Source organism: Mauremys reevesii, unplaced genomic scaffold (genome assembly GCF_016161935.1).
Source record: "Mauremys reevesii isolate NIE-2019 unplaced genomic scaffold, ASM1616193v1 Contig3, whole genome shotgun sequence".
Taxonomy (NCBI): Eukaryota; Metazoa; Chordata; order Testudines; family Geoemydidae; genus Mauremys; species Mauremys reevesii.
Window position 1 is genome coordinate 3,416,289 of NW_024100840.1, and position 72,089 is coordinate 3,488,377.

General features: G+C 44.4%; 1 protein-coding gene across 1 annotated transcript; it reads right to left on the reverse strand.

The window, feature by feature from the left end:
* Nucleotides 1-1,512: 1,512 nt before the first annotated feature.
* On the reverse strand, nucleotides 1,513-23,721 carry LOC120393783 (GTPase IMAP family member 7-like). The gene is made up of 2 exons (XM_039518275.1): nucleotides 23,687-23,721; nucleotides 1,513-2,447 (listed from the first exon to the last, which is right to left on the reverse strand). The coding sequence occupies exons 1-2, from the start codon at nucleotides 23,709-23,711 to the stop codon at nucleotides 1,801-1,803; spliced, it is 672 nt and encodes a 223-aa protein (XP_039374209.1). The 5' UTR covers nucleotides 23,712-23,721; the 3' UTR covers nucleotides 1,513-1,800.
* Between the last annotated feature and the right edge of the window lie 48,368 nt (nucleotides 23,722-72,089).

Here is a 72,089-nt window from a genome sequence, read left to right on the forward strand (position 1 = left end):
TGGGCTCCATCTTGGGTTTTGCCTTCACTCTCTGGAACATTCAAAGGCTGTTGGAGAACCGGTTTGAGCCAGGTTTTCCCGCCTTTGGTGAGGTTCCATCTGCCTGAGCAATTCACCACCTCAGGACTCACCTCAGGTTTTCCTGCCACGGAATCTTTAAAAACAACGAGGAGTCCTCGTGGCACCTTAGAGACTAACACATTTAGTTTAAACCAGCCAAAGTTAATCAGTTTGAGCAACACAGCTCTGTCTGCTGCATACCTAGAGTAGGTGTGTTCATGTAAATACAATTTGCTGCTGAAGTCTCTCCCCCTTCCAGTTAGCTGTCAGAGGAGAACTCATTCAGAGCCTGCTTACACTGACATTCTGGGAGGGCTGGAGATATCACCAGACAACCTTAATTCTGCATCAACAAAGCTCTTTGTCACTGCACAGAAAGGCTGTAATGCCAGTAACCGCCGAGAGCCTCTTCATGGGGTATCATGAGGCTGAGGCCCTGAGTCATGTGGCCACAGCTGAGGCATGTGTGGCTCAAAGGGTTTTGCAGGTTCCAGCTGCAGAGGCTGGGTTAAGCAGTTTAGAGTAAAGCTGACGGAGTCTCTGTGTGTCCTTGGAGAGAAGCAGCGATTAAAAGACAGCTCTTGCTGGGAACAAGCTGAGACACCTTTTCTGGAACTTCTGCAAAAGAGGGGCTGCCTGGGCAAAGTTTGTTCCTGCTGCTGTTCAGGGAAACAGGACTGCGACGCTTCCCGGGGGCACCCAGGGTTGTGAGGCATCTCGCTACCACCTGCCCTTTGTCTCTTTGAAGGTTGTGATAAAGTGTATATAAACTGTTTAATGGATACATTACCCTGTGCTAATTGCCAGGATGTTTGGGAGACAGACGATTAAGCTTATTCTCTCAGGCCAAGAGGCTGCTGGAAAATGTATAAAAACCCTGGGACATGATCCTTCTTCATCTCAGATCTGCTCTGGGTTTCAAGAAGGGGAAACCCTAAGCCATAAGAATTGAGATTCCCCAGTCATTGACTGGAGTCACCCTGAACATAGACATTGGACTCTACCTATGGACTATTTCTAAAAGGACTTTTGGCAACTACAAACTTATCTCTGCTTTGTATCTGAACCTCAAGAGTTGAATTCAAGTCTGTCTGTTTACTGATCTTTTAACCAACACTCTCTCTCTTTTCTTTTTTAATAAATTTTAGTTTAGTTAACAAGAATTGACTATAGCGTGTATTTTGGGTAAGATCTAAGTTATAATTGGACCTGGGTGTGTGGCTGACCCTTTGGGATTGGAAGAACCTTTTCTTTTATATGATGAGATCAGATTTTCAGTAATCATCATCATATCTGACATGTGTGTCTGGGCAAAGGCCTGAGGCTGGGTACTTTAAGGTAATTGCGTTGTTTGGACTTCTGAGTAACCAGTGAAGTACTACAGAAGCTGTTCTGTGCTGGCGTGGTAAACTTAAGTATTGGAATATCCACCAGCGTCTGGGGTTTGTCTGCCCCATTCTGTTTGCAGTTCACCCTGACTGAGTGACCTCAGCTGGCTCCCACGGGCACCATCGTCACAAGCCTGCAGCAATTTTACATTTTTGAAAATTTAGTTCAAGTTGGAGGAGTCACAAACTCACATTTCCAAGAGTGTAACTGTTAATTCACTGAACAATGGGGGCAGAGGGAGTTCTAAGATTTTTGTACCAATAAAAACCTTAACATTAAAGAAGTCTTCCAAACCTAATTTTAAAATGGTAGAAACTACAATAAACCCCTGTCTCGGATGAGTGTAATCAATTAGCGTGTAGAACAAAATGTTTGGAGAGATGACTTGTCTGTCTTTAACATTTCTTCAGTATAACAGGGCTGTTCACAGTTTCCATGCACCATGGCATCAATCATTTTAAGCAATTGAGAAACCTGAGCAGAATTTTCTGTTCCTTCGGCTCTGTTGTTGAAAGCGAGGCATCGGTTTCCACAAGTCTGAATCAGACTCTGAAGATCTTTGTCACCATCTAATAAGAACTTATCCAGTGTTTTTCTCCTTAAATCTTCTTTTCGGGTGAACAGGATGATCATGTACTTATTTGCTTTAAAATTGAAAATCTTTTGTATCTCTTTGACCACGTCCTTTTCTTCTTGGGTGAAATGACCCAGCTGTATGACGTGAATAATAGCATGGATCCCTGGAGAGAGGTGTTTAACAGATTCATGTATTTTTTGGCAAGTCTTTTCGTTACTCTTTTTAGTGTCAAAAAGGCCAGGAGTATCAACCACCGTAATTTTCCTCCCATTAACAACCGCTTCCTGTCTCTCACAATCCTGCGTAATTGAAGAGGATGAGATATCCGAAATAAATTTGTCAGGACCAAGAATTGTGTTTCCTGTTGCACTTTTCCCAGCTCCAGTTTTACCAACAAGGATGATTCTTAGATCAGGTTGTGCTGGGAACAAGAGAGAGAGAGTATACCAGCCAGTCAGTACAGCTTACTTCAATCATGGAAAAAATAGTTCATGAATAGTTTGTTAAACTGGAAATCTTAGCTTAGTTTCCCTTGTTTGTCATGGTTTATTTCAAAAGTTTAAAATCCAAAAAGAGTTCTAAAAGGACTTTTGGCAACTACAAGCTCACCTCTGCTATGTATCTGAACCTCAAGAATTGAATTCAAGTCTGTATGTATATTGATCTTTTAACCAACACTCTCTCTCTTTTCTTTTTAAATAAATTTTAGTTTAGTTAATAAGAATTGGCTCTAAGTGTGTATTTTGGGTAAGATCTAAGTTATAATTGAACCTGGGTATGTGGCTGATCCTTTGGGATTGGAAGAACCTTTTCTTTTATATGATGCGATGAGATTTTCAGGAATCATCATCATATGTTTGACAGGTGTGTCTGGACGGAGGCCTGAGGCTGGGCACTTTAAGGGAACTGCGTTGTTTGGACTTCTGAGTAACCAGTGAGGTGCTACAGAAGCTATTTTGTGCTGGCTTGGTGAATCTAAGTATTTGAATATCCACCAGCGTTTGGGGTTTGTCTGCCCCGTTCTGTTTGCAGTTCACCCTGATTGAGTGACCTCAGCTGGCTCCCATGGGCAGCACCGTCACACCCTGTCTAGACTAGGAAAATTAAGTCATGTTTTAAAATGTGTTAGCTAAAAAATTGTAACTAACACTAGAGGGGAGCCTAGGATTTTCCACAACCAGCTCACACATTCTAAAGGTATTAATCTCAGTCTACACAAGCGTTTTACAACATGTGAGTTAAAATGTTTTAGGGCCTGACTACATGAGATGTTAATGCATGGCAAGTCAAGGGGTTAATCTACAGCACACTAGCTTGCCACACAGTAATGCCTCAGGTGGACACTACTACAATGGAGTGAAAGTTCCAGAGTGCACTTTGATGTTCTCCAGTTTGAAACAGGAGTATGTCAAAGCTCTCTCTGGGACTTTCACTGAGTTCTAGCTGTATCTACACAGGATCCTACTGCATAGCAAGCTAGTGCAGTGCAGATTCACATCCTTGCTTGCCACATGCTAAAGTTCCATGGAGACAAGTCCTTGGAGACGGAAGATCCCTCCTCCAAAGAGCTTACTCTGAAGGACTGGGAAAATGCCAGTAATATTTTATGAATATTATATGTTCTGTCTGTTTGCCTGCTTGTTATGTTATTGGCTATGGCATTTGAAGGAGTTAATTCAGACATGAGTTATTTGGCAGGCCAACAGGAGAAGAAACAATAGCCCAGATAAGATTTCCTCAGCAAACACCACCGGCTATTAACTGTGAAATGTTACCTTCAGCCACCCCTGGTGAGATGCATAAACCAGTGGGAGCAGGTTCAAGAGAGACAGGGAGAAAAAGAGTTTGGGAATGGTTAAACACCTGAGTCCCTGAAGCTCAAAGGGGAGATGTTAGCCAAGGGGGCAAATCCTTGATACCCAGAAGCAAGGGTACCTGGATAAGCTAAACCTATTTAAACTTTAGGTACAACAGAAGCATGTACTGTATGCTGTTTGTTGTGTTAAAAACTCTTTTCTTTTTATGTTTTGATTCCTACTGTTAAGATTTGAAAAGGCTCTTTGCTGTTCCTGTATTCATACGCTGGTCACAGCTTCCAGAGGGAAAAAGAGCAGGGCTCACACTCAGTTGGGCCTGCAGAGGAATCAAAGTGTGTATACAGGATGCTGCAGCCCAGGAACTCAGTCTCAAAGTGGGAGAATCATGGGATTGCACCCCAGGACAGGTGTAGACAAGAGGCCTGTCACCTGGACAGCTGCACTCGTAGACACTGAGAGAGATCAAAGATGCAACTAACCTTGAACTGTGACATTTGCAATCCAGATAGACAAGACAACATATCTAATGCAGCCTAATGCAAGTCTTATTGAAATTAATGACCCAAACATTTTGTTAATACAGCGTTAAGGTTGTCCAGTGTTGCCTCATGCTCTTCCAGAATTTGGCGACTTGATAAACTTAAACCTCTGAAAACCAGGAAATGAAGAGTTAAAATACACACCATCCTTGTAATGCAAACTTAACTCTGACCCCCTCTTCCTCCACCCCCATCCCACAGAGCTGTCAATAGATACTAGAATGGTTCCTTAAGGGTGGTGCCATCATAGGAAGCTATAAGAAATGACTAAGCGAATGCGCCATTGTTTGTGTTGTGCTCCAAAGATTTTACTTCTAGCTGTTAGCTGCATGCATTCAAGCCGCAATTCAGGATATTAGGGGTAGCTGTATTGAATAGTGGGTATATTAGTTGGAGCAGATTGACAGAACTGTCACTGTGATATGAGGAGAGGTGCACATCTACCTTGAGGGATCAAATATGCCTCATTTCAGTGCTGAGTTCTGTAAGTGGTGTCAGCAGAGGAACACAAGGATGTCCTCTAGCAAAGGGAATTGTCAGTAGTCTGGTGACATACTTGACAGTGGTCTCCATGGCTTATTAGGACTTAGAATGGAAAGGAACCTCATGAGTCCAGTTCCCTGCTCTTTCAGGGAAACCTGTCACATAATCCTGTTCATACATTTATCAAGCTCCTTCTTAAAGCCACTTAGGCTGCTTGCCCCACGACTCCTATTGGAAGGCTATTCCACACATTCACTCCTCCGAGGGTTAGAAACCTTCTTCTAATTCCCAGCCTGAATTTATTCTTTGTTGGTTTATATCCATTTGTTCTTGTGCCAAATTGTCCATTAGCATCAATAGCTCCCCACTAATGTATTGATAGTGATTATAGCCCCTCTCAGCCTGCATTCTGCTAGGCTAAACAAGTCACACTCTCTTTATCTCTCATAAGCCAGACCCTCCATTTTCCTGATCAACCTAGTAGCTCTTCTCTACACCTGTTCCAGTCTGAAATCATCCTTTTTTAACATAGCTGACCACAACTGTACCCAGTATTCGAGATGAGGTTGTGACCCAGAGGCCCATTGGTGATTCACCACTCTGTGTCAGCAACTCTTGTCAGGCCTGATATAATCACTGGACCTAACACACTCTTGTCATAATCTGTGGCTAAAAAGTGCCATGTAAAGTATCATATACAAACTGGTAACATGCTGGAATGGATATTTGCTTGTTTGACCAGCCTGGTTGTCTGGCAGAGACAATGAAGGTTCATTTACACATAAGGTAAATAAAGCTAACAAGCGGGGGAAAAGACAACATGTTGTCTACACCCCAGCAAGAGAGAGAAACTTTATTTAGACTATAAAGATGATAAGCATTTGAATCAACTGATTGTATACAGTCTTATTGTATTATAAAATTGTATCAAGTAAGGTCTTTCATGAAAGCCTGTGTCACACTTGTGATTAATAACATTATGAAATGTATGTGTTAACACTATAGGAGGAATTATGGATACCCACTGATACTATGCTTTAAGTCTGTGACCAAACCCAGGGAGAAACAGGTTTTCTGCCAGACAGGAGGGATGACAGCTATCTACCTCTCTCCTGTGTAAATTAAGCAGGGGAGAACCAAAACAATGGAAGCTCCATTTACATACAAATCAGCAAGAGAATGGGAAGACCACAGCAATGTGAGAACAGCAAGAGGTCTCAGGACAAAACAGTGAGCTTGGGAAGATATAAGGAGACAGGAGAACACATTTTGGCATCCATCACTTGGGGGATTCAAGGGGCCAGAGCCAGGGCTGGCTCCAGGCACCAGCGGGCCAAGCGCCTGCTTGGGGCGGCATCCTGCAAGAGGGCGGCAGATGGCCCGATGGACATCCCGCAGGCATGCCTGCGGGAGGTCCACCGGAGCCGCCGACCAGCCACTGCCAAAGCACCCCCGTGGCAAGGCGGAAACCCTAGCGCCGCCCCTGCCTGCAGCCGCGGGCAGCCCAGAGCCCTTTAAATCCCAGCCGGGACTGGGAGTCAGACGGATCGGGGCTGCCCTGCGCCGGGGGGAGCCCAGAGCCTTTGAACTCCCAGCCGCGGCCGGGAATCAGAGGGCTCTGGGCTGCCTTCTGGCGGGAGCCCAGAGCCTTTGAAATCCCAGCCGCGGCTGGGAATCAGAGGGCTCTGACTCCCCGCCGCGGCTGGGATTTAAAAGGCTCTGCGCTGCCCGTGGCTGACAGCCCAGAGCCCTTTAAAAGAGCCTGCCGCCCTAAGCCGCCCAGCCCTTCCCCCCCTCACCCTGCCCCCCAGGGCGGCAATTCAGCTGGCTGCTTGGGGCAGCAAAAATTGTAGAGCCGGCCCTGGCCAGAGCTCTTGAAATCACAGAAAGTTGGGTCCTTCAGCCAAGGGGGTTGAAGTCTCTGGGAACTGACATAGCTGAGACAAAGATTAGGCAAAGATTGTAACTTGCAGAAATTAAGTTTTAGTCTTAGAAACATAGTTTTACTTTTATTTGCTTGGAACACTTTCTATCTTTATTCCTTATACAGGGGATCACTTACACTTAAGACTTTTTGTTAAATAAACTTGTTTTACTTTTAATATAAACCAACACAGGTCTGTGATTGAAATAAGAGTGTTTGTCAAATCCCAGCTAAACTAATGAATTGCAGTGTATTGTATCTTTAAAGAAGCAATGACGTTAATTATTTCTGTGACTGTTCCAGGAGAGGGATGGAAACTTCAGGGAGATGGTTTGGGGGAAATTCAGGACTGGGGGGGTGTTGAGGTCACTCTGCACAAAGCAACTGGGTGGTGGAAGCCAGGGTGTGGCCTGCATGCTTGTAGGGTGGCTGTTGGTGTCAGGGCTGTTAGTCATAGCAATTAAGACACCCAGAGTTACAGGACAAGGTGGTGACCAACCTCTTACTGGCCTGGGTTGAACCCGAAAACACCACAGAGGTCCTACTAATACCTTGTTCAATGGCATTAATACTTCCCTGTCTCCACTGGAAATACCTTGCCTGATACATCCTAGGATTGCATATACCTTTTTCATAGCCTCACCACATCTTTCTGCTCGTCGGTCATTTCTAACTGATTGGCATCAGCTTATGGCAGAAATTCTTATTCTGCCATAAGCTGAAATTCTAAATATGTGGCCTTGCAGTTTCATTGTTAAATTTCACCCATTTCTATTACTCCAGTCCTGAAAGTCATTAAATTCTTCCAGTAAAATATTCTGATCTTCCTCTGTATTGATGATGCCTCCCAACTGTGTGTTATCAGCAAATTTCATTAGCACATTTCTACTTTTTGTGCCACAGTCATTAAAGAAAATATGAAATAAAATTAGTCCCAAGACCAATCCTTGAAGAACTCAACTAGTAATCTCTTGCCAACCTTATAGTTCTCCTTTCAGCACAACCCATTATCTCCCCTTTATCTAGTTCCATACTCACCTTACAATTCCTGTACTGATTCCCATCTTCTTCAGTTTAACTAATAATTTCACATGTGGTACTGTACTAAATGCTTTACTGAAGTCCGGCAAGATTAGATCTACCACATTTCCCTTGTCTAAAGCCCCAGTTATCAAAGCAATATATCAGGTTAGCCTGCCATGCTGTATCTTTGGTAAATACCTGTCACATTGCATTCCATGTTCCATTTTCCTCCATGTCTTATATTATTCTTTCTTTTAAAATTTGTTCTAAAGCCTTGCATATTACTGAGGTCAGATTAATGGCTTAGTGAGGGGTTAGTGAACCCAGTGTCTCAGAAGGAATCCTCAGGGCTAGGTAAAAGGGGCTAGGAAACTTGGTGGAAAGAGGATAATCAATGGGACACTGTAATCCTAGGGTATAAAATATATGGGAATGACAGGATAGGTTTTGCTCGTGGGGGAGTGGCACTGTATACGAAGGAGAAACTAGAGACTAATAAAGTAATGACCTGAAATGAATCAATCAATACCATAGAATCTCTATAGATAGAAATGCCATATTTGAAAAATTTGAAGAACATGACCAGGATGGTGACAATTATTGTGAAATGCTGCAGGAGATTAGAGAGGCTACAAAAACAGAAAACCCAATAATAATGGGGGATTTCAGCTATCTCCATATTGACTGGGTACCTGTCACTTCAGGACAGGATGCAGAGATAAATTTTTTAGACACCTGAAATGAAAGTTTCTTGGGTCCTGGAACCCACCAGAGGAGAGGCAATTCTTGATTTAGTCCTAAGTGGAGCACAGGATCTGGTCCAAGAGATGAATATAGCTGAACTGGTCAGCAATAGTGACCATAATTAACTTTAACATCCTTTGGGGTGGGGGAATGCCAAAGAAACACATCACAGTGACATCTAGTAAATTCTTCTTTAAAAACTTCCAATTGTAATACATTTTTTCCTTTCTAAATTGCACCCTTCATTAGTCTGTTTCATAAAACGTATACATATAACTAGTGATTTATTTAAACAACAACACTGACCCAATTACATCTAATACAAAATAATTATAATTATTTTTACTATTATATGCATATATTGCAGTAGTGCCTAGAAAGTCCAGTCATGGATCAGGGTCAGATTGTGCTGCATGCTCTACAGACACAGACAAACAGATGGTCCCTGTGTGCCAATCAGAGTCCAGACATCCCAAGGACAGAATGGGGGGCAGAACCCACAAAGAATATGCAACTGAATCATCTGATTGTATATAATATTACTGTACTAGAAAAATGTGTCTTGTGGGATATCACATGAAAACTGGTAACACACTGGTCACTAATATCACTGTGAAATGTGTGTGTAAACACTAGATGTTGGCTTTATGGATACTCTCTGATATTATGCTTTAGAGTCTGTAACCAAAGAAAGGGAAAACAGGTTTTCTTCCAGACAAAGGTAGTTATCTCCCTGACTTGAACATAGATTGAGCAGAGTGAGGCCAAAGACACTGGGCTGTTCATCTGCATCAGAAACTGCAGGATAAACATCAATTACCAGGAGTGCAAGGGGTCAGCATGGCATCTGCACACTGAGGAGTCTGAACCTCAGGAGTTCATCCTGACTCTTGAGACAATGAACTTTGGGGAGGATATAAGGAGCCGCAGAAGGACATTTTGGTTATCCATTCACTGAGAAAACCCCTAGTAAGGTGCGGGAGAATCATGAAAACCTGGATCCTGATTTGACTGAAAATCAGCAGATCTGCAAGAGAACTTGGAGGGTGAGAAAACTGTTTTAGGCCAGGTCTACATTACAAACTTACATCAGTATAACTACATCTCTCAGAGGTGTGAAAAATCCACTCCCCTGAGCAATGCAGTTATACTGACCTAACTGCCGGTGGAGACTGCGCTGTGCCGACAGAAGGGCTTCTCCTGTCGATAGAGCTATCACCTCTGCCAGAGGTGGATTAACCAAGCTGATAGGAGAAGTTCTCCCATCAGGGTAGTAGCATCTTCACTGAAGCGCTACAGTGGTGCAGCTGCCCCAACGCAATTGCGCCACTGCAGCATTTTGACTGTAGACCTGACCATCGACAAAGGACTGTAACATGCTGAAATTAAGCTTAGTCACTTAGAAGTGTGTTCTAGCTTTGTTTTATTTGTAACTGTACTCTGTGTTTTTATTAACTTCAGCTTGGAGAAGCTGCGTTCTCCGCTGGCAACGGTTACAGGAAGTGTTAGAAGCATGCACCGAGCAACAAAAGCATTTGGAAAGAGGGTGGTCATCTTATTCCAGAACAGCCTTTGGAGTTGATCCTGCTGAAATGTATCTTGAAAGGGCTTTCAGTTCATCACCTAAATCACTCACATCAATATCGCACATGTCATCATGTGTCAACACTGTCTCTAGTGCCCTGCATTGCTGGTGCAGGCCTTCTTCAGGTATAGTGAGGAGTTTTGTAATATCATACAACATTGCAAATATACTGCTGTGTTCCTTGAGCTGCATGAAACGTTCTTCAACTGACTGTATTGTACAATCTAGCACTTGGTTAAAGAATTCAAATTTGAATTGTTGTTTGGGGTCTATTATGGGATTATCCTGTGCTTCATAATCAAAATGTCATCTTCTTCGGTGACTCTTGTATTCTTGAATGGGTGGGAAAATAGCTTCAGTATGAAGTTCCTCTGCCAACTTCTGTGCACTCTTCAGAATGTTTTGAAATCCCTCATCTGACCGGTAAGACTGTAGGTATGACTTTGCTTTGTCCAGCTGTTCCATTGCTCCAGATATATCAAGGTCAACACCTTGGAGCCTCTTGTTTACAACATTTATTTCAAACAGTATGTCATGCCACAACACTAAGCCACACAGAAATTTAAAGTTATGTATGTTTCTCGTGATTCCATTTCCCTCTGCCACTGTTCTCCTACAAACAGTTCCTGTCATAGCATTATCCTCCATAATGGCAACTATGGCATCATCTATCTTCCCAATTTGGTGTTTAATAAGCTTTATCAACTCCACTCGACTTTCCTATCGTGTGGCACTCAGTGGTTTCAGTGTCAGAGAGGATGTTCCCAGATGTTGCTTCAAAATTTGCGATTGATGATTTGATGCAGAGAAAAATACCTAGATGCTTTGAATTACATTTAAAAATTCAGCAGCCTCACTAGAAGCTGAGGCTGCATCACTGACCACCAACTTCAATGAATGAGAACTGCAAGGGACAAAAAAAGCTCAAGGGTTTAACTCAGATGCATGTCTGCACTCCTCTGTTCTTTCCTCTCATGTTGGCACCATTATTGTAGCCCTGACCTCTCATGTCAGCTATCGCAATTCCCTATCTTCCAGCTTTTTAAGAAGCACATTTGTCATACCAGCTCCTGTAGTATCATCAATGTCAATAAATTCTAGAAAATGCTCTCTGACAGTCACCATTGCAGGGATATGGTCAATAGGTTCTGTTGTTACAAAACGCACCATTAAAGTCATTTGTTCCGTATGGCTGATGTCAGGTGTGCAGTCCAGAATAACAGAGTAATATCTTGCTGACTTCAGATCTGTCACAATCTTCTGTTTGACTTTTGTTGCCAGTAACTGTATGATCTCATTTTGAATTCTTTTTCCAAGGTAGTGGTGTGTGTACATTTCTTGGGTGGTGACTCTTCTTAGATGCTCCTGGATTGCAGCATCAAACTCACCCATCAGCTCCACAATTTTAAGGAAGTTTCCACTGTTTGGCACATACAGCTGATCTGAAGTGCCACACGGTGCTAGGTTTTAGGTAGCAAGCATTCTCACAATGGCAATGAGCCTTTTCAGAACATTTTTCCAGTAAAGAGACTCTGATGCAATCTTCTCTTGATGCTGATCATCTATGATGGCCTTTAATCTTAATCTCATCTCAAGCTCTTTCCACCTATGGAATTCTCTGTGGTGATTTGCTGCCTTCTTATGTCATGCCAGATTTCTAGCCAGATTTTTCGAGTCCTTTGTTCCTGTAGAACATTATAGTCAGTAAAATATGTGTATCAACATTGTATGTGACGTTATAAGATTGTTCTATGCATCATCACTGTAACATCCTCCAAGTTTAAGAAAAGCAGGATGTGACATTATACTCCATATTTTTATGAAAATATTTTTGTGGTAGGAATATGGCATAACTAAGATATGTTTTATGCAAGATGGCTCTTGTAAGGTATCATTGGAAAGGTTATGATTTGCTGAATATGATTATCCCATTCATATGTATGTATCATGCTTGTATGACCTGTGTATCTGTATTTCATGTTTGCTGCTTTGGGTTACTCCCACTGCTAACACTTCAGATACAACAATGGAAAAGCCAGACAGCGCCAATGGGGCCATCAGTGCTGACAATGAATTGCAAAAGAGCTTCATCTTCCTGTGGACGTGTGGGTCAGCCTGTGAAGGATGGCTTCAGGCGCCTTACAGAGGCACGTGACCATGTCACCTGATATTGGAACCCACCTTGAATTCTGTACTTTCCCACAAGGAGCTGGAGTGTCAAACTAGGAAACAAAGGACTCCTGCCTTATGCAAATCCAATTTAAGGGGGGGAAATGAGGTTATCCTTGTCGTCAATTTTCCCCTGCTACCCCACCCAAGAAGACTGCTGGAAACAACTAAGACTGAACTGGGGGAAAGAACTGGGCCCAGGCTGGAAGGGTGTGTAGCCTGTGACGAGGATTATTAGAATCACATTTAGAGTGAGAAGTTACATGTAACCAGTTTCTTTAGTGTATTAAGCTTAGTTTGCATGTTCTGTTTTATTTTCTAAGTAATATGCCTTGTTCTGTCAGCTACCTTTTTAATTACAGGAACGCCTCACTTAATATTGTAGTTATGTTCCTGAAAAAATGTGACTTTATGCAAAATGATGTTAAGCGAATCTAATTTCCCCATAAGAACTAATATAAATAGGGGAGGTTAGGCTCCAGGATAATGTTTTTCGCCGGACAAAAGACATTATATACATATACATATACATATACATATACAGTATAAGTTGTTCTTAATGTAGCCTCACACTCTACGAGGCAGCATGGATTGAGGTAGGAGGGAAGAAACACAGTAGATGCAGGGCAGTAGCTGCAAACACTTTCCTGCAAAAACTGAAATGATGATGAGCCCATGCTCTCCAGCTGGAGCGCCCCACTCCCTCCTCCTGACAGCACATGCATGGCTGCACAGGTGCCGACGTTCCAAAATGCTGGGGGGTGCATGCATGAGTGAGAGAGATTGATGTGCATTGCCCTTTAAGTACGTTGACCCCACTTCAAGTACGTTGCCCTTTTAAGCAGATCAACCAGTTCGGACAGGAAGCAACAGCTTCCAGCAAGCTCCCTCCATTCTGTCCCTGAGCCCTGTCCCCTCCTCCGCTTTGCTGAGCGGGGGTATGGAGTGGGGGTCAGGGGGACATCCTGATATCAGCACCCTCCCCTCTCATCCCCCCAGCCAGGGCCGGCTCTAACATTTCTGCAGCCCCAAGCAAAAAAAAAGAGCGCCACCAACCCCTCCCCGAGCACCCGCGTCGCACCGCCCAAGTCCCCTCCCCCCCGAGCGTTGCCCAAGTCCCCGCCCCCTCCCCGAGCGCCGCGTCGCAGCACCCAAGTCCCCGCCCCCCGGAGCACCGTGTCGCACCGCCCAAGTCCCCGCCCCGAGTGCCACGGCTCAGCACCCAAGTCCCGCCCCGAGCTCCATAGCGCAGCACCCAAGTCCCGCCCCCAGGCGCGCGCAGCACCCAAGTCCCCACCCCGAGCGCCACGGCTCAGCACCCAAGTCCCCGCCCCCAGGCGCGCGCGCAGCACCCAAGTCCCGCGCCCCAGCGCGCGCAGCACCCAAGTCCCGCCCCAGCGCCACGGTGCAGCACCCAAGTCCCTGCCTTCCCGGCGCCGCGCAGCACCCAAGTCCCCGCCCCAGGCGCCGCGCTGGCACCCAAGTCCCTGCCCCCAGCGCCGCATCACGCCGCCCAAGTCCCCGCCCCAGTGCCGCCTGTCCAAACCAAAAACAACCAAACCAAACCCCTATCGCCGCCCCCTCCCAAGGTGTCGCCCCAAGCACGTGCTTGGTAGGCTGGTGCCTAGAGCCAGCCCTGACCCCAGCAAGCAGGAGGCTCCCGGGAGCAGCTCCGAGGCAGAGGGCAGGGCAGGAGCAGCAGGGCAGTCGGGGAGGGTCCCCATAACTGCTGCTGGGCAGCTGCGGAGCCACATACCTTACAGGGAGTTTAGGGGAGCTGATGTGGGGGCTGCTGGCCCGCCCTGGTTCTAATCCCCACGAAGAGGGGCTGCTCTTCTAGAGAATCCCACAAGCAGTGGACAAAGCAAACAGCTGCCAAACGACCTTATAAGGGAGCATTGTGCAACATTAAATCAACTTGTTCCCTAATAGATCAGCCACGTAACAACGTTAAGTGAGGAGTTACTGTACTTAAAATACACCTGTTATAGTTAATACATTTACTTCTGATTTATAATATAAACCCGTTTATGTGATTTCTAACTGGGGGGGGGCAAGAAATTGTGCATACTCTCTTCCACACTGAGGGAAAAGGCGAATTTCATATCATTTTGGGTTTGTTCTCCAAGGGGAGTGAACATCTGGGTGCTGTGGCAAGTCCCTTAAGCTGAGCCTTCCCAGAGCAGATCTCGGTCTCTGCAGCTGGGTGTGGCCTTGCCTGTGTGCTTGGCTGGAAAAGGCTGGAGAGCCTGGCCCAGCAAGTCCAGGCAAAAAGGGGGCCCAGGCTGGCAGAAGAGTCTGACCCAGTGGTGTCCCAGGACCTCAGGTGACATCCCAGGGGGTTCAACCTGTCGCACAGGCTCAAACCAGGTTCTCAGAAATAAAGGACAAACCAGCACCCAGCTAGATGTTAAAAGGCTATCACCTGCTTAAGCGGCCATTCTCTGGCAGGGGGAAGATGTGATTTTACATGATGGAGGCTGTGTGTGAGCCGACCAGAAGTGGTTGCTCTCACAGCAAAGCAGTGTAAAAGGCACCCCGGGTTGGAGAGTTAAGGGGCACAGCAGTCCAGCATGTACCGTGGGGAATGTCACAGTACCATAGCCCAGTTCTCCTCCTCCAATGCCTCTTGCTCCTTAGCAATGATTACCCCAGCCCCAGACTTCAGCGGCTGCATGTTAACCCCTTCCCTGCCCCAGCATCATATCCCCATTTGCAGCTTCTCTGCCTGTCCAACACAGACCAGTCACCCCTCCACAGCCTCCTCCCCACAGGAAGATGGGAATTGATGAGGGCCCACAGACTGTGGGGCTAGCGGGTGCAGGGGCTGACATAAAGAGAGTGGGGGCCATTTTTTGAAGATAGAAACGGGGTATATAACATTCATTGAGCTAGAGAGAGAGAGTGACAATGTCTTTATCACCCAGTGGTTAGGTAAGGATCCTGGGATATGGGAGATCCCTGCTTCAATGAATATTTAATTATTATACCAAGTGGAACCACTTCATCAGGAGAAATTGAGAAAATGCCACCCCAGATAATCCTATAGCCCAATGGTTAGGGCACTGCATGGGGGATGAGGAAGACCTCGGTTCAAGCCCCTTCTCTGATCAGACAGAGCAGCAAGTTGAACTGAGGTCTCTCACATCTCAGATGAGTGCTCAAACTACTGGGTTGGTGGGTAGAAGAGTGTTCTCCTCCTCCAGCTGTCTTGTGTGTGATGCCATCTGGTAGGCAGCATGAGTGAGTGCCTGCCAGATCAGCTCCCACAGGTGAATTAGGCTGGGGAACACCTACTTTGATTCCCACTGATAGCCAGGTGTGAGTTAGATGCTGAACTGCTCAGCAATGCCTAGACTTAGGCTTTTGTGAACACATGGAAAGGGTGAAGCTTAGATGCTGAGAGGACTTTACTTGCTGGAAATTTAGCCACCAAGGGAGTGTAGGTGCCTGCAGAGTTCAGCGGCAGCTGAGTGGGGGTTCTGTGAATGCCTGTGATGCCTAAATGTTGTATTTAGGCAAAGGTGACAGGGAGGCACCTAAGTACTTTTGTGAATCTAGCCCATACAGTTTAAGGCCAGAAGGGACCATTAGATCAACCAGACTGACCTTCCGTACAACACAGGCCAGAGAATCTCACCCAGATCCTAACTATTGAGCCCAACAACTTGCGTTTGCCTGAAAAATCTCTTCCAGAAAGGCATGCGGTCTTGATCTGAAGACATTAAGGGATGGAGAATCCACCATTTTCCTGGGTATTTTCTTTAAGTCATCATCATTGATACAAATCCGTGCCCTATTTCCAATTTGAATTTGTCTAGCTTCAGTTTCCAGCCAATGGTTCATGATCTGCTTTCTCCACTAGCAGCAAAGAATCCTGTGGCACCTTATAGACTAACAGACGTTTTGCAGCATGAGCTTTCGTGGGTGAATACTTGCATCCGAAGAAGTGGGTATTCACCCACGAAAGCTCATGCTGCAAAACGTCTGTTAGTCTATAAGGTGCCACAGGATTCTTTGCTGCTTTTACAGAACCAGACTAACACGGCTACCCCTCTGATACTTTTCTCCACTAGATTAATGAGCCCTTAATACCTGTATTTTCTCCCCATGAAGGCACTTGTGCACTGTAATCAAGTCATCTCTCAGTCTTCCTTTTGATAAACTTAAACTCTTTGAAAATCAAACTCTTCAAGTCCTCTCACTGTCAAGCATTTTCCCAAGTCCTACAATCATTTTTGTATTTCTTTTCTGCCCTCTCTCCAATTTTTCAACATGCTTTTTAAAAATGTAAACACCAGAACTGGACACAAGTATTCCAGTATCAGTTTCACTGGTGCTGTATACAGAGGTGAAATCACCTCCCTACTCCTACTCACCACTCCCCTGTCTATACATTCAAGGATCACATCAGCCCTTTTTGCTACAGCATTGCATTGGGAGTTTATATTGAGTTGTCTGTCCACTGTGACCCCCAAAATCTTTTTCAGAGTCACTGCTTTCGAGGATACAGTGCCCTACTCAGTAGGCAAGGCCTGAGTTTCTTGTTCTTAGGTGCATTTGGCTGTAATAAAACATATTTTGTTTGAATTGAACCAGCTTACAAAGGGATCTAGATCTCTCTGTATGACTGCCCTCTCCTCATCAGTATTTACCACTCCTCTTGCTTTCCTTATCAATTTTCTACAATGTCTAGATTCTGATTTATAGTCATTATTATCTACTTCCCCTTTTTCTTGTATTTGAGATATATATTTGTTGTTGTTGTTTTTAGAGCTGGCTTAGCTTCCCCTGTAAGCCAGGTTGTCTTGTTAATCAGTGTGGCCTTCTTTGATTGTGGCTTTTGGGGCATCTATTAAAAAGTTCTGCAATTATTCCCATTCTTCTTTTTAAATTCTTCCTCCCAGCTGATTTGGTTCATAATTGTTTTGTGAAATTGGTCATTTTAAAACAAGAAGTATATTTATTACGTCTGTACTTTATTCTGTTTGTGCATAACAAATGTGATCATGTCATGATCACTTGTATCATAGGCAGTGACTTCCCTTCTGGCCAGTGGATGGTCAACCCCTCCTCCGCCCGAGTCCCCGCTCCCACTCACCCCTTCTCCAAGCCCCTGTCCCAGCCCCACCTCTTCCTCCCCTGCTCCACCCCGCCCCATTCCACCCCCTTCTCCAAGTCCCCACCCCTTTCCCACCCCTTCCCCTGAGCATGACATGTCCCTGCTCCTCCCACTTCCTCCTGGAGTGTCCTGTTTTGCGGCAGGCAGGAAGTGCTGGGAGGGTCAGGGGGCCACCAATGGGCAAGACGCACTGGGGCAGGGAAGGGCTTGGCTGCTGGTGGGTGCAGAGCACCCGCTAATTTTTTGACATGGGTGCTCCTGCTCCAGAACACCCACACAGTCGGTGCCTATGACTTGTACCTAAAGTAGTAGCATTGTTTAAAAATCAAAATTCAAGTGAATAGGACAGAACAGTTTATCAACTATGATATCCAGAAACAACTATGTTCACAAAAGTTCAAAAAGTGTTCCTGAGTTTTCAGACACAGCAAAAAAGAGGGATAACATTTACTTTATTGGACTACCAACAGATGAGTGCATGGCATTAGACTGAATTCTGTATTATACCAGAGTACTGGCAGTTAGCAAGTGTAGTTATGTTTTAAATAAAGCATTATGGTTGATCCAGGGAATTCCTGACCAGTGAACCTTACTTCCATGTCTCGTAAACTGGGTGAAACAATAAGTGAAGAGAGATTTATACAACATTTAAGATGATCATGATATGATCTTATCAACATACTCCTGCAAAGGAAAATTGTGCTTCACTTATCTATTGGAATTCTCTTAATGTGTCAATAAAATAGTATACAAATGAGAGCTAGTTGACATAATATATATGGACTTTGAAATAACATTTGACAAAATGCCTCAACGAAAAAGAATGAATGGGCACTTTTCATCATGGCAATAGGTGAACAGTGAGGTGTTAGTGTTCTGTGTAAGGACTGTTGTTTAACACATGTATTATTTACATTTTGTTAAAACCTTGTGTTAAAGGACAGTTATTTAAATTACAAAGTCAAGCTATAAAAAGTTAGGAAATGCCAGAATTTAGATTGCCCACGCCACCTTAATTCTGCTCTCTTGTGCAAATGTGCTATAACAGAATAATTACATGATCATATATTTTCCATAGGTCTTTGTCTCATTCAGGGCCTGATCCCCCTCAGTGCACAAGATGGACCGTGTTCAGGGAATGTGGCAGATGTTCAAAATTTTAATCCTCATCTTTCAGTTGGTGACCTTATTATTGCATACTATTCAAAGCTTACAGTGAATGAAAAATTCGTTTCCTCATGGTGTTTTAAACACAACTGACAAGAACCTGTGGAACTCATTGCCAAAAGTATCAGGCAGAGTTTAGCAGGATTCAGAAAAGTATTGGACATGTATATGGATAAGAATATGTTATTTTCTTATTAAATTAATTAATTTCCACCATCACTTTTCAATATGTCAAATTGATAATTCATAACTGCCACAGAGAAGTTGTCAAGAGTCAACAGAATATGACACCAACCAATAATACACTTGGAATTTTAAAAGGGCAAATTTTCCAAAGCTTAAAGCAATTGTTGACAAAACTGACTGGGAACATAAATTTAAAGTGGTACATACCGAAAACTGGGAATTGTTCTAGGACATCTTGTTGGATTCACAAAAAGCCACAAAAACAAACATAAAAGCTTTATACTGGACAAAAAACATCCTAGTTAAAAGGCGATGTGGAAGAGGTGATAAAACACACCCAAAATCAATATATAAATAATGGAAAAAAGTAAAGTAAATGGCATCCCCATCAGTATGGTTTCATCGAAAGTAAGATCTTGTCAAACAAGCCAGTTGCCATTTTTTGATAAGATTATGGTTAATAAAAGCCAATGTGCTGATATAGTATTTTCGGATTTTTCCAAGGCATTTGACTTGCTTCATGACATTTTTATTTTAAAAAAACCATTACATGATATGGAACTAACAAGGCATATATTAGATGTATTAAAAACTGGCTCACTGGTAGATCTCAAAATGTAATTGTTAAGAAGGAGACATTAATGAGTGGGGCTATTTCTACTGGTGTCCGTGAGGTATCGGTTCTTGGTCCAATGATATTCAATATTTTTATCAACAAATAAAACAATGATATAAAATCTTGGCTGGTAAAATCTATCGATGACACAAGGTCTGGTGAGCTAATAAATAATGAGAACAAATTACTGTTACAGAGTGATTTGAGATGCCTGGTTAAATGGTCACAATCCACCAAAACATGTTTTAATGCAGCCAAATACAAGGAAATACACCTGGTAACAAAGCATGTTGTTTGTACCTACCAGACGGGAGACTGTCTTGGAAAGCAATGACTCAGCAAAACACTTGGGGTCATCACAGATAATTACCTCAACATGAAACCGCAGTGAAGTTCTATGCCATAGCTATTATTTCAAGCTGTCTGCAGATTTGGGAATACATCACTTCATCAGCTACACTTAGTGTACAGTAAATTTTCATGAGTATCTTTGCACAATAAGAGTTAGGAACATTTTTTTAAATGGACACTTGGAACCCAGGATGTAGTCCTACAGCAAGAGGTGGATAATATGATAACATTGCTTTTCAATAGAATAATGGAATAGAGAGATCTGTGAATGGAAGTGACAAATTGAAATTGAAGACCAAGGTTTTAAATTTTAAATTAAAGCTTAAGTTTAATCATTTGCCTTGCAGAGATAGACCATGAAATACAAACCAATAACCAATGAAAATGCAAACATGAGAATCTGAATATCAAAAGGAAGTTAACGACACATGTATTTTTAAAGAGCAATGTGCACTGCAAATAGAAATATTTTCTAATACTTTTTGGCTAAGACAACTTGAGAATAGAAAGTGGGAATCAATTGAAATTAAGCTAATCAGAGGTATCAATTCAACAAGGTTGAAACAAGAAGCAGCTCAGGGAAAGTGTGGGCCCCTTACTGAATGGGGGAGGCCAACCTAGTGACAGATAATGTGGAAAAAGCTGAAGTACTCAATGCTTTTTTTGCCTCGGTCTTCACAGACAAGGTCAGCTCCCAGACTGCTGCACTGGGCAGCACAGTATGGGGAGAAGGTGACCAGCCCTCTGTGGAGAAAGAAGTGGTTCAGAACTATATAGAAAAGCTGGACGAGCACAAGTCCATGGGGCCGGATGCGCTGCATCCGAGGGTGCTAAAGGAGTTGGCGGATGTGATTGCAGAGCCATTGGCCATTATCTTTGAAAACTCATGGCGATCGGGGGAGGGCTCAGATGACTGGAAAAAGGCTAATGCAGTGCCATCTTTAAAAAAGGGAAGGAGGATCCGGAGAACTACAGGCCAGTCAGCCTCATCTCAGTCCCTGGAAAAATCATGGAGCAGCTCCTCAAGGAATCAATTCTGAAGCACTTGGAGGAGAGGAAAGTGATCAGGAACAGTCAGCATGGATTCACCAAGGGCAAATCATGCCTGACTAACCTAATTGCCATCTATGAGGAGGTAATTGGCCATGTGGATGAGGAGAAAGCAGTGGATGTGCTATTCCTTGACTTTGGCAAAGCTTTTGATACGGTCTCCCACAGTATTCTTGCTGGCAAGTTAAAGAAGTATGGGCTGGATGAATGGACTATAAGGTGGATAGAAAGCTGGCTAGAATGGCAGGCTCAATGGATAATGATCAATGGCTCCATGTCTAGTTGGCAGCCGATATCAAGCGGAGTGCCCCAGGGTTGGTCCTGGGGCCGGTTTTGTTCAATATCTTCATTAACGATCTGGAGGATGGTGTGGACTGCACTCTCAGCAAGTTTGCAGATGACACTAAACTGGGAGGAGTGGTAGATATGCTGGAGGGTAGGGATAGGATACAGAGGGGCCTAGACAAATCAGAGAATTGGGCCAAAAGAAACCTGATGAGATTCAACAAGGACAAGTGCAGAGTCCTGCAGTTAGGATGGAAGAATCCCATGCACTGCTATGAACTGTACAAGTAGGAGCATTGCCAGCAGATCAAGGGACGTGATCATTCCCCTGTATTCGGCACTGAAGAGGCCTCATCTGGAGTACTGTGTCCAGTTTTGGGCTCCACACTACAAGAAGATTGTAGAAAAATTGGAAAGAGTCCAGCGGAGGGCAACAAAAATGATTAGGGGGCAGCAGGTTTAAAACAAATAAAAGGAAGTTCTTCTTCACGCAGCACACAGTCAACTTGTGGAACTCCTTACCTGAGGAGGTTGTGAAGGCTAGGACTATAACAATGTTTAAAAGGGAACTGGATAAATTCATGGTGGCTAAGTCCATAAAAGGCTATTGGCCAGGATGGGTAAGAATGGTGTCTCTAGCCTCTGTTTGTCAGAGGATGGAGATGGATGGCAGGAGAGAGATCACTTGATCATTGCCTGTTAGGTTCACTCCATCTGGGGCACCTGGCATTGGCCACTGTCGGTAGACAGATACTGGGCTAGATGGACCTTTGGTCTGACCCGGTACGGCCGTTCTTATGTTCTTATATTCTAATATCTTCATTAACGATCTGGAGGATGGTGTGGACTGCACCCTTAGCAAGTTTGCAGATGACACTAAATTGGGAGGAGTGGTTGATACGCTGGAGGGTAAGGATAGGATACAGAGGGACCTAGACAAATTAGAGGATTGGGCCAAAAGAAATATGATGAGGTTCAACAAGGACAAGTGTTAAGTCCTGCACTTAGGAAGAATCCCATGCACTGCTACAGACTAGGGACCGAATGGCTGGGCAGAAGTTCTGCAGGAAAGGACCTAGGGATTATGGTGGACGAAAAGCTGAATATGAGTCAACAGTGTGCCCTTGTTGCCAAGAAGGCTAATGGCATTTTGGGTTGTATAAGTAGGGGCATTTCCAGCAGATCGAGGGATGTTATCATTCCCCTCTACTCAGCACTGGTGAGGCCTCATTTGGAGTAGTGTGTCCAGTTTTGGGCCCCACACTACAAGAAGGATGTGGATAAATTGGAGAGAGTCCAGCGGAGGGCAACAAAAATGATTAGGGGGCTGGAGCACATGACTTATGAGGAGAGGCTGAGGGAACTGGGATTATTTAGTCTGCAGAAGAGAAGAATGAGGGGGGATTTGATATCTGCTTTCAACTACCTGAAAGGGGGTTCCAAAGAGGATGGATCCAGACTCTTCTCAGTGGTGGCAGATGACAGAACAAGGAGTAATGGTCTCAAGTTGCAGTGGGGGAGGTTTAGGTTGGATATTAGGAAACACTATTTCACCAGGAGGGTGGTGAAGCACTGGAATGGGTTCCCTAGGGAGGGGGTGGAATCTCTTTCCTTAGCAGTTTTTAATGTCAGGCTTGACAAAGCCCTGGCTGGGATGATTTAGTTGGGGCTGGTCCTGCTTTGAGCGGAGAGTTGGACTAGATGATCTTGTGAGGTCTCTTCCAACCCTAATATTCTATGATTCTATGATTCTATGAAAGATTTAACCTTTCTGCTCCACTTTACCTCCATTTCAGTCACCAATAGCCCCGGTTTCTGCTCCTGTAGCCTTCCTAACAGGCTCACCTCTTGAGAGGCTTCTGAGGTCAGCAGGAGGTCTGTACAGCTTATGGAAAGCAGTGTTGGAGTGGAACATGGAAGGTGACAGCAGAAAGGGAAGAGTAGTAAGGGGTGGCGAAGCAGCCGTACAGCGAAAGAAGAGAGCAAGGCACCAACTGAATAGCATCATGCCATGCCAGGTTTATTGGTGGCCCTACCTGTGAGGGTTAGGAGGATCCTCTGAACCCAGCCCACCATCGCACTGGAAACCTTAGAATGCTTTCGTGAAGACCTCTATCCCTCTGTAAGCCTTACTAGGCTTCTTGCCCTCCTCCACTTGCTCTAGTTAGTAGATGGAGGTGGCCTCACAGACACCTCCATCTTTCTTGATAGGCTCAGTAGATCAGGAAAGCCTTAAGTAGGATAATTAGAAGCAAGACAATCTTCTTTAGGAAGGCCCTGGGGCTGATGATCCAGTGTCAGTGTAATGGAGACAGACAAGCTGCCTTAGATTTTGGTGGAGAAAGGGCGGGGTTGATTGGTCACTAAAGAAGGTCCTAAGGCTCTTGGGGGAGAGAAGAGGCACAAGGCAGGCAGAGATACATAATCTTACCTGTGTATTTCCCAGTTTTCTAATATCTGTATCTTGTTAACTATTTCCTGGATTTCAGAGGTTCGTGTATTTTCCAGCTCTTGGCCATGTGCATGTTCTTAGAGGAACATGGCAATACTGAGTGTCAGAAATGAGAGCAGAACAGGGCTCTTGAAGCCATTGTCTTACCATAGGAGTAGTTTGCATCTTCCATGTCATCTTCCCGTATTTCGATTTTCGTTGGCTGAAATAGATGCAGAAAAACAATACTATTTATAAACCAAATTACACTTAGAAATGTGGATTATAGGGTAGGGGGGATATCTTCCTAAAGCAAAGTTGCGCTATTTGGAACAGCTTCTATACTCCTAGATTCAGAATGATTATTGTAAGACCAGATAACACATTACTAGTATAAGAACAACTCTGGTAATGTGATCATGTGATTTTGGTATGGGAGTGATTATACTGACACCCCTATGAAGCCACTGAGTATGTTGGGATATTTCCAGAAGCCTGAGAAATCTCCACCTGAGGCTGCTCCATGTGCAGTAAACAGAGTGTGCAGTGTCTTCTAACCTGACAAATCTCTTTCCTAGGCACTTATTACTAAATGGTACCCAAGGTAAGAAGTTATATCAAATCAAAGATGGAGCAATTACTTGTGACAGATGTGAGATGTTGGAAGCGTAGAAAACTTCAAAGACAGTTACATTCAGATATGCCAGATGCTTTAGGCACATGGAATATTTATAGAATTTTGTATCAATACTTGTTATGTGTGTCTTTATGTTCCTGAATGGCTGGGGCGGGGAATGGGGGTTCTTGTGGAAACTAGAATCACTAAGGAGTGATTTATGTAAAGTTCCAGTGCTGCTGGTTATGCAGATATCCACTCTTTGAAGCTTTGTCACCTAAGGAAGGGGACAGTGACTGGTTTTACCTATTTCAGGAGGCTAGGGAACAACAGCAGTAAACTGAAGAAAGCCTGAACTAATTCGGGTTAACCCTCATGTGGTCCACAAATGAACATGAGGCTTTAGCTCAAAGGGAAAGTTAGTGGAAGGGTGGAAGGTCTGGAACTTATCAGGGTCTCCATGTGGCAGATGGGTGACACCTGGCAAGCTTTGCATGGGTGTTGACCGTTTATTGTTTTATTATGTTTTCTCTGTGATGCTTTAGTCCAAAATAAATATACTGTGCTCTATGAAAGCTGGCTGATCACTAGTAACCCTGTCATAGTCCCTAGAAGAAAGCACAATTGCTGGCCTAAAGTCAGACTTGTTGGGATAAGCACAGTGAATTGCAGGGGGACTGTAAGGCCAACACTCTGATCTGGAGGGAAAGGGACACGGGTCTCTTGAGGAGACCATGGAAGGGGCAGAGATGCAGTTGACTCTGGAACTGTGATATATGGTGGCAGCATCTACTACTTATGACAGTCGTGAGTTGCCAATAAGTGCCAGCAGCAATGAAAGCAAGTGCTGTAGAGAGACAAAGTAAAGAGAAAAGTGTCTCAGTCTTTTGGGGAAAAGAATAGTGAAAAGAGAGACAGGAAAGATGAGCTATGAGTAGCTGAAGAGAAAGCCAGGTGCTTGAGTTATGCAGAGAAAGACAAAGGCACAGGCCCAGCTAGTAGACCTGCTATATTCTAAGGACCAGTCATACAAAGCGACCTAGATCCTTTAGTAAGATGGGCCCATTCAAATAAAGTGTGTTTTACAAATGCAAAGCTATACATCTAGGAATGTGTGAATTGGGAGTGCTTTGTTCCAGGTGGGTCTGACAGTTATAAAAAGGCAGTCAGCTGTGAACCAGCTGAGTGGCGAACAGCAGAGAAGCTAATAGAGGGAGTTTGACTGGAAGTTTGCCTGGGGAGAACCCACTGAGGCTTTCATCTTGCGGGTTTCTCTGAGTAGTTACTTCAACAGCTGAGGAAGCTCTTAGAAGGAAAGAAATATGGATGGTGAGTGATCAGCTGCTGTGACCTGCACAGGTTGTGCCATGTTTGTCTTTCTTCCACAGGACAAAGTGCAAGCTTGTAGGAGGACAGAAAATCACGGAAGATTTTGTCACAGCCTAGCTTAGGCAGCTTCGCTTTCTCAGTGCCCAGTTATTGTAGGGCACAGCATGCTAGTTCCAACCTGCCATAACCGGTTGGAACCGCTGTGTGGAAAGCCCCTAGGCTGTCGGCCAAGGGGGGCAGCCCCGGAGGGTGGAAAGTCCCTATTGCATTATGCATAAGCTGATTTGCTGCCGGTTATATAAATATGAGCATGCTTTGTGCTTTTTTTGAACTCCGTACCCGGCCGAGCTCCGGGGCGCTGGGTTCCCCGCCTCCGTGACAGCAATGCTTGTAGTCCCTGTTGCGGGTGTGTCACTTTACCTTCATTAAAGCCAATAACTCACATTCTTGCAGAGCACCTTAGGAGGACCTACGGCCTCCATAGAACCTAACAAAGCTGGTCTCCATATTGAAGAGAAGGTTCAAGGACTGGAGAAGCAAGTATCAACCCTGCATTGCATAAGAGAAAATGAAGATTTCCTAGACAGATGTCAGGATATGCTTCTATGGGCACAACGTCCTGAAGAATCAGAGCTGGCTGCAGAGTGGGGACAGAATGATGGGGAAGAAAATTGGCAGCATGTGACCTCCAGAAGAAGAAAGGGGAATGTCCATGTACCAGTAATGCAGATACAGGTAAGGAACCGTTTTCATGTTCTCTCCACAGGTACTGATGCGGAGAGTTGACTAGATGATACAGCTGAGGGAAGGGAGCAGAAGGAAACTCCACCGATTGAAAGGCATGAGATGAACTCTCCTAGGGATGGGGGTTCCATGACCACCGCTCCCAAGAGAAGGAGGAGGGTGGTGGTGGTTGGGGACTTCCTCCTATGGGGGACTGAGTCATCTATCTGCCGCCCCAACTGGAAAAACCGAGAGGTGTGCTGCTTGCCAGGAGCTAGGATTCACGATGTGACGGAGAGACTGCCGAGACTCATCAAGCACTAGAATTGCTACCCCTTCCTGCTTCTCCACGTGGGCACCAATGATACTGCCAAGAATGACCTTGAGCGGATCACTACAGACTACGTGGCTCTGGGAAGAAGGATAAAGGAGTTTGAGGTACAAGTGGTGTTCTCGCCCATCCTCCCTGTGGAAGGAAAAGGCCTGGGTAGAGACCATTGAATCATGGAAGTCAACAAATGGCTATGTAGGTGATGTCAGAGAGAGGGCTTTGGATTCTTTGACCATGGGACGGTGTTCCAAGAAGGAGGAGTGCTAGGCAGAGTCGGGCTCCAGCTAACGAAGAGAGGGAACAGCATCTTTGCAAGCAGGCTGGCTAACCTAGTGGGGAGGGCTTTAAACTAAGTTCACTGGGGGAAGGAGACCAAAGCCCTGAGGTAAATGGGGAAGTGGGATACCAGGCGGAAGCACGAGCAGGAGAGCGCAAGAGGGGAGAACTACTGCCTCATACTGAGAAAGCAGAACGATCAGTAAGTTATCTTAAGTGCCTACAAACAAATGCAAGAAGCCTGGGAAACAAGCAGGGAGAACTGGAAGTCCTGGCACAGTCAAGGAATTATGATGTAATTGGAATAACAGAGACTTGGTGGGATAACTCACATGACTGGAGCACTGTCATGGATGGATATAAACTGTTCAGGAAGGACAGGCAGGGCAGAAAAGGTGGGGGAGTTGCACTGTACGTAGGAGACCAGTATAACTGCTCAGAGCTCTGGTATAAACTGCAGAAAAACTTGAGTCTCTGGATTAAGTTTAGAAGTGTGAGCAAAAAGGGTGATGTCGTGGTGGGAGTCTGCTATCGACCACCAGACCAGGGGGATGAGGTGGATGAGGCTTTCTTCTGGCAACTAGCAGAAGTTACTAGATTGCAGGCCCTGGTTCTCATGGGAGACTTCAATCACCCTGATATCTGCTTGGAGAGCAATACAGCGGTGCACAGACAATCCAGGAAGTTTTTGGAAAGTGTAGGGGACAATTTCCTGGTGCAAGTGCTGGAGGAACCAATTAGAGGCAGAGCTCTTCTAGACCTGCTGCTCACAAACAGGGAAGAATTAGTAGGGGAAGCAAAAGTGGATGGGAACCTAGGAGGAAGTGACCATAAGATGATTGATGAAACCCTTGCTGATCTTAAACACAAAAAAGAAGCTTACAAGAAGTGGAAGATTGGACAAATGACCAGGGAGGAATATAAAACATTGCTCAGGCATACAGGAGTGAAATCAGGAAGGCCAAATCACCCTCGCAAGCTAGCAAAGGATGTGAAGGGTAACAAAAAGGGTTTCTACAGGTATGTTAGCAACAAGAAGAAGGCCAGAGAAAGTGTGGGCCCCTTACTGAATGGGGGAGGCAACCTAGTGACAGAGGATGTGGAAAAAGCTAATATATTCAATGCTTTTTTTGCCTCTGTCTTCACAAACAAGGTCAGCTCCCAGACTGCTGCACTGGGCAGCATAGTATGGGGAGGAGATGACCAGCCCTCTGTGGCGAAAGAAGTGGTTCAGGACTATTTAGAAAAGCTGGCCTAGCACAATTCCATGGGGCCGGATGTGCTGCATCCAAGGGTGCTAAAGGAGTTGGCTGATGTGATTGCAGAGCCATTGGCCATTATCCTTGAAAACTCATGGTGATTGGGGAAGATCCCGGATGACTGGAAAAAGGCTACTGTAGTGCCCATCATTAAAAAGGGGAAGAAGGAGGATCTGGGGGACTACAGGCCAATCAGCCTCACCTCAGTCCCTGGAAAAATCATGGAGCAGGTCTTCAAGGAATCAATTCTGAAGCACTTGGAGGAGAGGAAAGTGATCAGGAACAGTCAGCATGGATTCACCAAGGGCAAGTCATAGAATCATAGAATCTCAGGGTTGGAAGGGACCTCAGGAGGTATCTAGTCCAACCCCCTGCTCAAAGCAGGACCAAACCCAACTAAAACATCCCAGCCAGGGCTTTGTCAAGCCTGACCTTAAACACCTTTAAGGAAGAAGATTCCACCACCTCCCTAGGTAACCCATTCCAGTTCTTCACCATCTTACTAGTGAAAAAGTTTTTCCTAATGTCCAACCTAAACCTCCCCCTCTGCAACTTGAGACCATTACTCCTTGTTCTGTCATCTTCTACCACTGAGAACAGTCTAGATCCATCCTCTTTGGAACCCCCTTTAAGATAGTTGAAAGCAGCTATCAAATCCTCCCTCATCCTTCTCCTCTGGAGGCTAAACAATCCCAGTTCCCTCAGCCTGTCCTCGTAAGTCATGTGCTCCAGCCCCCTAATCATTTTTGTTGCCCTCCGCTGGACTCTCTCCAATTTATCCACATCCTTCTTGTAGTGTGGGGCCCAAAATTGGACACAGTATTCCAAATGAGGCCTCACCAGTGCTGAGTAGAGGGGAATGATAACATCCCTCAATCTGCTGGAAATGCCCCTACTTATACAACCCAAAATGCCATTAGCCTTCTTGGCAACAAGGGCACACTGTTGACTCATATTCAGCTTTTCGTCCACCATAATCCCTAGGTCCTTTCCTGCAGAACTGCTGCCCAGCCATTCGGTCCCTAGTCTGTAGCAGTGCATGGGATTCTTCCTAAGTGCAGGACTTAACACTTGTCCTTGTTGAACCTCATCATATTTCTTTTGGCCCAATCCTCTAATTTGTCTAGGTCCCTCTGTATCCTATCCTTACCCTCCAGCGTATCAACCACTCCTCCCAGTTTAGTGTCATCTGCAACTTGCTAAGGGTGCAATCCACACCATCCTCCAGTTCATTAATGAAGATATTGAGCAAAACCGGCCTCAGGACCAACTCTTGGGGCACTCCGCTTGATACCGGCTGCCAACTAGATATGGAGCCATTGAATACATTGAATACTGTGGAAGACCGTATCTAAAGCTTTGCTAAAGTCAAGGTATAAAATGTCCACCACTTTCCCCTCATCCAATGAATGAAGAAATTAGAATATAAGAACATAAGAATGGCCGTACCGGGTCAGACCAAAGGTCCATCTAGCCCAGTATCTGTCTACCGACAGTGGCCAATGCCAGGTGCCCCAGAGGGAGTGAACCTAACAGGCAATGATCAAGTGATCTCTCTCCTGCCATCCATCTCCATCCTCTGACAAACAGAGGCTAGAGACACCATTCTTACCCATCCTGGCCAATAGCCATTTATGGACTTAGCCACCATAAATTTATCCAGTTCCCTTTTAAACATTGTTATAGTCCTAGCCTTCACAACCTCCTCAGGTAAGGAGTTCCACAAGTTGACTGTGTGCTGCGTGAAGAAGGACTTCCTTTTATTTGTTTTAAACCTGCTGCCTATTAATTTCATTTGGTGACCCCTAGTTCTTGTATTATGGGAATAAGTAAATAGCTTTTCCTTATCCACTTTCTCCACACCACTCATGTATTTATATACCTCTATCATATCCCCCCTTAGTCTTCTCTTTTCCAAGCTGAAGAGTCCTACCCTCTTTAATCTTTCCCCGTATGGGACCCTCTCCAAACCACTAATCATCTTAGTTGCCCTTTTCTGAACCTTTTCGCACAGTATTCGAGATGTGGGCATACCATGGATTTATACAAGGGCAATAATATATTCTCAGTCTTATTTTCTATCCCCTTTTTAATGATTCCTAACATCCTGTTTGCTTTTTTGACCGCCTCTGAACACTGCGTGGACATCTTCAGAGAACTATCCACGATGACTTCAAGATCTTTTTCCTGACTCGTTGTAGCTAAATTAGCCCCCATCATACTGTATGTATAGTTGGGGTTATTTTTTCCAATGTGCATTACTTTACATTTATCAAATTAAATTTCATTTGCCATTTTGTTGCCCAATCACTTAGTTTTGGGAGATCTTTTTGAAGTTCTTCACAATCTGCTTTGGTCTTAACTATCTTGAGCAGTTTAGTATCATCTGCAAACTTTGCCACCTCAATGTTTACCCCTTTCTCCAGATCATTTATGAATAAATTGAATAGGATTGGTCCTAAGACTGACTCTTGTGGAACACCACTAGTTACCCCTCTCCATTCTGTGAATTTACCATTAATTCCTACCCTTTGTTCCCTATCTTTAACCAGTTCTCAATCCATGAAAGGACCTTCCCTTTTATCCCATGACAGCTTAATTTATGTAAGAGCCTTTGGTGAGGGACCTTGTCAAAGGCTTTCTGGAAATCCAAGTACACGATGTCCACCGGATCCCCCTTGTCCACATGTTTGTTGACCCCTTCAAAGAATTCTAATAGATTAGTAAGACACGATTTCCCTTTACAGAAACCATGTTGACTACTGCTCAATAATTTATGTTATACTATGTGTCTGACAATTTTATTTTTAACTATTGTTTCAACTAATTTGCCCGGTACTGACGTTAGACTTACCGGTATGTAATTGCCGGGATCACCTCTAGAACCCTTTTTAAATATTGGCATTACATTAGCTAACTTCCAATCATTGGGTACCGAAGCCGATTTAAAGGACAGGTTACAAACCTTAGTTAATGGTTTCGCAACTTCACCTTTGAGTTCTTTCAGAACTCTTGGGTGAATGCCACCTGGTCCCGGTGACTTGTTTATGTTGAGTTTATCAATTAATTCCAAAACCTCCTCTAGTGACACTTCAATCTGTGACAGTTCCTCAGATTTGTCATCTACAAAACCCAGCTCAGGTTTGGGAATCTCCCTAACATCCTCGGCTGTGAAGACTGAAGCAAAGAATCCATTTAGTTTCTCTGCAATGACTTTATCATCTTTAAGCGCTCCTTTTGTATTTTCATCGTCAAGGGGCCCCACTGGTTGTTTAGCAGGCTTCCTACTTCTGATGTACTTAAAAAACATTTTGTTATTACCTTTGGAGTTTTTGGCTAGCCGTTCTTCAAACTCCTCTTTGGCTTTTCTTATTACACTCTTGCACTTAAGTTGGCAGTGTTTGTGCTCCTTTCTATTTGCCTCACTAGGATTTGACTTCCACTTTTTAAAGGAAGTCTTTTTATCTCTCACTGCTTCTTTTACATGGTTGTTAAGCCACGGTGGCTCTTTTTTAGTTCTTTTACTGTTTTTCTTAATTTGGGGTATACATTGAAGTTGGGCCTCTATTATGGTGTCTTTAAAAAGGGCCCACGCAACTTGCAGTCACTGTACCTTTTAACTTTTGTTTAACTAACCCCCTCATTTTTATATAGTTCCCCCTTTTGAAATTAAATGCCACAGTGTTGGGCTGTTGAGGTGTTCTTCCCACCACAGGGATTTTGAATGTTATTGTATTATGGTCACTATTTCCAAGCGGTCCTGCTATAGTTACCTCTTGAACAAAACCGGCCCCAGCACCGATCCTTGGGGCACTCCACTTGATACCGGCTGCCAACTAGACATGGAACCATTGATCACTACCCGTTGAGCCCGACCATCTAGCCAGTTTTCTATCCACCTTACCGTCCATTCATCCAGCCCATACTTCTTTAACTTGCTGGCAAGAATACTGTGGGAGACTGTATCAAAAGCTTTGCTAAAGTCCAGAAATAGCACATCCACTGCTTTCCCCTCATCCACAGAGCCGGTTATCTCATCATAGAAGGCAATTAGATTAGTCAGGTATGGCTTGCCCTTGGTGAATCCATGCTGACTGTTCCTGATCACTTTCCCCTCCTTTAAGTGGTTCAGAATTGATTCCTTGAGGACCTGTTCCATGATTTTTCCATGGACTGTTGTTCCCTGGATCTTCCTTCTTCCCTTTTTTAAAGATGGGCACTATATTAGCTTTTTTCCAGTCATCCGGGACCTCCCCCGATCGCCATGATTTTTCAAAGATAATGGCCAATGGCTCTGCAATCTCATCGGCCAACTCCTTTAGCACCCTCGGATGCAGTGCATCCGGCCCCATGGACTTGTGCTCATCCAGCTTTTCTAAATAGTCCTGAACTACTTCTTTCTCCACAGAGAGCTGGTCACCTCCTCCCCATACCGTACTGCAGAATGCAGCTGTCTGGGAGCTGACCTTGTCTGTGAAGACAGAGGCAAAAAAAGCATTGAGTACACTAGCTTTCTCCACATCCTCTGTCACTAGGTTCCCTCCCTCATTCAGCAAGGGGCCCACACTTTCCTTGACTTTCTTCCTGTTGCTAACATACCTGAAGAAACCCTTCTTGTTACGCCTAACATCTCGGCTAGCTGCAACTCCAAGTGTGATTTGGAATCTTCCACTTCTTGTAAGCTGTTTTTTTGTGTTTAAGACGAGCAAGGATTTCACTGTTAAGCCAAGCTGGTCGCCTGCCATATTTACTTTTCTTCCTACACATTGCAATGGTTTGTTCCTGAAACCTCAATAAGGTTTCTTTAAAATACAGCCAGCTTTCCTCGACTCCTTTCCCCGTCATGTTATTCTCCCAGGGGACCTTGCCCATCAGTTCCCTGAGGGAGTCAAAGTCTGCTTTTCTGAAGTCCAGGGTCTCTGTTCTACTGCTCTCCTTTCTTCCTTGTGTCAGGATCCTGAACTCGACCATCTCATGGTCACTGCCTCCCAGGTTCCCATCCACTATTGCTTCCTCTACTATTTCTTCCCTGTTTGTGAGCAGCAGGTCAAGAAGAGCTTTTCCCCTAGTTGGTTCCTCCAGCACTTGCACCAGGAAATTGTCCCCTACACTTTCCAGAAACTTCCTGGATTGTCTGTACACTGCTGTATTGCTCTCCCAGCAGATATCGGGGTGATTAAAGTCACCCATGAGAACCAGGGCCTGTGATCTAGCAACTTCTGTTAGTTGCTGGAAGAAAGCCTCGTCCACCTCATCCCCCTGGTCTGGTGGTCTATAGCAGACTCCCACCACGACATTACCCTTGTTGTTCATACATCTAAATTTAATCCAGAGACTCTGAGGTTTTTCTGCAGTTTCGTACTGGAGCTCTGAGCAGTCATACTGCTCTCTTACATACAACGCAACTCCCCCACCTTTTCTGCCCTGCCTATCCTTCCTGAACAGTTTATATCCATCCATGACAGTACTCCAATCATGTGAGTTATCCCACCAAGTCTCTGTTATTCCAATTACATCATAATTCCCTGACTGTGCCTGACTAACCTAATTGCCTTCTATGATGAGATAACCGGGTCTGTGGATGAGGGGAAAGTGGTGGACATTTTATTCCTTGACTTTAGCAAAGCTTTAGATACGGTCTTCCACAGTATTCAATGTATTCAATAGCTCCATATCTATTTGGCAGCCGGTATCAAGCGGTGTGCCCCAAGAGTTGGTCCTGAGGCCGGTTTTGCTCAATATCTTCATTAATGAACTGGAGGATGGTGTGGACTGCATCCTCAGCAAGTTGCAGATGACACTAAACTGGGAGGAGTGGTTGATACGTTGGAGGGTAAGGATAGGATACAGAGGGACCTAGACAAATTAGAGGATTGGGCCAAAAGAAATATGATGAGGTTCAACAAGGACAAGTGCAGAGTCCTGCACTCAGGAAGGAAGAATCCCATGCACTGCTACAGACTAGGGACTGAGTGTCTAGGCAGCAGTTGTGCAGAAAAGGACCTAGGGGTTACAGTGGATGAGAAGCTGGATATGAGTCAACAGTGTGCCCTTGTTGCCAAGAAGGCTAATGGCATTTTGGGCTGTATAAATAGGAGCATTGCCAGCAGATCGAGGGATGTGATCATTCCCCTCTATTCAGCACTGGTGAGGCCTCATCTGGAGTAGTGTGTCCAGTTTTGGGCCCCACACTACAAGAAGGATGTGGATAAATTGGAGAGAGTCCAGCAGAGGGCAACAAATGATTAGGGGGCTGGAGCACATGACTTATGAGGACAGGCTGAGGGAACTGGGATTGTTTAGTCTGCAGAAGAGAAGAGTAAGGGGGGATTTGATAGCTGCTTTCAACTACCTGAAAGGGGGTTCCAAAGAGGACGGAGGTAGGCCATTCTCAGTGGTGGCAGATGACAGAACAAGGAGCAATGGTCTCAAGTTGCAGTGGGGGAGGTTTAGGTTGGATATTAGTGTGTGACAGTGTATCCCATAAGGCTTTATGGAGGGGTGCTTATAGATGTATGTATGATATAACTGGAATAGGGTTTCGCTATATATGCCATGTAACATATCTATGTAAAGGTTATGATCTACTGGTCATGTTCATCCTAGTTGTATGCAGGTACCATTTGTGTGTTCAAAGTTATGAACATTGGCTGTATACTTCCTTAATTTCTAAATAGCCTTAATTAGAACATTTGGTCACTTGTTGGGAAAGGAATGTGCAAGTTAAGTGCTCAATCAGGAAGCACTTAACAAACAAAAGAACTTGGAAGACTCCAATCCACATACGAAGTCTACCTGAGGACGTTCAAAGTAGGATGTGGGTAATGGCCGCTACCTGCAAGCCCTGAGTCATGCATGTGGCATGTGACTTGCCCATGTAATTCCAATTTTGCCCATGTAAAATCCAATTTTGTGACTGGATTCTACACGGGGGGAGGGAGGGGTGTCTACCCAGAAAAAAGAGTCTATTTAAACCCTTGGGAGATCCCTCCATTTTGTCTTCAGCTGGCTAAAGAGAGAGCCTCTTCACCCCCAAGGATACTTGAAAGAAACTGGAACGAAGGACAAAGACTACATGGGTGCGAGTGATTGCTGGACCCAGGCTAAAAGGAGACTAGTCTGTAAAAGGGAGCATTCTGGAACTGGTGAGGATCTTATCTATATTCAGTTTGCTTAGACATAGATTTGCACATTTTATTTTATTTTGCTTGGTGACTTATTTTGTTCTGTCTGTTACTACTTGGAACCACTGAAATCCTACTTTCTACATTTAATAAAATCACTTTTTACTTATTAGTTAACTCAGAGTATGTATTAATACCCGGGGGAGCAAACAGCTGTGCATATCTCTCTATCAGTGTTACAGAGGGTGAACAATTTATCAGTTTACCCTGTATAAGCTTTATACAGGGTAAAACAGATTTAGTTAGGTTTAGACCCCATTGCGAGTTGGGCATCTGGGTGTTAAAGACAAGCACACTTCTGTGAGCTGTTTTAGGTAAACCTGCAGTTTTGGGGCAAGTAATTCAGACCCTGGGTCTTTGTTGGAACAGACGGGAGTGTCTGGCTCAGCAGGACAGGGTACTGGAGTCCTGAGTTGGCAGGGAAAGCAGGAGCAGAGGTAGTCTTGGCACATCAGAGGGCAGCTCCCAAAGGGGTTTCTGTGATCAAACCCGTCACAGTTAGGAAAAACTTTTTCACTAGGAGGGCGGTGAAGCACTGGAATGGGTTCCCTAGGGAGGTGGTGGACTCTCCTTCCTTAGAGGTTTTTAAGGTCCGGCATGACAAAGCCCTGGCTGGGATGATTTAGTTGGGGAGTAGATCCTGCATTGAGCAGGGACTTGGACTAGATGATCTCCTAAGGTCCCTTCTAACTCTCATATTCTATGATTCTATGAATAAGGAATGCAAGCCTTGCCTAGCAAATGGGGGACTGTATCCTGGAAAGTAATGACTCTGAAAATGATCATAGTGGACAAGCAACCTGACGTAAACTCCCTTTGTGATGTTGTGGCAAAAAGGTTTGCTGCAATCCTTGGATGTATGAACAGGGGGTTAATGAGTAGGAGCAGGGAGGTGATTTTACCTATGTATATGGCACTGGTAAGACCAATACTGGAATACTGCATCCAGTTCTGATGACCACATTATAAGAATATTGAAAAATTGTAGAGGATGCCACAAAAATGATGTGAGGGCTGAAGAAAACAGTTTAGTGAGAGACTTATGGAGTTGAATCTGTTTAGTTTATCAAAAAGAAGATTGGGAGGTGACTTGATTTATAGTGTATAAGCACTGTTCCAGGGAGAAAATACCAGGTACTAAAGGGCTTTTTAATCTAGCAAAGGAAGACAGAACAAAAACCAATGAGTGGAAGTTAAATCCAATCAAATTCAAGCTACCAGAAGAAGTGGTGGATTCTCAATCTCTTGACACCTGCAAATCCAGACTGGCTGTCTTTCTGAAAGTTATGCTTAAGCCAAACACAAGAACATAAGAACGGCCATACTGGGTCAGACCAAAGGTCCATCTAGCCCAGTATCTGTCTACCGACAGTGGCCAATGCCAGGTGCCCCAGAGGGAGTGAACCTACCAGACAATGATCAAGTAATCTCTCTCCTGCCATCCATCTCCATCATCTGACAAACAGAGGTTAGGGACACCATTCCTTACCCATCCTGGCTAATAGCCATTCATGGACTTAACCCCCATGAATTTATCCAGTTCTCTTTTAAACGTTGTTATAGTTCTAGCCTTCACAACCTCCTCAGGCAAGAAGTTTCACAAGTTGACTGTGCGCTGCGTGAAGAAGAATTTCCTTTTATTTGTTTTAAACCTACTGCCTATTAATTTAATTTGGTGACCCCTAGTTCTTGTATTATGGGAATAAGTAAATAACTTTTCCTTATCCACTTTCTTCACATCACTCATGTATTTATATACCTCTATCATATCCCCCTTTAGTCACCTCTTTTCCAAGCTGAATTCCAAACATAAATTACTGGGCTCAATAAAGGAGTATTGTATTAAATTATCTGGTGTATGTTATACAGGAGGTCAGATGAGGTACAATAGTCCCATCTGGCCATAAAGTCTTTGAAGTTTACATGGGATTGCACACTGATTAAAACTGACACTGGCAGACCATAGCAGGCAATAGTGCCACTAACTCCCCATCTGGAAGCTAGAAACCATTTAGGTATTTAAGTGTCACTCTGGGGAGTGACACCCAGGACTTTTGGTGTAAGATCCTAATTGATTGAGTCACTAGTTTCAGGGTTACTTCAAAGCCAATTGAAAGAAGCCTCTAGGGTGAGAGCTCAGAAACTAGCTCCCTCTTTTGGGGTGCTCCACGTGGCAGATGCCAAATCTGGTAATTGGCCAATGACCACACAAATCAACACTCTTAATTTGGTGGGGGTTTTGTGTGTGTGTGTGTGTGTGTGTGTGTGTGTGTGTGTGGCATAGGATTTCGACTGAGGGCATTGGTTCAAACTGATTTCTTGATGAGATATGGAGTTAATCATAATATGGTAGATAAAACATGAACTGTAATTGGGAAACACATTTCTGTAATTTGCTGGAGTAATTATGGCAGAGGATGTAACAATCCTCTAAAGGATGGAAGTGGTAATTCCACCAAGGTGACAAATATAGCAAACTAGTATCTGGTAGGAAGAAATGATTTCCTGATGGCACATTGTATGGAAATTACAAGAAAAGAGACTAGGTAGCTACCCCAGGTTCTTTTCAATGTCTTCATCAACTATTTAGATCATGGTATAGAGAGTACATTTATAGTTTGCCAATGATACTAAGCTGAGAGGGGTAGCAAGTGCTTTGGAGGACAGGATTACAATTCAAAATGATTTGGACAAACCAGAGAAATGGTCTGAGGTAAACAGGATGAAATTCAATAAGGACAAATGCAAAGTACTCCACTTAGGAAGGAACAATCAGTTGCACGCATACAAAATGGGAAATGACTGCCTAGGAAGGAGTACTGCGGAAAGGTATCTCGGGGGTGGATCACAAGCTAAATATGAATCAACAGTGTAACACTGTTGCAAAAAAAGCAAACATCCTTCTGGAACGTATTATCAGGAGTGTTGTAAGCAAGAACACTTGCTTACAAGAAGTAATTCTTCCATCTACTCCATGTTGACTAGTCTCAACTGGAGTATTGTGTCCAGTTCTGGGCACCACATATCAGGAAAGATGTGGACAAATTGGAGAAAGTCCAGAGAAGAGCAACAAAAATGTATAAAGGTCTAGAAAACATGACCTATGAGGGAAGATTGAAAGAACTGGGTTTGTTTAGTCTGGAAAAGAGAAGACTGAGAGGGGACATGATAACAGTTTTCAAGTACCGAAAAGTTTGTTAAAAGGATGAGGAAGAAAAATTGTTCTCCATCTCATTTGTAGACTATTAACATGTGCATTAGTATGTGTTTGCATTCATAATTTTTTTGGTTTGTGGAAATAATGCAATTAATATTTGGGGGGAGGGGCATAATGGGAGGGGCAGCATATTCCTGGTTATGGTTCCCAAAGAGGCTAGCACTGTGTAGGCCCACAAAATGATGCAGGCCAATCAGGGGTTCTCTGTTGCTGGGGGCGTGGGGCGGGGTGTCATCCAAGCTTGCTACCAACCACAGCAGGGTCTGTCCCAGGGCTTGTCCCCTAATGCTATTTGTGACACTGCACTCGATATGCTTTATGAAAATATGCTTATGAATGTGAATATGATGTAACTGGAATATGCTTTATACAAAAGGTTTCTTAGAATCATAGACTCATAGAATATTAGTCCAACCCCCTGCTCAAAGCAGGACTAACACCAACAAAATCATCTCTCTTGTAAGGTATCATTACAAAGCTTATAATCTATGGAGTGTGTTCATTCTATTTGTTTGCATGTAATATTTCTATGTCTGGAGTTAGGAGAATACGATATAAACTTGTATCACTGATGTAAACATATTAAGTGGAAGCCATTAATGGTGCTTCAGAATCAATGAACTGTAAATGGCTCTGTTTACTTGAAAACCTTCCTGTGTACCTGTGGGTCAGCCCAGGAAGAATGGAGGCTGGGGTCTCATAGGACATGTCACCTGATACTGGAATCCATCTTAATCCTTGTACTTTTCCATTCAGAAGGAGGGATGGGGTCTAATCACAGACAAAGGACTCCCGCCTTGTGCAAAAGCTATAAAAAGGGGGTGGAGCAGAACAAAGGGGCGGTCATGAGAAAACCCCTGCTTACCACCTGAGATGTCTGCTGGAACTGACAAGGGCTGTACCAGGGAAAGGATCGGGCCCAGACTAGGAAGGAGTCTAGTCTGAAAGAAGCTTACTGGAACATCTCTGAGGGTGAGATATTACCTATAATCGATTTCTTAATGTATTAGGCTGAGACTTGTATGTTTTTGCTTTATTTTGGTTTGTGACTTACTTTGCTCTGTCTGTTATTAATTGGAACCACTTAACTCCTACTTTTTATACTTAATAAAATCACTTTTGTTTATTAATAAACCCAGAGTAAGTGATTAATACCTGGGAGGTGGGAGAGGGAGAGCAAACAGCTGTGCATATCTCTTTATCAGTGACGTAGAGGGTGGACATTTATGAATTTACCCTGTATAAGCTTTATACAGAGTAAAACAGATTTATTTCGGGGTCAGGCTCCCAGAAAGGCTGAACACTGGGCACTGGGAAAGTCCCTGTTAACTGAGTAGCCCCTGGGCTGAGTGAATCTCAGTTTCAGTGAATTGAAGAGGGGCATGGCCCACCCTCTGGATCTGTGCTGGAGCTGACTGTCTAACTCAGCAAGTTTAGAGTGCCTGTTCTGGCAGGAGGGCTATTCTCAGTGGTATCCCAGCTCATCGAGTGACAGTCTCGAGGGGAGTTTCTGTGACCAAACCTGTCATATTATTTCACAGCAGGATAATGACTTCTCCAACCACAGCATCCAACAACAAACAGCCCCACCATCAGAAGGGTATATTAAACAGGATGACTCAGATGGAACTGTTCAACCTTATGTGAGATAGCACTGTGGGAGGAGGGAGTGAGAGCCCAGAATATGCACCTCTAAAGGGGTGTGTCAGCCCTGCACTGGTACAGCAGGGGTTAACCCTTCTCTCCTAGCCAAGGACGTCCCACCCACGCTGCCCTGAGAAGGAGGGCCGTGCTTTGAACTCTGGCCATTGGGCTGCACTACCCTGAGTGAGAGAAGGCCGTGCTTTGAACTCTGGCCGTTGGGCCACAATGCCCCAATAAGCAAGGCCTTGCTACTGAATCTGTCCATTAGACCAGAGTAAGCCCACAGGACCACATGACCCTGAACCGACCGCAGAGCTGTAACACACTCAACCTCTTCCCAGAGGTTACGGGGTGCATCAGCCCTGCAACATCTCCATTGCCCTTCTCCCCCAAGCCAGGAGCTCTGTGTTCCCCATTCCCCCTGTATGGAAAATGTCAGATAGTTCATACTATTGAAACCAATATTATAAAATTGCAAGGAATTTTACCAGATATATCATGTAAAACATCAGTAAAAATGTTATGTTTTGCTGATAATCTTGTTTATATGTTTGTATCATCTTTGTGTTGTGAATTACAAATATGCGGTCTGTTTTGGGACCGGCTCTGTTCAATATCTTCATCAACGACTTAGATATTGGCACAGAAAGTACGCTTATTAAGTTTGCAGATGACACCAAACTGGGAGGGATTGCAACTACGTTGGAGGACAGGGTCATAATTCAAAAGGATCTGGACAAATTGGAGAAATGGTCTGAGATAAACAGGATGAAGTTTAACAAAGACAAATACAAAGTGCTCCACTTAGGGTAGGTCTATACTTACCACGCGGGTCGACGCGGAGAGTTCGACTTCTCGGAGTTCGAACTATCGCGTCTAATCAAGACGCAATAGTTCGAACTCCCCGCACGCTCCGGTCGACTCCGGAACTCCACCACCGCGAACGGCGGTGGCGGAGTTGACCTTGGAGCCGCGGACTTCGATCCCGCGGTGTCTGGACGGGTGAGTAGCCCAAACTAAGGTACTTCGACTTCAGCTACGCTATTCATGTAGCTGAAGTCGCGTACCTTAGTTCGACACCCCCCCCTTAGTGTAGACCAGCCCTTAGGAAGGAACAATCAGTTTCACACATACAGAATGGGAAGAAACTGTCTAGGAAGGAGTATGGCAGAAAGGGATTTAGGGGTTATAGTGGACCACAAGTTAAATATGAGTCAACAGTGTGATGCTGTTGCAAAAAAAGCAAACGTGGTTCTGGGATGCATTAATAGGTGTGTTGTGAGCAAGACATGAAGTCATTCTTCCACTCTACTCTGTGCTGGTTAGGCCTCAGCTGGAGTATTGAGTCCAGTTCTGGGCACCGCATTTCAAGAAAGATGTGGAGAAATTGGAGAGGGTCCAGAGAAGAGCAACAAGAATGATTAAAGGTCTTGAGAACATGACCTATGAAGGAAGGCTGAAAGAATTGAGTTTGTTTAGTTTGGAAAAGAGAAGACTGAGAGGGGACATGATAGCAGTTTTCAGGTATCTAAAAGGGTGTCATAAGGAGGAGGGAGAAAATGTGTTCATCTTAGCCTCTAACGATAGAACAAGAAGCAATGGGCTTAAACTGCAGCAAGGGAGGTTTAGGTTGGACATTAGGAAAAAGTTCCTAACTATCAGGGTGGTTAAACACTGGAATAAATTGTCTAGGGAGGTTGTGGAATCTCCATCTCTGAAGATATTTAAGAGTAGCTTAGATAACTGTCTATGAGGGATGGTCTAGACAGTATTTAGTCATGCCATGAGGGCAGGGGACTGGACTCGATGACCTCTTGAGGTTCCTTCCAGTCCTAGAATCTATGAATCTATGAACCTGTATTTCAAACTTGAGCTGTGTTACTGGGTGACACCCCCAGACAGATTGGCATCAGCACTATCCAGCCTGCTTGATGGCCTATCAAAGGCAATCAGCTATATGAGTCCATTGACAGAAGGCAGGGGCTACACTTTATGAGTCAGCAAGATATGTAGGGTCATGCCTCTGGACAGAGAACTCTAAGACTTTTCCATGCCATGTTTTGTGTTGTAAAGCTTGTCTTTGGGACAAAGGAAGTACAAGCCACATGACAAAAGGACGATAAAAGGCAGCTGCATTATCTCCATTTTGTCTTCATTCCTGCTTCCCACCCCTGGAGTAACTTTTCTACAAACTGAAGCTCTGCACAAAGTACTGAATGACCCACCCAAGCTGTGGATGTTCCAGAGGAACTTTCAAGCCAGCAAACTCACCAACACTGCTAAGAACCTGATCTATGGAGTTTGAAATCTCTGTATGTATCTGCATGCTTTATCATTTAACAACTCTCTTCTTGTTCTTTGCTTTTATAATAAACTTTTAGTGTGGATATGGGAAAAGCGGTGGACGTGATATACCTTGACTTTAGCAAAGCTTTTGATACGGTCTCCTACAATATTCTTGCAACAAGTTAAATAAGTATGTATTCGCTAATTGGACTATAGGGTGGGTAGAAAGCTGGCTAGATCATCAGGATCAAGGGGTAGTGATCAACGGCTCCATGTCTAATTGGCATCTGGTTTCAATTGTAGTGCCCCAGGGGTTGGTCCTGGGGCCAGTTTTGTTCAACATCTTCATTAATGATCTGGATGATGGAATGGATTGCAGCCTCAGCAAGTTTGCAGATGACACTAAGTCATGTATGGGGTGCGGGAGAAGCATGTTGCAGAGGCAGCAGATATGCAGACGTGAAGATGTGAGAGGAGTCAAATTTAGGATTAAAGATGATTCCAAGGTTATGTATGCTGGAATCAAATGGAACATATCCTGGTGCTGGGGAGCAAACTTCTAGCAATGTAGCTGTGTCTGAGAAGGCTCCTTTTGCTTCTTCCGTCAAGATACTGAGCTGACCAAAGACAAGATGAAGCCACAATGCATATCTAATCTCCCCATGTACTGCCTATACATTTGCACCAGCATGTTTCAGTTAGCTGCACTCTGAAATAAATGTGTTTGTTGTGATACTCACTGAACTTGAGCCTCCTCCCATAATGGATTCAGCCTTCACCTAAAAATCAAAACACAAAATATTACTTTCCTGCAGGTATTTTTAAAAGGTAGAGCACGATTCTACTCTTACAGACAATGTTGTAAATCAGGAATAACCCTACAGATATCAGTGGAGTTATACGAAACCACATTGAGAGGAGAAACAGGATCATAGAACACAAAGTTTATGGAAATGCAAATTCCACCAACCCAGAGACACACATACTACCACAGTAAAGCTTATCCCACAGCTGCCACTGTGGAGTTCTTACACCTTCCTCTGAATCATTTGACTTTGGCGGCTGTCAGAGACAGGATACTGGACTAGTTGGACCTTGTGTCTGATCCAGACGGACAATTCTTAAGTTCCAGTCTTCCAATCTAGCAAGCCTACACTACATTAACAGAATGTCAAGGTTGGAAAATCAAGCACTCAGACATTAGGAAATGCCAGAATGAAGGTATTACATCATCAGATACTATTTTTTCCACAAGACTTATGCCTCAGTCAGTGAACAGGTAGTTATTCAATATTTCTTTTTATCCCCCACATTCAATATGTGGGCCCAGACTTTACTGAGCACACAAGCATGCACTGAATATAGAGATTAATTTCCATGGGCCATGAGGAGGAGGTGAGGTAGTAGCTGAGGGTTGTGAAGTGTGTTCCTCCCAGCTGGAGGCAGCAAGGGGGTGGGGAGAGGAATCCCAGAGTCCTTACGCACTGCAGGGGGTAAGTGCAAGGGTAAAAGGCTCCACAAATTTGGCTGCGACAAAGGGGCTCAGACAGATATGAAGTTGCCCGTTCATATCCTCTTTCCAGACCTCAGCAGTATGTGCCCGTGGCATGCACTGAGCATGCCCATTTTCGGCTCCCTCATGCTGTTTTCAGAACTGGGTGCCTGCTCTAAGCGCTTGGCACAGACCCAATCCATCATGCCTAGTGCTGCCCAGTAAAGAGTTCAGACAGCTGGTTTATCCTGGCTGGGACTCTTGCACCAGCCTCCATGTGCATCATTTTCAAAGTGACATCTATTCCCTCCCATATCAGCCTGCCTCCACACCACCATACCTGGCTTCATATCCTTGGAGGAGGGAAGTGTTAACAATTCTGTACCATTCACAACCTTTATTAACTGCTCAAAAAACCTGTTAATGCAAAGTTAAGATTGCCCGGGGTGCCTCATGCCCTTGTGGAGAGTGGCTAAACTTAAACCTCTGAATATCAGAAAGTGAAAAGTTCAGATACACGACACCTCTGCAATACAACCTTAACTCTGCCCCCTCCCTGTAACTGGCAATAGTCACTGGGAGTGATTCATTATGAGTGGTTCTACAATAAGTGAACATGAGGCATAACTAAGGCCTTGTCTACATGCTTTCTGACAGAGATGACTGGTCGATAGGTTAGGTTGTTGCAGCAGAGGCACACGGGTGTTTTCTGGCCATAGGGTTTGGCAGCAGTCTGGTGGCAGACATAAGACCATGAGTTGGCTCCAGGGATTAGTGAGGGGTAAGTGAAGGCCACATCTCAGACAGACAGGAATGGTGTCTCTAGCCTCTGTTTGCCAGAAGCTGGAATTGGGTGACAGGGGATGGATCACTTGAGGATAACCTGTCTGTTCATTCCCTCTGGGGCGCCTGTCATTGGCCACTGTCAGAAGACAGGATACTTACTGGGCTTGATGGACCTTTGGCCTGACCCAGTCTGGCTGTTCTTATGTTCTTAGAATCCTCAAGGGAAGGGTGAGGGGTAGTGACATTTAGCGAGTCTGAGGTGTGTGGAGTAGCTTGGTGTTTGAGTGTAGTCCCAGTAGGTAGCTCCTCTTTGCCAGGCCTGAACTCAAGTTTCACCATAGCAAGGAGAAGGTAATAGAGTGTATCCTGCAGTGCTCATGTAGAGGTCGGCTTGGGCCTAATTTCAAAGCCTGACCCAAACCTGACCCAGGCACAAGCTGTCCCAAACCCGAGCCTGAGAGGGTCGAGTTATTTTCAGACCCCACCCAAACTAGATACTTCCCCTCAAACCTCTGTCAGACCTGCCGCCACTGCTGCCTCATCCTTGGGTTTGCCCCGTGAGGGCTTCCAGCAGCCCATGCCCCAAGCTCACACTCCAGTTCTGGCTGCCCCCTGCCTCCGGAGTCAACACAGCAAGAGCTGGGTGCCCGGCTCCTGTGGGCTGCCACACCCTGCCGTGCTGCGAGTGCTGTGGAGTGAGAGGCGCAGTGGCTTGTCAGTTCAGCTGCAGGACACATACCACAGCGAGGTGACAACAGCTGGACATGCAGCCACCACCAGCCTAACCCCACGGGCAAGAGGAGGCCTTCAACGATGCTCCAACCCAATCCTGAGAAGTCCAAGTAGTTTTCAGACCAGATCTGGCTCTGACACTTGTAGTCAGGTCCCGTCAGGTTTGGATCAGGTTGCAAGGCTCTATGATCATGTGCTCTGGGCCCAGTATGTGTGTTATTGACAGACTGCCAGTATGTCTGTTATTGATGTGCTGGAGCATCACTCAAAGAAGGCAGAGTGAAAGTTGCAGTAGTGGTGTGTACCTTAACTCTCCGTGACCTGATTTAAAGAGGATTACGTTTAGCCATTCGCCACATTCTAGAAGGACATGAGGCATATCTGGACACACTTAACACTGTTTTAACAAACTTTTGGGGCATTTCATTACTTGGATTTTTAAAAAATAGTTTCTCACCACCCATATGTTCTACAGCCCAGCTGTCCTCTCCACTGACTCTGGCTCCTTGGCAATGATTACCTGGCCAGAAGGCACGGGCTGTATGTTATTCCCTTCATTACCCCGCATCATCTACTTCCTTCTCTTCTCTGCTCGTCCAGCACAATCTGGTTCTCCCACCTCTGCCCTCATCCCCATGGAGAGGCAGGTATCAGCATGGCACCCACGAGGAGGGTCTATGGAGAGGGTGCAGGAACAGTGCAGGGATAGCAGGGAGTCAGTGGGGAAACTTTCTGAAGAGAGGACAAATATGGGGAGGCAAAGATGTGGTAGCATTTTTGGTGGACAGTGCCGAAGTCCCCCCCAAATCCTCCGCTGCACAGCTCTGACCCTCACCTTTGCACTCACTCTTCCCTGCCTTGCTCTAAACCCCCATATACTCCCCCTCACCACTGTGACCCCCATAACTGTAGAATTGATGAATGAAATTGTTTTTAATTGTTCACTTTATTAATGTAACTTCATAAGTAAAGATTTATGAATGAAACAACAGTCATTCATAAAACTGGTTACCCCAATAACTGGCTAATTGACAAGATGCTTTTAAGAGCCACAGCTGTTCAGCCTGCTGCCTTTGTAAATTTCACCGTCAATGCAATTCCTGCTTAAATCACCGAGGCCTGGTCTACACTACGCGTTTAAACTGGTTTTAGGAGCGTTAAACTGATTTAACGCCACACCGGTCCACACCAAGAGGCCCTTTATATCGATATAAAGGGCTCTTTAAATCGGTTTCTGTACTCCTCCCTAATGAGAGGAGTAGCGCTAATATCGGTATTACCATATCGGATTAGGGTTAGTGGTCGCAAATCTATGGTATTGGCCTCCGGGCGGTATCCCACAGTGCACCACTGACCGCTCTGGACAGCAATCTGAACTCGGATGCAGTGGCCAGGTAGACAGGAAAAGCCCCGCAAACTTTTGAATATCATTTCCTGTTTGCCCAGCGTGGAGTTCCGATCAGCACGGGTGGCGATGCAGTCCCAAATCAAAATCTAGAAAGAGCTCCAGCATGGACCATATGGATGTGATCGCTGTATGGGCAGGCAAATCTGTTCTATCAGAGTTCTGTTACAGAAGACGAAATTCCAAAGCATTTTAAAAAAATCTCCAGACAGACGCCATAGCAGGGACTCAGTGCACTGCTGCGTGACAAGCGTCACGGAAAGCCAAAGAATCAAATGGACGCTCATGGAGAGGGGGGGACTGAGGACTCAAGCTATCCCACAGTTCCTGCAGTCTCCGAAAAGCATTTGCATTCTTGGCTGAGCTCCCAATGCCTGTAGTGTCAAACACATTGTCCGCAGTGGTTCAGGGCATAGCTCATCAAGTTACTCCCCCCACCCACCCCCAGAAGTAAAAGGGGAAAAAAATTGTCTCTTGACTCTTCTAAATGTCACCCTATGTCTACTGAATGCTGCTGGTACACGCGATGCTGCGGCACTCAATTGCAGTATCCTCTTTCCCCCTCCCTGGTGGCAGATGGTGCAATATGACTGATATCCATTGTCATCATCAGCCTTGTGGCAGATGGTGCAGCACAATAGGGCTGGTACCAGTTCTCATCATCAGCCCGTGAGTGCTCCTGGCTGGCCTCCGGTGAGGTTGGCTGGGGGCACCTGGGTAAAAAACTCCTGGTCATTCCCAGTAGATGGTACAGAACGGCTGGTAACCATCTTCATCATAGCAATAGGGGGCTGAGCTCCATAAGACCCTGCCCTTCATGTGTAAAGAAAAGATTCTGTACTGCCTGGACTATCATAGCAGTGGGATGCTGGGCTCCTCTACCCCACACTGCTTAATGTCCTGTCTGGACTAGCATAGCAGCTGGAGGCTGCTTTCCCCTCATTTTATCTCACTGACAAGTTACTGTTTCTTATTCCTGCATTCTTTATTACTTCATCACACAAATGGGGGGACACTGCAACGGTAGCCCAGGAAGGCTGGGGGAGGAAGGAATCAACAGGTGGGGTTGTTGCAGGGGCACCCCCTGTGAATGGCATCCAGCTCATCATTTCTGCGGGATCTGACACAGAGCAGCTGTGCTCTCTGGACATTGCTTCTCTAGTACACTTACTCCATATTCTAGGCAGGACTAATTCTATTTTTAGATATCATAAAGGAGAGATTGACTCAGGGAGTCATTCCCATTTTTGTCTTTTGCGCCCCCGGCCGATCTCAGCCAGGGGCACCTATGACAGCAGTTGATGGTACAGCACAGAAGGACTGATAACCATCATCTCATTGCCAATTTACAATGGCATGGTAGATGGTACAGAACAGCTGGTAACCATCTCTGCTATCATGCAAAAGCAAATGAATGCTGCTGTGTAGCGCTGCTGAATCGCCTCTGTTAGCGGCATCTAGTACACATACGGTGACAGTGACAAGAGGCAAAACAGGCTTAATGCTTGCCATGCTATGGCATCTGCCAGGGCAATCCAGGGAAAAAGGGTGCGAAATGATTGTCTGCCGTTGCTTCCCCGGAGGAAGGAGTGACTGACGACATTTACCCAGAACCACCCGCGACAATGATTTTTGCCCCTCAGGCTCTGGGATCTCATCCCAGAATTCCAAGGGCGGGGGAGGCTGTGGGAACTATGGGATAGCTAGGGAATAGCTACCCACAGTGCAAAGCTCCAGAAATCGATGCTAGCCTCAGACCGTGGACGCACACCACCGAATTACTGTGCTTAGTGTGGCCGCATGCACTTGATTTTATACAATCTGTTTTACTAAACCGGTTTATGTAAAATTGGAATAATCCCATAGTGTAGACGTACCCTGAGACTTGCACTGTTTCAGCATTGTAACTTCTGTTCACTGTTTGCCATATTGTAATTCAAACTATTTTACAATAATAATAGGAGATATACCAATCTCCTAGAACTGGAAGGGACTTTGAAAGGTCATTGAGTCCAGCCCCCTGCCTTCACTAGCAGGATAAAGTACTGATTTTGCCCCAGCCCCTAAGTGGCCCCCTCAAGGACTAAACTCACAATCCTGGGTTTAGAAGGCCAATGCTCAAACCACCGAGCTATCCTTTCCCCTTGCCCCTTACTCCATTTTGTAAAAGCTGTCTCCAACCTTCATTTTTGCAAACCCTGCTGTAATCTCATTAGTTTAGGTTAAATGTGTGAATGAGGTATGGATGGATGATGGAATCAACCTCCAGCACCAGCCTGTCCGGATGAAATAGAGTTCAAACACCACCAGCTGAAGATGCAGACAAGAGCCCTAACCAAGTAAGCAGAGTCCACCCTAAAAAGAAAAGAACAAAGGTACAATAGAAGGAAGATCAAAGCCAGGTCTGAGGCTGAAAGTCACTCCTGCAATTGACGGGTGACCAATCACCAAATCCAGAGGCAGCCTGACACAGCAAGACCTATAGACTCTGGATTCAAACTAAAGCCTACAAAAAGGATGGGTGAGATGGGAGACTTTAGAGGGTCACATACTGCTGCCAACATGGAAGGGCATCGGTGCACGCCCAACAGAGACCCAGCTCATCCTTGTGCTCAGCTTTCCTGGCCAGTTACCGTCACAAGCTACGAACCCAAGCTGCAAACTCAAGCTATACTAGTAACTATACAGAAGCTGCAGAACATTTAATGGACGTGTGTGTGTAGGTATTAGGTATTAGTTATTGGTCATAAATCAAATTGTGTTATCATAATAAATGTGGCATCTTTGCCTTATCCCCCAAAACAATCCTGTGTAGTTTTGTCTGCATAACATAATCTCCCCCACTGTTCAGTCTCCCCCAGCACTGCTCCACAGTGCTCTAACTTCTAGCATCCTCATTGATCTTCTGAGCACCCCCAACATCCTTGCTGCTCTGAACTGCCTCTCCACGCACCTACACACCAACTCCACTCTCCTCCTTGCCCTTTTATATGCCCACAAGCTTGGAGGAGTTACACTTTATGGCAATTAGCATCACAGAGTCTTGGCGGGATTAATCCCATGACTGGAATGTTGGTATAGAGGGGTATAGCTTGTGCATTAAGGAAACGCAGAGAAAAAAGGGAGGAGGTTTTGCATTATACATCCAAAATATATATGCTTGTTCTGAGATCCAGAAGGAGTGCGAGACAGACCAGTTGAAAGTCTCGGGTAAAGATAAAAGGAGAAAAAAATAGGGGTGATGTCATGGTAGGGGTCTGCTATAGGCCACCAAATCAGGAAGAGGATGTGGATAAGGCATTTTTAGAACAAATAACACAAATATCCAAAACACAAAACCTGATAGAAATGAGGGACTTTAACTACTCAGATGTCTGTTGGAAAAATATGGCAAAACACAACATTTTGTTTTAGAAAGTAAAAGTAGTAACCAAGAGAACAGCCATTTTATATTTGATTTGATTCAGACCAACAGAGAGGAATTGGTTGAGAATCTGATGGCGGAAGGCAATCTGTGTGAAAGTGATCATGAAATGATAGATTTCATGCTTCTAAGAAAAGGAAGGAGTGAAAGCAGCATAATAAGGACAATGAACTTTAAAAACAAACAGACCAACAAATTCAGAGAACTCGTAGGTAAAGTCCCATGGGAAGAAAATCTAAGGGCTAAGCGAGTTCAGGAGAGCTGACAGTTACTGAAGGAGACAATATTAAATGCACAATTTGCAATCCATCCTGCTGGGAAGGAAAGATAGTAAGAATAGTAGGAGACCAATTTGGCTCCATCAGGAGCTCTATAATCACCTGAAAATCAAAAGGGAATGTTACAGAGAGTGGAAACACGGCTGAGTACAAAAGATCAGCAGAAGCACGTAGGGACAAAAATCAGTGTTATAGCTGGCTAGGGATATAAAAGGCAATAAGAAGATGTTCTTTAAATACATTAGGAGTAAGAGGAAGACTAAGAAAAGTGCAGGCCCCCTACTTAGAGGGGAAGGAGAGGTAATAATTGATGACATCAAGAAAGCTGAGGTGCTTACTGTCTATTTTGTGTCAGCCTTCACTGAGGAGGTTAATGATGACTAGATACTCAACACAATTAATGTTGACAATCAGGGAGAAGGAATTCAATCCAAAATAGGCATGGGTGGCATATGAGCCACCCATTCAGAGAGGCTAGTCCCTGGCCCCACCACTTCTGCCCGAGGCCCCACTGCCCTGCTGCCCTGCCGGAACCCTGAGCTCCCCAACCATGACCCCCACCCCATCCCAGCCCCGGGCCAGCCTGCCTGAGTGACCCCAGCCCTGGGGCGCTGAGCAGCATGGTCCCAACAACCCTAATTCCTGAGCACTGGGCGCCTCAGCCCCAGTTCTCCCAGCCCCGGAGCCCCCAGTCCCAGAACACTCAGGAAGTACAAGCAGGGGGAAAAAGGGAGGAGGAGTTGACTTGTATATCAAAGGTGTATACACTTGAACTGAGGTTGAGATGGAAATAGGAGACAGCCTTGTTGAAAGTCTCTGAATAAGGATAAAAGGGGTAAAAAACAAGGGTCATGTCACGGTAGGGGTCTCCTACAGACCACCTAGCCAGGAAGGAGAGGTGGATGAGGACTTTTTTTTTAAATAAATGACTAACAAAATTGTTAGGATATAGATATTCAGGCCTGTCTGCAAAGGCCTCGACTTTAAAAATGTAGGTGTATTTTTATTACTTAGCTAGTTATAGAGGTATAAGAGAAGTAATCAAAGATCACTGTCTGTGGAATGGCCTTCTCTTACTGTGACAGGCTAAGGCCTTCCGCTAAGATGTAGTCAGGCAGCCATAAGCTGGGAAGTGTCTGGTCACATTCTTACATTCCAAACTAGTCACATTGAAATAAGGTGCTATTGGACTATTAGGAATACAATCCTGTCCTGATATTCCTATTACTTTCAGAGAAAGGGTAAAGCCTAGAAGATGTAAAAGGAAACTTAGTTTAATAGCATCCTGTCTGGCAAGAACTCACTTATCAATAGACACAGCTGGAAAACCCTTATGTCTGTATAGATGTAGCTGTGAAATCCTCACCTCTGTATTGTTTTCTATGTTTATTTGCATGGTCCCTGTCTGGTTCTGTGATTGTTTCTGTCTGATGTATAATTAATTTTGTTGGGTGTAAACCAATGAAGGTGGTGGGATATAATTGGTTAAATAACCATGTTACAATATGTTAGGATAAATTTCAATAAAATGATTGGTTAAGGTATAGCTAAGCAGAATTCAAGTTTTACTATATAGTCTGCAGTCAATCAGGAAGGGGCGGGGGGAAATGGGAACAGGGACCGGGGATGGGAGAATTAAAATCATGTGTTGCTAAAGGGAAAAATGGAAACAAAGGATGGGTACAGGAACAGGGACACAGGCCAGGCTCTGTGGTGTCAGAGCTGGGAAGGGGGTCATTAAGGAAAGAAACTAAAATCATGCTTGCTAAAAGTTCACCCCAATAAACATCAAATTGTTTGCACCTTTGGACTTTGGGTACTGTTGCTCTCTGTTCACGCAAGAAATACCAGGGAAGTGAGAGGGTAAAAAAATAAGACCCCTAACAAAAATCATCCCAAACCCAGGGACTCATCCCAAACACAGGACTTGGTGGTGATGGGGGATTTTAATTATCCAGACATCTGTTGGGAAAATAACACAGCATGGCATAGTTTATTCAACAAGATCTTGGAATGTATTGGAGACAGTTTTTTATTTCAGAAGGTGGAGAAAACAACAAGGGGAGAGGCTGTTCTAGATTTGATTTTGACAAATAGGGAGGAAGTGGTTGAGAATTTGAAGGCGGAAGACATCTTGGGTGAAAGTGATCATGAAATGCTAGAGTTCATGATTCTAAGGAATGGTTGGAGGGAAAACAGCAGAATAAAGAAAATGGTTTTGTGGAAGGGAGTTGTTAGCAAACACAGGGAGCTGGTAGGTAAGACTACCATGGGAAGCAAGTCAAAGGGGGAAAATAGTTCAAGAGAGTTGGCAGTTTTTCAAAAAGACATTATTAAGGACACAAGAGAAAACTATCCCAATACATAGGAAATAAGGAAGTATGCAAGAGATTGCCCTGGCTTAACCAGGAGATCTTCAGTGATCTTAAATTCAAAAAAGAGTCCCACAAAAAGTGGAAACTAGGTCAAATTACAAAGGATAAATACAAGCAAACAAAACAAGCATGTAAGGACAAAGTGAGAAAGGCTAAGGCACAAAACAAGTTTAATGTAGTGTGACAGATTCAGACCAGAAGAATATAAGAGTGTGCTCCTTTTGAGCACTGGGATGTGGGTGAGTGCTAGCTCGCCCACTGCTAAAGGCCCCTCTTCCAGCTTAAGGAGGGGCTACTAAGCCCAGAACCCAACGGAGTTCGGGAGACAACAAATGCAATAACGGGAACAGGCTTGAGGGTGAAAGGGACAAAACTAGGGAACCAGAAGGGGACACCAAGCAGAGAACCCCGAACAGCACCCACTGCTCCTCGAAGGCATCGAGAGATCCAGCGGACCAGGGCCGCCCAGAGGATTGAGGGGGCCTGGGGCAAAGCAATTTTGGGGGTCCCTTCCATAAAAAAAAGGTGCAATACTCTAGTAACATGTATTTGGAAATGTAAAAAATAACCGGTCAAATACATTCAAAAATTAAATTTTAATAATTTGAAAACATACAAAATACATTATTTGAAAACTTTAAATGCTTTAATGGTATGTATACATTTGCAATTACATAATGGTTCTTATGAAATCATTTTCTTACAAATTGTTCTGAACATTAATTATACAGGTGTGCAGAGATATAGGAAGAAGGGGACACACATCAGGGCCCAAATGGGGCTCTAGGTGATCGCTACTTCCCACCACTCAACACAGATGTAATGAGGTTAAGTGGTGTCCGTATAAAGAAATTAAAACTACTGATTATTCCTCAAGATAGGCTTTTAATGACTTACGTCTATAAATGCAACAGAGACAGAATAAGAAAAGAAAAATTAAAGACCAGCATTGAATATATTACCTTGTAGTTGACCGCTTGTTGCACTGTGCAGGTGCAGATAGTCGGTGCAGTTCATGTTTCCTCGGTTCAGGTGGTGTGGGTCAAACCAATCAAAGAGAATAACTTCTTAGACCAAGACACACACACACACACACACACACCTGAGGCTCTACACATTTAATCCCATCTGCCTGCCGTGTTTTGAAGCAGGTCAACCAATCAGGTTAGGCCAAATCTTCGCTTTGGCTGTATAATTTATGCTTATTTATTTTCTTGTAGCCAATTGTTGTTTTAGTTTTATAAGTTATGCAGAAGGAGATAACTTATTTTCATATAGCCCATTGTCTCGACTGTGGTTTTTCTAATAGCCAATTGGTGCTTTAATTTTTTAAGTTACAAGGACATAACTTACCTCTAAATGGGCTGTTGTCTTGATTGTGGATAAGGTTATTTTGATGACCTATGCCTGAAGGCCTAGCCCATCAAATCCACATAGGAATCAGTTCTTTGGCTGCAGTGTCTCTTAACCACAAGTTTCAAAGGTGGTCTTAATAAGCCGTACCCATGGGCATGACCTATTTTACTACATAGAAGTCAGCATAAAATGTTGCCTGGTTGCAGGTGTCTTTTAACCACAAGTTGTAGCTTAATTTTGCAAAGCTTGTCTTTTAAAGAAAATTTTACAAAACTCAATCTATAAAGCTTCCAGAAGTTTTAGGCCTAACACTGGTAATACTGCTGTTCATCTTAAGCTTCCCCATACTCTTGCTCAAATTAATCACAAGTTGCAATTTTTTTTCCTTGCTTTCATTTTGGTGAACTATAAGAACTAAGAACGGCCATACCGGGTCAGACCAAAGGTCCATCTAGCCCAGTATCTGTCTACTGACAGTGGCCAATGCCAGGTGCCCCAGAGGGAGTGAACCTAACAGGCGATGATCAAGTGATCTCTCTCCTGCCATCCATCTCCATCCTCTAACGAACAGAGGCTAGGGACACCATTCTTACCCATCCTGGCTAATAGCCATTAATGGACTTAGCCCCAGTGATGAGCTGCCAAATTTTTAACAACCGGTTCCCTCCTCCCTCCAAATTTTTAACAACTGGTTCCCTCCTCCCCCCCCCACTCCTGTCCCATCCAACCCCATGTTCCTTGACAGCCCCCACCCATGCCCTATCCACCCCCTTCCCTGTCCCCTGACTGCCCTTGCCACCCCATCCAACCCCTTCTCTCATTCCTGATGGCACCCCGGGGACCCCTACCCCATCCAACCACCCCTTCTCTCTGTCCCTTGACTGTCCCTGGAATCCTTACCCCTAACTGCCCCCCACTGCCCCATCCAACCCCTGCTCCTTTCTGACTCCCCCCCCCGACCCTTACCCCCATTCAATCCCCCTGTTCCCTGCCCTCTGACTGCTCCAACACTAATCCACCCCCCCAACTCCCCTGCCCTCTATCCATCACGCCCTCCCTGCTCCCCTTACCTTGCTGCCTGGAGATGGGGTCCCAGCTGGGCTGGGGCTGGGACCCGGACACTGGGGCAGGAGCCGCGCCGCCCAGCCGGACCGGCCGCAGACGCCGGGACAGGAGCCCTGCTGCGCCGCCCGGCCGGACCCGGACCCGGCCGCGGACCCCGGGGCAGGAGCCGAGCCCCGCTGCGTCGCCGGACCCGGCTGCGGACCCGGAGGCAGGAGCCGAGCCCTGCCCGCGCCCGCCGCTGGGCCACGGACCCGGAGCCAAGCTCCGCCGCTGGGCTGTGGACCTGGACCCCGGGCAGGAGCCAACCCCCGCCCGCGCCCCACCCAGCCGCGGACCCTGGGGCAGGAGCCGAGCCCCGCCCGCGCCCCCCACCCAGCTGCGGACCCCGGGGCAGGAGCCGAGCCCCGCCCGCGCCCCCCGCAGACCCCAGGGCAGGAGCCGAGCCCCACCCGCCCCGCTTGCTTACCTGCCTGCCTGCCTCCCTCCCTCCTGTCCAGGCTTCCCGCGAACATCTGATTCGCGGGAAGCAGGGTAGGGGGAGGAGAAGGGGGCGGAGCAGGAGAGGAGCGGGAGGTGAGCTTCAGCCGGAGCTTTTGTTAAATTTAGCAGCCCTTATAGAACTGGTTGTCCTGGAACAACCGGTTCTAAAATGGCTGCTAAATTTAACAACCGGATCACGGGAACCGGTGCGAACCGGCTCCAGCTCACCCCTGCTTAGCCCCATGAATTTATCCGGTCCCCTTTTAAACATTGTTATAGTCCTAGCCTTCACAACCTCCTCAGGTAAGGAGTTCCACAAGTTGACTGTGTGCTGCATGAAGAAGAACTTCCTTTTATTTGTTTTAAACCTGCTGCCTGTTAATTTCATTTGGTGACCCCTAGTTCTTGCATTATGGGAATAAGTAAATAACTTTTCCTTATCCACTTTCTCCACATCACTCATGATTTTATATACCTCTATCATATCCCCCCTTAGTCTTCTCTTTTCCAAGCTGAAGAGTCCTAGCCTCTTTAATCTTTCCTTGTATAGGACTCTCTCCAAACTCCTAATCATTTTAGTTGCCCTTTTCTGAACCTTTTCGAGTGCTAGAATATCTTTTTTGAGGTGAGGAGACCACATCTGTACACAGTATTCGAGATGTGGGCGTACCATGGATTTATATAAGGGCAATACTATATTCTCAGTCTTATTCTCTATCCCCTCATTAATAGTGTCATCAAAACTTATGTCTTTGGCCATTTCATATATTATGCTCAAAGTGAGCAAATGGTTCAGCCTTTCTTCCCCAGTGGCTGAACACAAACAATGTTTAATCAATGTTAGCTTACTGAATGCACGCTCTCCCGATGCTACCAACACTGGCAACACTGTTAGTAGGTGTAAACAAATACAAATCTGTGGAAACACATTTTCCAACCCTTTTTTGAAGAGAGCATTAAGAAGTGTAAGTGCAGAGGTTATATGTCCATCAACTGTTAAGTTGGAATCGTCTTTTATTTTGTAAAAGATTCTAAGTTCCTCTTTAAGAGCTTCTCTCTGGAGGTCTTTTGGATTTGCTGTGACCAAAGCATCAACAAAATTTTCTGTAGATGTTTAACGGCCATTTTGCACCTCATTCTACTATGAAAGTGAGTTTTTATATCTGGGGTACATCAGTATCCTAGGTCTGGCCACAGTAGCTGCTGCTAGTAATCCCTTTATTACACTATCATTGAATGTAATCACTCACACAATGATCATTCAAATTCAGTACATTTACTTGTAAATAGCTCCCGGTGGGTAATTCCAGATGGGTAATTTTCCATCAAGCCAACATTACCTTGCCCTTGAAAGTTAACAAGTATAGGGTAATGATCACTTCCCATTCCTTCTTCCTTATATATTTCCCAGTTGTATTTACTTGCAATATCTGCTGTTATCATTTCCAGGAAATAAGCAGGAAAAACTACCATCTGCTGCCTTAAATCTGGTGGGGTGCCATCACTTGAAACATCTAGATTGTTTTCAGCAATGAACTTTTCTAAGCATGCACCACTTTTATCTCCACAGTTTATTATGACTATTTAACTCACCACATATGATATGTGGTCTTTTAACATTTTTCACCATTTCTTGTAGCTCTGAACTTTCTAATTTTCCCACATAGATATTATATACATATATGTATAATCTGCTTTGGGATCTCAAGAGCATTATTTTCTAGCTTTATTTTTTCATTATCTACTGCTATATAGTTTAACCTTTCCTTTATGAAAGTACAAACACCTCTTCCTCTTCCTAGGTTTTGGTCTTGACTAAAGGCAATATATCCTGGAACTGTAAGCATAAGATTGTCACCATCCATGTGTCCTAGATACATATGACATCTTGTTTAGTTTTTATTTCAAGGCTATTTTCTTGTAGTTCTTGACTATATGCTATCAGACTGTGCACATTACAACAAAAGACTGAGATCCCCTCGTAGTCATATTTCACCATTAACTTCATTCAAAATTGCATGAAGGTGGTTCATTGACAAATTGCTAATATACAAGTATTTTTCCGCTGCCTTTGGAAAAAAATTCATTGTTTCTGACTTTCCCCTAGTTTGTGGAGTACAATTTATCACTTCTATCATAAACACAATAAACCTTTAGTTTTCATTACTAGTATGTCATCACCTATTCCTTCCACAGTGTTCATTTTCTTTATACAGTGAGGTTGTGTCTGCAGTTCCCCTTTTCCTGTGCTGTCTCTTCCCTCTCCTCTGATGCTTTGAGAGTCTCCTTATAGCTTCCACTGGAGATATGTTAACAATTTGTGTCGTTTGTACTATTTTAGCTTGCCTGCTGCAATACACTCTCCATATGTCAGACTGTGATTACCACCAATTATTGCATTTGATCTCTGTCCTTTCTACACAATTTTCATTGGAATGCTTTGCCCCGTATCTACCGTATCTTGTTTTCCCTTTACGAAACAGCTGCTACATGCCTATACCATTGGTACTTGTAACACCTGAGGGGTGGGGGATATGTGGCTTGGTTCCGAATATCTGAAACCCTCGTGTTACTTTCTTAGGTGGAGTCTCTCTCTTAAATGCAATCAGCGCAGCTGTTGATGGCTTCTTTTCTCCTCCTCCTTTACTGATTAGTTTCTTACTGACTACCATTTTATCTTCTCCTATGCTTTTGGCTATCTCATCCTTGGTCAGCTCTAGTGGCACTCCATATATTGACAGGTTTCAGAGTCGCAGCCGTTTTAGCCTGTATCCACAAAAAGAACAAGAGTACTTGTGGTACCTTAGAGACTAACAAATTTATTTGAGCATAAGCTTTCATGGGCTACAGCCAACTTCATCAGATGCATAGAATGGAACGTATAGTAAGAAGATATATAGATAGATAGATATAAACAGAAAACATGAAAAGGTGGAAGTTGCCATACCAACTCTAAGAAGCTAATTAATTAAGATGAGCTATTGTCAGCAAGAGAAAAAAAACTTTCATAGTGATAATCAAGATGGCCCATTTCAGACAGTTGACAAGAAGTTGTGAGGATACTTAACATGGGGAGATAGATTCAATGTGTGGAATAACACAGCCCAAGTTAATGGTATCTAGTTTCCAAATTAATTCCAGTTCAGCAGTTTCTTGTTGGAGTGTGTTTTTGAAGCTTTTTTGTTGCAAAATTGCCACCTTAAAGTCTGTTACTGAGTGACCAGAGAGGTTGAAGTGTTCTCCTACTGGTTTTTGAATGTTATGATTCCTGATATCAGATTTGTGTCCATTTATTTTTTTGTGTAGAGACTATCTGGTCTGGCCAATGTACATGGCAGAGGGGCATTGCTAGCCCCAGGGAGGGATAGCTCAGTGGTTTGAGCATTTGCCTGCTTAACTCAGGGTTGTGAGCTCAATCCTTGAGGGGGCCGCTTAGTGAGTTGGGGCAAAAATCAGTACCTGGTCCTGCTAGTGAAGGCAGGGGGCTGGACTCGATGACCTTTCAAGGTCCCTTCCCACCCTAGGAGATAGGTATACCTCCCATTATTATTACGTGATGGCACATATCACATCGGTAAATGTGCAGATGAACAAGCCTCCAATAGTGTGGCTGACATGATTAGGTCCTATGACAGTGTCACTTGAAAAGATATGTGGACAAAGTTGGCATCAGGCTTTGTTGCAAGGATAGGTTCCTGGGTTAGTGTTTTTGTTGTGTGGTTGCCAGTGAGTATTTGCTTCAGGTTGGGAGGCTGTCTGTAAGCAAGGACTGTCCTGTCTCCCAAGATCTGTGAAAGTGAGGGATCAACCCTCAGGTTAGGTTGTAAATCCTTGATGATGCATGTCAAGGTTTCCTCCCCCACTCTGAACTTTAAGGTACAGATGTGGGGACCTGCATGGACCCTTCTAAGCTTAATTCCTAGCTTAGATCTGGTAACGCTGCCATCAGCCAGAAATTCCAGTTTCTGGCACACTCCCTGTCCCCCCAAAACCTTCCCCTCCTTGGGTTGCCTTAAGGCTTTTCCACCAAGTCCCTGGTGATACCGATCCAACCCCTTGGATCTTAACACAAGAAGAAATTAACCTTCCCCCCTCCTTTCCCCCACCAACTCCTGGTGAGTCCAGACCCAATTCCCTGGGATCTTAAATCAAGAAAGAAAAAAATCAATCAGGTTCTTAAAAAGAAAGTTTTTAATTAAAAAAAGAAAGGTAAAAATTATCTCTGTAAAATTAGGATGGAAAATACTTTACAGGGTACTCAGATTCTTATGACCCAGAGGGACTCCCCCTCTAGCCTTAGGTTCAAAGTTACAGCAAACAGAGGTAAAATCCTTTCAGCAAAAAGGAACATTTACAGGTTGAGAAAATAAACATAAGACTAACACGCCATGCCTGTGCTACTTACAAGTTTGGAACATGAGAGACTGATGCAGAAAGATTTGGAGAGCCTGGATTGATGTCTGGTCCCTCTTAGTCCCAAGAGCGAACAGCCCCAAAAACAAAGAGAACAAAACAAAGACTTCCCTCCACCAAGATTTGAAAGTATCTTGTCCCCTTATTGGTCCTTTGGTCAGGTGTCAGCCAGGTTTACTGAGCTTCTTAACCCTTTACAGGTAAGAGACATTAACCCTTAACTATCTGTTTATGATAATGCGCTGGAGAGGTTTTAATTGGGGGCTGTAGGTGACGGCTAGTGGCATTCTGTTATTTTCTTTGTTGGGCCTGTCCTGTAGTAGGAGACTTCTGGGTACTCTTTTGGCTCTGTCAGTCTGTTTTTTCACTGTAGCAGGTGGGTATTGTAGTTTTAAGAACTCTTGATAGAGCTATTGTAGGTGTTTGTCTCTATCTGAGGGTTTGGAGCAAATGCGGTCGTATCCAAGCTCTAAGATAATTTGCATCCAAACAGACAGAAGCCCCTTTACCACTTTTTAGATCCTTAACTGTTACCAATTCTGAGGCTGGACTCTGTCTTAAAGAGATATCGTCCATTTTTACTAGCACGTTAGATGCAAGGTTCTGTGGTCCTTCTATTACCAACCTCTGCTTCCACATGGAATCAGATGTTAAGTCCACAGAGAGACTACAAGTCATATCCAAAGTGTCTAGAGATGAGTGTACCTGCCCTCCCCTGCATTCTCAAGAGATTAACTGCACAGCTTTTTTGCTCTGCAGACTCAGCTACCCAGTCTTCCCTGTGAACCTGAGACACAGACTGTTCACTCACAGAATCTACATGGAGATATTCCTGTCCCAACAACATTGTCTTCCCAACAAACTGGTCAAGCACAGTCACGGTTATAATTATAATTGGCTGTTCAAATTCCATAACAATTTTCCTTTCATCTGAAGCCCTCTTAGACCTATCCACACTAGATCTTTCCAAAGCAAAGTTAATGAATTCATTCTTAGCAGAAAATTTCTGGCTATCAGGAACTGAAACTTTCTTGATTAAATCACTTCCATACGTTTCAGCAACAGCAAACTGTTTGCACAGATTACCATGCAAATTTCTTTCCCTAGGAGCTTCTTCAAGCAACAATTTACCCCTCATAGAAATTCTGCCCTTACCCTCTTTTGCTAGGGCTTGTTCTAAAGGAACACTTCCCTGAGCAACAATAGACTCTTTCTGGGTCTTGCATACATCCAGGATCACCTTTGGCTCATCAGGCGGATTCCTGCACAATCCTTTCAGGCAAAACTCATAGACTCACTAGATAAAAGTTAGAAGCATTTTCCTTCTCTTTGCCACACACAAGTTCAGGAATCTTTTCCTTCCTGCTACAAGTCGTCAAACTGTCAGTAGGCAACACAATCAAATCACCTTCATGCTCTCCTTGTGCCCTGGCTAGGGTATCACCCTGATCAGACAGAGTTGCTACACCCTTTTCCAGCCACACATCAGTAAAAGGCAAAATCCAAGCATCAGAATTGTTTGGACTCTGGGATTTTGCTAGGACTCTAACTGGATGCAACCTAGTTACAGTACCATTCTCTCCAGCAGATTCAAAGTTAGGACCATTCCCTTAGAATCATAGAACCATAGAATATCAGGGTTGGAAGGGACCTCAGGAGGTCATCTAGTCCAACCCCCTGCTCAAAGCAGGACCAATTCCCAACTTAATCATCCCAGCCAGGGCTTTGTCAAGCCTGACTTTAAAAACCTCTAAGGAAGGAGATTCCACCACCTCCCTAGGTAACCCATTCCAGTGCTTCACCACCCTCCTAGTGAAATTTTTTTCCTAATATCGAACCTAAACCTCCCCACTGCAACTTGAGACCATTGTTCCTTGTTCTGTCATCTGGTACCACTGAGAACAGTTTAGATCCATCCTCTTTCAAACTCCCATTCAGGTAGTTAAAAGCAGCTATCAAATCCCTCCTCATTCTTCTTTTCTGCAGACTAAACAATCCCAGTTCCTCCACCTCTCCTCATAAGTCATGTGCTCCAACCACCTAATCATTTTCATTGCCCTCTGCTGTACTCTTTCCAATTTTTCTACATCCTCCTTGTAGTGTGGGGCCCAAAACTGGACACAGTACTCCAGATGAGGCCTCACCAATTTCGAATAGAGGGAATAATCATGTCTCTTGATCTGCTGGCAATGTTCCTACTTATAAAGCGCAAAATGCCGTTAGCCTTCTTGGCAACAAGGGCACACTGCTGACTCATATCCAGCTTCTCATCCACTGTAACTCCTAGGTCATATAAGAACATAAGAAGATAAGAACGGCCGTACCGGCTCAGACCAAAGGTCCATCTAGCCCAGTATCTGTCTACCGACAGTGGCCAATGCCAGGTGCCCCAGAGGAGTGAACCTAACAGGCAACGATCAAGTGATCTTCCTCCTGCCATCCATCTCCATCCTCTGACGAACAGAGGCTAGGGACACCATTCTTACCCAGCCTGGCTAATAGCCATTTATAGACTTAGCCACCATGAATTTATCCAGTCCCTTTTAAACATTGTTATAGTCCTCGCCTTCACAACCTCCTCAGGTAAGGAGTTCCACAAGTTGACTGTGCGCTGAAGAAGAACTTCCTTTTATTTGTTTTAAACCTGCTGCCTATTAATTTCATTTGGTGACCCCTAGTTCTTGTATTATGGGAACAAGTAAATAACTTTTCCCTATTCACTTTCTCCACATCACTCATGTTTTTATATACCTCTATCATATCCACCCTTAGCCTCCTCTTTTCCAAGCTGAAGAGTCCTAGCCTCTTTAATCTTTCCTCATATGGGACCCTCTCTAACCCCCTAATCATTTTAGTTGCCCTTTTCTGAACCCTTTCTAGTGCTAAAATATCTTTTTTGAGGTGAGGAGACCACATCTGTACACAGTATTCGAGATGTGGGCATACCATGGATTTATATAAGGGCAATACTATATTCTCCGTCTTATTTTCTATCCCCTTTTTAATTATTCCTAACATCCTGTTTGCTTTTTTGACCACCTCTGCACACTGCGTGTACTTCTTCAGAGAACTATCCACGATGACTCCAAGATCTTTTTCCTGGCTCGTTGTAGCTAAATTAGCCCCCATCATGTTGTATGTACAGTTGGGGTTATTTTTTCTCATGTGCATTACTTTACATTTATCCACATTCAATTTCATTTGCCGTTTTGTTGCCCAATCACTTAGCTTTCAGAGATCTTTTTGAAGTTCTTCACAATCTGCTTGGGTCTTAACTATCTTGAGCAGTTTAGTATCATCTGCAAACTTTGCCACCTCACTGTTTACCCCTTTCTCCAAATCATTTATGAATAAATTGATTAGGATTGGTCCTAGGACTGACCATTGGGGAACACCACTAGTTACCCCTCTCCATTCTGAGAATTTACCATTAATTCCTACCCTTTGTTCCCTGTGCTTTAACCAGTTCTCAGTCCACGAAAGGATCTTCCCTTTTATCCCATGACAGCTTAATTTACGTAAGAGCCTTTGGTGAGGGACCTTGTCAAAGGCTTTCTGGAAATCTAAGTACACTATGTCCACTGGATCCCCTTGTCCACATGTTTGTTGACCCCTTCAAAGAACTCTAATAGATTAGTAAGACATGATTTCCCTTTACAGAAACCATGTTGACTATTGCTCAACAGTTTATGTTTTTCTATGTGTCTGACAATTTTATTCTTAGCTATTGTTTTGACTAATTTGCCCAGTACCGACGTTAGACTTACCAGTCTGTAATTGCCGGGATCACCTGTAGAGCCCTTTTTAAATATTGGCGTTACATTAGCTAACTTCCAGTCATTGGGTACGAAGCCGATTTAAAGGACAGATTACAAACCTTAGTTAATGGTTCCGCAACTTCACATTTTAGTTCTTTCAGAACTCTTGGGTGAATGCCATCTGGTCCCTGTGACTTGTTAATATTGAGTTTATCAATTAATTCCAAAACCTCCTCTAGTGACACTTCAATCTGTGATAGTTCCTCAGATTTGTCACCTACAAAAGCTAGCTCAGGTTTGGGAATCTCCCTAACATCCTCATCCGTGAAGACTGAAGCAAAGAATCCATTTAGTTTCTCCGCAATGACTTTATCGTCTTTAAGCTCTCCTTTGTATTTTGATCGTCAAGGGGCCCCACTGGTTGTTTAGCATGCTTCCTGCTTCTGATGTACTTAAAAAACATTTTGTTATTACCTTTGGAGTTTTTGGCTAGCCGTTCTTCAAACTCCTCTTTGGCTTTTCTTATTACACTCTTGCACTTAAATTGGCAGTGTTTGTGCTCCTTTCTATTTGCCTCACTAGGATTTGACTTCCACTTTTAAAGGAAGACTTTTTATCCTCACTGCTTCTTTTACATGGTTGTTAAGCTACGGTGGCTCTTTTTAGTTCTTTTACTGTTTTTCTTAATTTGGGGTATGCATTGAAGTTGGGCCTCTATTATGGTGTCTTTAAAAAGGGCCCATGCAACTTGCAGGGATTTCACTTTAGTCACTTTCCCTTTTAACTTCTGTCTAACTAACCCCCTCATTTTTGTATAGTTCCCCCTTTTGAAATTATATGTCACAGTATTGGGCAGTTTAGGTGTTCTTCCCACCACAGGGATGTTGAATGCTATTGTATTATGGTCACTATTTCCAAGCGGTCCTGCTATAGTTACCTCTTGGACCAGCTCCTGCGCTCCACTCAGGATTAAATCTAGAGTTGCCTCTCCCCTTGTGGGTTCCTGTACCAGCTGCTCCATGAAGCAGTCATTTAAAGTATCGAGAAATTTTATCTCTGCATTTTGTCCTGAAGTGAAATGTTCCCAGTCAATATTTGGTTAATTGAAATCCCCCACTATTATTGGGTTCTTAATTTTGATAGCCTCTCTAATTTCCCTTAGCATTTCATCATCACTATTACTGTCTTGGTCAGGTGGTCGATAATAGATCCCTAATGTTATATTTTTACTAGAGCATGACATTTCTATCCATAGAGATTCTATGGAACATGTGGATTCGCTTAAGATTTTTACTTCATTTGAATCTACACTTTCTTTCACATATAGTGCCACTCCTCCCCCTGCACGACCTGTTCTGTCCTTTCGATATATTTTGTACCCCAGAATGATTGTGTCCCATTGATTGCTCTCAGTCTACCAGGTTTCTGTGATGCCTATTATATCAATATCCTCCTTTATCACAAGGTACTCTAGTTCACCCATCTTATTATTTAGACTTCTGGCATTTGTGTACAAGCACTTTAAAAACTTGTCCCTGTTTATTAGTCTGCCTTTTTCTGACGTGCCAGATTCATTTTTATGTGACTGTTTATCATCTGATCCGGCCCTTACATTATCCTCTTCAGTCCTCTGCTGACTATAACCTGAAGATTCTCTATCAGACTCCCCCCTAAGAAAAGTCTGTGTCCGATCCACACGCTCCTCTGCAGCAGTCGGCTTTCCCCCATCTCCTAGTTTAAAAACTGCTCTACAACCTTTTTAATGTTTAGTGCCAGCAGTCTGGTTCCACTTTGGTTTAGGTGGAGCCCATCTCTCCTGTATAGGCCCCTCCCATCCCAGAAGTTTCCCCAGTTCCCCAGTTCTCCAGGTCCTTTTCTGCAGAACTGCTGCCTAGACATTCAGTTCCTAGTGTGTAGCAGTGCATGGGATTCTTCCATCGTAAGTGCAGGACTCTGCACTTGTCCTTATTGAACCTCATCAGAATTCTTTTGGCCCAGTCCTCTAATTTGTCTAGGTCCTTCTATATCCTATCCCTACCCTCCAGCGTATCTACCTGCCTCAGGAACAACCTTTGGGGCACTTCGCTTGATACCGGCTGCCAACTAGACATGGAGCCATTGATCACTACCCTTTGAGCCTGACAATCTAGCCAGCTTTCTATCCACCTTATAGTCCATTCATCCAGCCCATACTTCTTTTAACTTGCTGGCAAGAATACTGTGGGAGACCGTATCAAAAGCTTTGCTAAAGTCCAGAAATAGCACATCCACTGCTTTCCCCTCATCCACAGAGCCAGTTATCTCCTCATAGAAAGCAATTAGGTTAGTCAGGTATGACTTGCCCTTGGTGAATCCACGCTGACTGTTCCTGATCATTTTCCTCTCCTCTTAGGTCTTCAGAATTGATTCCTTGAGGACCTGCTCCATGATTTTTCCAGGGACTGAGGTGAGGCTGACTGGCCTGTAGTTTCTCGGATCCTCTTTCTTCCCTTTTTTAAGATGGGCACTACATTAGCCTTTTTCCAGTCATCCAGGACCTCCCCCGATTACCATGAGTTTTCAAAGATAATGGCCAATGGCTCTGCAATCACATCCAACTGCTTTAGCACCCTCGGATGCAGCGCATTCCCTTCCTGGGCTTTAGTTGAATCCAGAACCAACTCTGAAACAATTGCATTATCCTCAACCATCACAGGCTGAAAGGCACCTTCTGTCTGCTCCACTGACAAAGAAGAGCTGCAGAACCCATCCCCTTTAACAGACACACAGCTTGGGATCAAATTTTCCTTCTCCCAGCACACAGGGCTGTTCACAGACAACTGCCTGAAGACTGGTGTAGCTCCCTCCATAGCCAAGTCAATACCCCTAACAGACACAGGTACATTCCCTTCACTGTCACAATTCTTCATACAGGAAACAGGTAAGGTATAGGCAAAAAGAACAGGAGTACTTGTGGCAACTTAGAGACTAACAAATTTATTTCAGCATGAGCTTTCATGAGCTACAGCTCACTTCTTCGGATGCATAGAATGGAACACACAGACAGGAGATATTTATACATACAGAGAACATGACAAGGTGGAAGTACTCATACCAACAGGAAGAGTCTAATCAATTGAGATGAGCTATCATCAGCAGGAGAAAAAAAACTTTTGAAGTGATAATTAAGATGATCCATAGAAGGTGTGAGGAGAACTTAACATAGGGAAATAGATTCAATTAGTGTAATGACCCAACCATTCCCAGTCCCTGTTTAAGCCTAACTTAATTGTATCTAATTTGCATATTAATTCGAGTTCAGCAGTCTCTCTTTGGAGTCTGTTTTTGAAGTTTTTTTGTTGCAAAATTGTCACCTTCAAATCTGTTACTGAGTGGTTAGAGAGGTTGAAGTGTTCTCCCACTGGTTTTTGAATGTTATGATTCCTGATGTCAGATTTGTGTCCATTTATTCTTTTGCGTAGAGACTGTCTGGTTTGGCCAATGTACCTGGCAGAGGGGCATTGCTGGCACATGATGGCAGATATCACGTTGGTGGATGTGCAGGTGAACGAGCCCCTGGTGGCCTGGCTGATGTGATTAGGTCCTATGATGGTGTCACTTGAATAGATATGTGAACAGAGCTGGCATCGGGCTTTGTTGCAAGGACAGGTTCCCGGATTAGTGTTTATGTTGTGTGGTGTGTGGTTGCTGGTGAGTATTTGCTTCAGGTTTGGGGGTTGTCTGTAAGCGAGGACTGGCCTGTCTCCCAAGGTCTGTGAGAGTGAGGGATCATCTTTAAGGATAGGTTGTAGATCCTTGATGATGCGCTGGAGAGGTTTTAGTTGGGAGCTGCAGGTGATGGCTAGTGGCGTTCTGTTATTTTCTTTGTTGGGCCTGTCCTGTAGTAGTGCTAGAATAACACTAGTAGGTGGCTTCTGGGTACTCTTCTGGCTCTGTCAATCTGTTTTTTCACTTCAGCAGGTGGGTATTGTAGATTTATGAATGCTTGATAGAGATCTTGTAGGTGTTTATCTCTGTCTAAGGGATTGGAGCAAATGCAGTTGTATCTTAGAGCTTGGCTGTAGACAATGGATCATGTGGTGTGTCCTGGATGGAAGCTGGAGGCATGTAGGTAAGTATAGCGGTCAGTGTGTTTCCGGTATAGGGTGATGTTTATGTGACCATCGCTTATTAGCACAGTAGTGTCTAGGAAATGGACCGCTTGTGTGGATTGGTCTAGGCTGAGGTTGATGGTGGGATGGAAATTGTTAAAATCACAGTGGAATTCCTCGAGGGCTTCTTTTCTATGAGTCCATAAGGTATAGGGTCACTCATCTTCCACTATCCCTGCCCTCCCAAACTGCTGACTAGACAAAGCCGTCAGCTCACAAGGCTGCCTAGGCTCATCCAAACTTTCCTTACCGGGCACATTGCCACTCCCAAAAGATAAACTGCTGCTCTGCTCACTACACTGAGCTACTTCCAGCAAATCACAGTTACTCTTTTCAGCTTCCCTTTTACAAGCTGTACTAGCCACCAATTCATCACCCATCACAAATCTATCCTTTTCTTCCTCAGTTAGGGCTTCAACCTGACCATCCACTTTAATCTGCTCCTGAGAAATATTTTCCTGACCAATTAGATCTTTCTGTACTTGATCTAATTCCAGATTCACTTCTGAGACATTAGACAGACCTTCAGAAACTTAATTCACAGCCAAACAGCTCTTCTCCTCAGACAAACCTGTGGAGCAACCCTCCCCAGGGAAATCATTGCCCATAACAGACACAGGTTTAAGATCATTCCTGTCCTGTGACTGGCTACCTGGACTGAACAAAGCTTTAACATCTGTCCCAATCAAAAGATATTTAGGCAATAACTTCCTTACCCCAGCTGTAACTTCATGCTGAGCCCCATTCCACTCAAGGTGGATTCTGGCTAAAGACACATGGACAGTAAACTCATAGAGGACTACAACATTCACACTCTGATTTGGTAAATAATCTTCCTCTTTGACCAGATCTGCTTTAACAAGAGTGATGTTAGAAGCCATAATTTGCCCTAAACAGCTTTTACCATTAACTTTTACACTCTCTATGAATTTTTCATTATCACTTCCATACAGAGCACTGGCACAATTTATGGGGTCACCTTCTACTGAACTCACAGTAACAGCATTGACATAAAAGGTGGCATTGTTGGGGTACATTTGGCTACACCCAGACAACTTTCAGAGTTATATAACCTACCAACATTGTTATAAACTGGACTTTCAAAAGGGTACAGTTTCTGCTGTTCTTCCCTTGCATTTTTGATTTGGAGCTGAAGTCTGGCCATCTCCTGTTGCATCTGCTGAGTGTCCTGTTGCCTCCGGTGAGCTTTCTCCTCAGCAGCCAGCAGCTCCAGATGCCCCTTATGAGCCCTTTGCTCTCTCTCTCATCAGCCTCCTTCTTCAATTTAGCATTTCTTTCCTTAGCTTCTTTCTCTCTCTCAGCAGCTTCTCTTTCCAACTCAGCCATTCTTCCTTTGTCTTCTCTTTCTAATTCAGCATTCTTTCGCTTTTCCAGCAATTGAATTTCTGCTAGTTTCTGTTCATGCTCAAATTGCTGTTTATTTGCTGCCTTTTGCATTCTAATTGCTTCTGCAGCTTCTGTGGCATCAGGTAAGAGCTGTGCTCCTGCCTTCGGGTCATTGTCCATTAACAGATCTCTCAGTCCTTGATTTGTGACCTCCAGAAGAAGAAAGAGGAGCATCCATGTACCAGCAATGCAGATACAGGTGAGCAACCGTTTTCATGTTCTCTCCACAGGTACTAATGCAGAAAGTGGACTAGGTGATACATCTGAGGGAAGGGAGCAGAAGGAGACTCCATTGATTGGAAGGCACGAGATGCACTGTCCTAGGGATGGGGGTTCCACGATCACCACTCCCAAGAGAAGGAGGAGATGGGTGGTGGTGGTCGGGGACTCCCTCCTAAGTAGGATTGAGTCATCTATCTGTTGCCCCGACCGGGAAAAACTAGAGGTCTGCTGCTTGCTAGGAGCTAGGATTCACGATGTGATGGAGAGACTGCCAAGACTCATCAAGAGCTCGGATCACTACCGCTTCCTGCTTCTCCACGTTGGCACCAATGATACTGCCAAGAATGACCTTGAGTGGATCACTGCAGACTACGTGGCTCTGGGAAGAAGGATAAAGGAGTTTGAGGCACAAGTGGTGTTCTCGTCTATCCTCCCTGTGCAGGGAAAAGGCCTGGGTAGAGACCGTCAAATTGTGGAAGTCAACAAATGGTTACGCAGGTGGTGCCGGAGAGAAGGCTTTGGATTCTTTGACCATGGGATGGTGTTCCAAGAAGGAGTGGTAGGCAGAGATGGGCTCCACCTAACGAAGAGAGGGAAGAGCATCTTCGCAAGCAGGCTGGATAACCTGGTGAGGAGGACTTTAAACTAGTTTCACCAGGGAAGGAGACCAAAGCCCTGAGGTAAGTGGGAAATGGGTTACCAGGAGGAAGCACGAGCAGGAGAGTGCAAGAGGGGATGACTCCGGTCTCATTCTGAGAAATTGAGACAATCAGCAAGTTATCTTAAGTGCCTATACACAAATGCAAGAAGCCTGGGAAACAAGCAGGGAGAACTGGAAGTCCTGGCACAGTCAAGAAATTATGATGTGATTGGAATAACAGAGACTTGGTGGGATAACTCACATGACTGGAGTACTGTCATGGATGGATATAAACTGTCCGGGAAGGACAGGCAGGGCAGAAAAGGTTGGGGAGTTGACTGCTCAGAGCTTCGGTATGAAACTGCAGAAAAACCTAAGAGTCTCTGTATTAAGTTTAGAAGTGTGAGCAACAAGGGTGATGTCATGGTGGGAGTCTGCTATAGACCACCAGACCAGGGGGATGAGGTGGATGAAGCTTTCTTCTAGCAACTAACAGAAGTTACTAGATTGCAGGCCCTGCTTCTCATGGGAGACTTTAATCACCCTGATATCTGCTGGGAGAGCAGGTTGGCATGACAGGAAAATGGCTTCTGTGAGGGCCTCGTGGTGTAAAAAGTTGCAATGTTTGGGTTTTGAACCCACCAGTCCCCCACCTCTTTAATTGGTCCCTGTGTTGTCCGAACCAATGTCAAAAAGCAATTGGTGACTGACCCTACTCCCTCCTTCAAAAAGGTCATTCTGGACCTAAGTTTGACAAAGGTCTCAGTGATGGAGCCCCGGTGTAAGCAATTTGTTCCGCCCTTATTTGAAGGTTGGAAAAATTGGATGGAAACATGCAATATTCCCAAACCAGACAGTTCTAGCAGGGAACGTAGGAGGGTAAAAAGAGACTTATGGGGAGCAGTTGGAACGGGAGGAGCAGTCCTTAATAGCATTAATGAGGAGGTGCTTGCAAACAAGATGAATGCAATGGGCGCTCACATAAAAGATTTGGCTACACTTATTAGAGTATCATTCAAGCAATTAAGCTCTATGCAATCCCAAGTAGCAAATATCTTAGCGGAATGGGGAAAAACCCAAGATTTTATAGCTGCGTGGGCACATTTAAGCCCCGCCCCTTTTCCTGGTTGTCAGCCAAGTCTTAGCTGTGAGCAGTGTTTTTGAATGGGGTCAGTGCCTTATCTATAGCCTGAGCTTGCTAGCTATTTTTTTTTTAGTTAATTTGTTTTTGGGGTTTTTTTGGCTTTTTTTAACCTATAAATGAAACTTTTACTTTTTACTTATACACTTTTTTTTTTAACCAGAGAACACATAAACATTGCCATTATGCAAGACATTAGTCTTATTATTTAATGTATGCCATATATGCCCTTCTACTAAAATAACCTTATTACAGAGTTTTGGAGCAACAAGCCAGGACAAGCACACCCACTTTGATGAGTTCATTCAATACAACCTCTAGTCCAATAGCTTCCCACCATCCCCAGCCCTCTGGCTAGAAGTCTGAGGTAGCCAGAAGGATCCCATGTACAATATGGGGAGTGGGTTAACTTTTTATGTCCTTGCTTCCAAAGACTGTTGGTATGCAAATTTTAATAACAATTTTTAGTAAAAGATTTGTCCAATGAAGTTTCTTTTTCTTACTTAAGGAAATGTATTAGACTTTAGTATATTACATTTTTCTGATTTATTCAAACACTTTTGTATTCCAAGTTGAACAAA

What these genes read in the sequence shown, in the direction of transcription:
- LOC120393783 (XM_039518275.1), bottom strand. Translation starts at nt 23,711, where the DNA reads ATGGAAGATGCAAACTACTCCTATG. An exon ending in AGATGCAAACTACTCCTATG is followed by an intron (nt 2,448 to 23,686) that starts GTAAGACAATGG and finishes TCTTGTTCCCAG; the next exon opens with CACAACCTGATCTAAGAATC.